The sequence below is a fragment of the Nilaparvata lugens genome, chromosome 4, assembly GCF_014356525.2.
Source record: "Nilaparvata lugens isolate BPH chromosome 4, ASM1435652v1, whole genome shotgun sequence".
Taxonomy (NCBI): domain Eukaryota; kingdom Metazoa; phylum Arthropoda; class Insecta; order Hemiptera; family Delphacidae; genus Nilaparvata; species Nilaparvata lugens.
This window is the reverse complement of record NC_052507.1, coordinates 62,807,424-62,866,011: the sequence shown is the minus strand read 5'-3', so window position 1 is coordinate 62,866,011 and position 58,588 is coordinate 62,807,424. Positions and strand designations below refer to the sequence as shown.

At 34.5% G+C, this 58,588-nt stretch overlaps 2 protein-coding genes across 4 annotated transcripts; one reads left to right on the top strand and one right to left on the bottom strand.

Annotated features, from left to right (window-relative positions):
• Positions 1-10,182: 10,182 nt before the first annotated feature.
• On the top strand, positions 10,183-46,650 carry LOC111055132. Of its 3 annotated transcripts, none has more exons than XM_039426143.1 (10): positions 10,183-11,160; positions 13,676-13,714; positions 19,930-20,024; positions 22,700-22,813; positions 24,627-24,741; positions 27,188-29,755; positions 35,080-35,217; positions 40,268-40,348; positions 42,168-42,234; positions 45,868-46,650. In XM_039426143.1, exons 2-9 carry the CDS (start codon positions 13,708-13,710, stop codon positions 42,200-42,202), a joined length of 3,153 nt encoding a protein of 1,050 aa, XP_039282077.1. In that variant the 5' UTR covers positions 10,183-11,160; positions 13,676-13,707; the 3' UTR covers positions 42,203-42,234; positions 45,868-46,650. The 3 variants fall into 3 exon arrangements, with proteins under 3 accessions (XP_039282077.1, XP_039282076.1, XP_039282079.1); XM_039426142.1 differs by lacking the exon at positions 10,183-11,160 and adding an exon at positions 12,109-12,282; XM_039426145.1 differs by lacking the exons at positions 10,183-11,160; positions 13,676-13,714; positions 19,930-20,024; positions 24,627-24,741.
• Positions 46,651-50,980: 4,330 nt separating this feature from the next.
• LOC111045187 (AP-2 complex subunit sigma) lies at positions 50,981-58,107 on the bottom strand (the record flags this gene model as incomplete). The annotated part of the gene is made up of 3 exons (XM_039427056.1): positions 50,981-51,546; positions 55,644-55,817; positions 57,934-58,107. Coding segments are annotated over 3 exons (450 nt in total), but the record flags the coding sequence as incomplete, so codon positions are not given.
• Between the last annotated feature and the right edge of the window lie 481 nt (positions 58,108-58,588).

Here is a 58,588-nt window from a genome sequence, read left to right as displayed (position 1 = left end):
ACATATTTCCAAACAGTGTTATTAGTGTTTAAATGAACTGGGTTATTCAGTGTTTTTGGGTTGACATATTGACGGTTTCAACTGAATAGACGTGTTAGAGGATGTGCACGAGCGGCCGTCGGTCCCGGCTGAAGAAAAACAGCTCTATCAAACAACTTAGGTGACAGTATTCTAAGAATGACAGTACATATTTCCAAACAGTGTTATTAGTGTTTAAATGAACTGTGTTATTCAGTGTTTTTGGGTTGACATATTGACGGTTTCAACTGAATAGACGTGTTAGAGGATGTGCACGCGCGGCCGTCGGTCCCAGCTGAAGAAAAACAGCTCTATCAAACAACTTAGGTGGCAGTATTCTAAGAATGACAGTACATATTTCCAAACAGTGTTATTAGTGTTTAAATAAACTGTGTTATTCAGTGTTTTTGGGTTGACATATTGACGGTTTCAACTGAATAGACGTGTTAGAGGATGTGCACGCGCGACCGTCGGTCCCGGCTGAAGTAAAATAGCTCTATCGTCCATCGTCTGCTCAAATATCACTGCATATATTCAGGCTAAGTGAGATCTTCCTGTAAAGAGCTCCCCACCACCAAAACTCCATACAAATTTAATTTTCAACTAGTGACATATTAGTGAGGTGTGCGCTTTCAATCTGTCCTGTACTATAATTGATTAGTCTTCATCCTCAAATTGAGTGCTTAAGCTGCGTGTACACCGGAGTTAATAACACGAGTTATTAACAAAAAGTTATTAACTTGACTGAATCGTCAAAAATTTCTCTTGACTAAAGTTGATAACTTATGTTTCTAACAGAAAATTCCTTGTTATTAACAAGATCTTGTTATCAATATAATTGACTTCCATATGATTTCCTTTAACGAGACTATTCATATGATATAACAGCCAGAATAAAAAGCAAAAAATTGTCTTCAAATTTTAATTGAAACATGTGTGTGATCATTAAAATAATGATCTTCATCTGATCTAATGTAAATAAATTATAATGCGTTTACACCAGAGTTTAAAACAAAAGTTTTCAACATAAGTGAATAACATTTTCTTTTGGCTGCTAGTTTTGTTATCAACACTTTGTCACGTGTTTTGTCTGCAGCTGTAGTAATTAGAGAACAGCTGTGGTTGTAGGGTAGGGATGCTGGGCGAGGGGGTTGCGTGGAAGATAGTAACCTGTTAATAACAAAAGTTACCGACTCTGGATGGATAACATAAATCTTGTTAATAACTTTGTCACGTGTTTTGTCTGCAGCTGTATTTATTAGGGAACAGCTGTAGTTGTAGGGTAGTGATGCTGGGCGAGGGGGTTGCGTGGAAGATAGTAACCTGTTATTAACAAAAGTTACCGACTCTCGATGGATAACATAAATCTTGTTAATAACAAGGAATTTTCTGTTGAGAACACGAGTTATCAACTTTTTTCAAGAGAATTTTTTGTCGATTCAGTCAAGTTGACAACTTTTTATCAATAATTCATGTTATCAACTCCGGTGTGAACGCAAGTCAACATGATGTTATAAACTTTTGTAATTAACATCAGTTGATAACAAAAATGTTAAAAACTTGTGTTATTAACTCCGGTGTAAACGCAGCTTTAAAGTGTTTCCTCTCAGATTCGTGAGTGAATCTTCTAGCTTATAGAGTGAAGTTATAGCTTTCAAGTGTTGCCAGACCTATTTTGGATTCAAAAGCGTGGAACAATAGAATTTTTTGAATTAGAATCCCAGTTTGTGAATAGTGATTTAATGTTAGTGGCGGGGATTGGGGAGATGTCACAATAATAATAAGAATTGACCGAGCGAAGTGAGGTCTAAGATTCAAGTCGACGGTTTGGCATTTCTCTTAATGTTAAAATGTTTATATGTTGCGCATTTACGGCGAAACGCGGTAATAGATTTTCATGAAATTTGACAGGTATGTTCCTTTTTTAATTGCGCGTCGACGTATATACAAGGTATTTGGAAATTTTGCATTTCAAGGATAATATAAAAGGAAAAAGGAGCCTCCTTCATACGCCAATATTAGAGTAAAAATCAGACTATAGAATTATTCATCATAAATCAGCTGACAAGTGATTACACAGATGTGTGGAGAAGCCAGTTTATTGCTGTATTTCCATAAGGTCTATAGTTTTAATCAGGTACTTGTGGATGAGAATACTGCGTGAGGTCCACTGTTCAAAGAACTACTAGTAATAATAACAAAAAGTTATTAACTTGACTGAATCGTCAAAAATTTCTCTTGACTAAAGTTGATAACTTATGTTTCTAACAGAAAATTCCTTGTTATTAACAAGATCTTGTTATCAATATAATTGACTTCCATATGATTTCCTTTAACGAGACTATTCATATGATATAACAGCCAGAATAAAAAGCAAAAAATTGTCTTCAAATTTTAATTGAAACATCTGTGTGATCATTAAAATAATGATCTTCATCTGATCTAATGTAAATAAATTATAATGCGTTTACACCAGAGTTTAAAACAAAAGTTTTCAACATAAGTTAATAACATTTTCTTTTGGCTGCTAGTTTTGTTATCAACACTTTGTCACGTGTTTTGTCTGCAGCTGTATTTATTAGGGAACAGCTGTAGTTGTAGGGTAGTGATGCTGGGCGAGGGGGTTGCGTGGAAGATAGTAACCTGTTAATAACAAAAGTTACCGACTCTGGATGGATAACATAAATCTTGTTAATAACTTTGTCACGTGTTTTGTCTGCAGCTGTAGTTATTAGGGAACAGCTGTAGTTGTAGGGTAGGGATGCTGGGCGAGGGGGTTGCGTGGAAGATAGTAACCTGTTAATAACAAAAGTTACCGACTCTGGATGGATAACATAAATCTTGTTAATAACTTTGTCACGTATTTTGTCTGCAGCTGTAGTAATTAGAGAACAGCTGTGGTTGTAGGGTAGGGATGCTGGGCGAGGGGGTTGCGTGGAAGATAGTAACCTGTTAATAACAAAAGTTACCGACTCTGGATGGATAACATAAATCTTGTTAATAACAAGGAATTTTCTGTTGAGAACACGAGTTATCAACTTTTTTCAAGAGAATTTTTTGTCGATTCAGTCAAGTTGACAACTTTTTATCAATAATTCATGTTATCAACTCCGGTGTAAACGCAGCTTTAAAGTGTTTCCTCTCAGATTCGTGAGTGAATCTTCTAGCTTATAGAGTGAAGTTAGGCTATAGCTTTCAAGTGTTGCCAGACCTATTTTGGATTCAAAAGCGCGGAACAATAGAATTTTTTGAATTAGAATCCCAGTTTGTGAATAGTGATTTAATGTCAGTGGCGGGGATTGGGGAGGTGTCACAATAATAATAATAATTGACCGAGCGAAGTGAGGTCTAAGATTCAAGTCGATGGTTTGGCATTTCTCTTAATGTTTAAATGTTTATATGTTGTGCATTTACGGCGAAACGCGGTAATAGATTTTCATGAAATTTGACAGGTATGTTCCTTTTTTAATTGCGCGTCGACGTATATACAAGGTATTTGGAAATTTTGCATCTCAAGGATAATATAAAAGGAAAAAGTAGCCTCCTTCATACGCCAATATTAGAGTAAAAATCAGACTATAGAATTATTCATCATAAATCAGCTGACAAGTGATTACACAGATGTGTGGAGAAACCAGTTTATTGCTGTATTTCCATAAGGTCTATAGTTTTAATCAGGTACTTGTGGATGAGAATACTGCGTGAGGTCTACTGTACCTGATTGAAGGTCACAAGTACCTGATTGAAACTATAGACCTTATAGAAATACAGCAATAGACTGGCTTCTCCACACATCTGTGTAATCACTTGTCAGCTGATTTATGATGAATAATTCTATAGTCTGATTTTTACTCTAATATTGGCGTATGAAGGAGGCTCCTTTTTCCTTTTATATCATCCTCGAAATGCAAAATTTCCAAAAACCTTGCATATACGTCGACGCGCAATTAAAAAAGGAACATACCTGTTAAATTTCATAAAAATCTATTACCGCGTTCCGCCGTAAATGCGCAACATATAAACATTAAAACATTCAAACATTTACACATTTAAACATTTAAACATTAAGAGAAATGCCAAACCGTCGACTTGAATCTTAGACCTCACTTCGCTTGGTCAAAAATAATAATAAGTGGGATAGTGAGGGTTCATCATACAATTTAACATACATTAACTATAGATATTAACTGTGGCTCACAAGTTAATTCAGAGAAAAATGGTGCTAACTTAGAAAGATGTAGATGTTCACATTAACCCACTACAATTGTTAGTAGACCTAATAAACTACTAATTTTGGGTATGTTCTAATTTTCATAGGAGGGTCTATCATACAATTTAACCTCCCAGTAGTCGCGCCCTACTCAATCACACGAGCAGTCGCGTGTTGTATTTTGTACAACATCCAATTTTCCAAGTGTTATGTACTCTGTTTACTGTCAAAACATATTAATTAATTGTATAATTACTTATTCCATCTTCTTGGATTATTTTACGCCTATAAACATTTGGATGATTAGCCTACCATTTCATAGCCCAATAAGGTACATCAAGCAAACCCATCAATTCTGTGTTATTATCACTTTTTGTGTAGTTGAGAAGTTGATATTGTGGTTATTATTCATATTGAATAAAAAAGACTAAGAAATTGTCAAAAAACACAGATTTATTGATACTTAGAAAGACCGGTTTCGGTTATTACACCATTGTCAATCTCTGATAAACTCAGATAAACACAGTTTATCAGAGATCGACAATGGTTTAATAACCGGAACCGGTCTTTCCAAGTATCAATAAATCTGCGGTTTTTGACAATTTCTTACTCTTTTTCATTCAATCTGTGTTATTGGTTCGTTTACAGTCCCCGTACACAGTCTTTCCCTATCTTATGCACAGTGCGACTTATGCACTGTCACGACTAAATGGCACCTAAAGACTGAACCATTGCTCGGTTGATACTGTAACTCAGTGGAGTGATGGGGAGAAAGTTTTGGAATGCATAGGTGACTCATTCACTGACACCACCCTATCCAATAGTTTTGTGCAGTAAAAAAACTGACACTGTTGTACTTTTGACAACAGCGCTACTGCCGGAAGGGTGACATACATTAACTATTGATATTAACTGTGGCAAACAAGGTAATGGAGGAAAAGTGTGTCAACTTAGGAAGATTTAGAACTTCACATTTACCCACTACAGCTGTTAATACTAAACCATTCATTTTGAGTCTCTTATAATTTTTATAGAAGATGGTTTGTCATGCAACTTAACATACATCAAATACTGATATTAACTGTGGCTAACAAGGTAATAGAGAAAAAAGGTGCTAACTTAGGAAGATGTAGATGTTCACATTGACCCACTACAAGTGTTAGTACTGAGCTCCTAATCTCGGGTCTCTTTCAATTTTCATTGAACAAGAATTTTAAAGTATCATCTATTTTCCCACTTCAATTAATCCATTTCTTTGATAAGTCATGATTAGAAAAAGCATGAATACTTCATAACAAAATTATAAGAATCAAAATACAATTTCTATGTAGCGCCAATTATTACCCCATTTGTTAATTATTTGAAATATTATCACATTTCTCTAGACAACAGCATGTTCTATCTCTCTCATAAATTTGTTTGAAGTTACATCATTCAAAGATTTGAACCATTCCCCTAATGACATTTTTCCAGTTTACAGCATGTTATTCTTGCATTAAACTCTTTCCTCTTAGTTCTGACAGATAACTTTCTTCAAGTAGAACTATAGGTTTATTTCCAGTAAAAAGGGTTGACAACACAATTCTATAGACCTATAGTCTATAGACCTCCAGCCAACTTGTAATTAATAGCTGGATAAAGGTTGTAATAAGCCTTTGAATGTTCTTTATAAAACAGCTATTTTAGTTTTTTACCTTCAGTAATTTTTCATATATATTAAAATTCATCATATTTATCAACATTTGTATAAAAATATTAAGAACGACAATTTTTATTGTTCCATTCCATTCTCATTTAAATTATTATTCAAGTTTTATTGTTCCATTCAATTCTCATTTAAATTATTGTTCAAGTTTTATCTCTTCCATTTATATTTAAATGTCCCTACATTTGTGAAGGCTTGGAACCCCAAGGCTAGTTGATACACTTTAACTTCCATATATCATCATATTTCTCTTTTCAAATTAATTATCATTTGTTTTAAGTACCACATATAATGTTATTTGTAATTGAGTTCACAAAACTCAAAACCCAAATTTAATATCTATTATTGTAATTCCAAATTCCATGTTTTCAACTCTTTCAACATATTAATGAAAAGGTCCAGGACTGTCAAGTCTAGTAAACTTATCTTTTTGTTCGATTTATGTTTCAAATAATTTTACAATTTTTAAAACTTTTCCATAGGCTCAACTCCCAAGTCCAGTAACTTTCACCAAAAAAATATTTTCACAGAAACCTCAGTTGAAAATTTATCTGAATTGTTGCCTGTTATCAATTTTCTTCCAATCCAACTATTTTCAACTTTCTTTTTTTTAGTTTGGAAGTAATTTTTTTTTAATAAGACTTTTACCTATTGTAAGTGATTTCATGTAGTTAGGGTTGCCTATAATGGGAGTTGAAGATGCCAACTATTGTAAGCTTAGTTTAGGTTTTAGTTTGTAAGATAATTTACTGTAATTTTTCATCAGCTACAAGCTGAGCTCTGGCTGTCTTATTGAGAATACTCAATAGAGCAGTATCTATATCAATTATATTTTCTTGCCAACCTCAATAATCCCTCTGATTTTGATTATTCTATAATTCATTTTAAAAATATGGATACAATTTTTGTTTTAAATCGACAATCCAAAGCTTTACTAGTTCTATAATAATACTTATATTTAATTAGTTGATAGTTCAATGAAAAGAGTATTAATTCCAAATTCCTTATATTTTTCTAAGCCATAGCCCAGCTATATTATCAAAATTATAAACCATAATATTTATTTTAATTGTCAAGCCAAAAACCTTAAGCCCCGCAAGCACACATCATTTTTTGCTCGTACAGTATTTTTCCGTCCTTATAAATTCTATTAGATTAAACAGATGATTTCAAACAGATGATGTGTGTCAAGTTCCGTTTAATCTGATAGAATTCAAAAGGACAACAAAATATCGTACGAACAAAAATCAATGTGTGTGTGCTGGGATTCACTTATTACATCAATCCTTTTTTATTAATCACTCCCTTATGAATTGAAAAACATTATTACTTATTCCATACATTAGTCTAGCCATAGCTCAGCTTATGCTGGGTGAACTTTACCTCAATATTATTGTTTTTTCTTTTCATTTGTCTACTGATGAATAATAATTTCAAGAATGAAATTGATTAGATATTATAATGATTATCCTATTCAATCTAAATAAATATATATTTTAAAAATTGTATTTAAATATATATTTTAGTAGAAGTCACAGTTGAAAATTCATATAAATTCTTGTCTGTTATTAAATTTTTCCAATCCAACTTTTGTGAATTTAGCTCTAGTTAGTTTGTAAGTGAATAAATTACAAAATGCAATTGTCTATTATAAGTAGTCTACTGTATTTGCTCGCGTATGATGCGCATCCCAAAAAATAGAAAAAATACAATCATCTATTGTAAGTAGTCTACTGTATTTGCTCGCGTACGATGTGCACCCAAAAAACTAGAGTACATTTTTAAGAAAAAATACACTAAAGATATTATCAAAGCTTCTATTTGAAACAACGTATATAATGATTATTGATCTACAAAATTTTCATTTAATTAAGTTGAAATATAATAGATACTGTTAGTTCCACATAATTTATTCGAGCCAAACTTAAGTTTCAATGCATTAAGGCATCATCAATGGCCTTTTTCATCTTAAGATGATGCCTCCTCCTTAGTGCATTAAAACTCAAGCTTGGCTCAAATAAATTATGTGCAACTGACAATATCGTTTTTATTCTACTCTAATATGGAGAAATTCCACAATATCTCTGTTCCTAGTGTAAATTTTATTCAATTAATGTTTGAAATACGTAAAATACTGTATTTTGAACTTGGTATACATTTAACAAACACATTAGGAAAAGCTGACTTGTTGATTATCGTTGACTGATCATCGTGAACATTTTTGTCAAACTCTTCATACCGGCATTCTGTCTCATTTTGGAAAATCACACGTATGACGCGAACCAACGAATTTCGCTTTGTATTTTTTGAGAAGTAAAAAGTAATTTTTTTTAAATAGGTGCGTGTCATACACTAGCAAATACGGTAATTTGAGGTGGTTAGGGTTGGCTGTAGGGGTGTTGGGAGGCCAATTGTTGTAAACTCATAGTTTAGTTTTTAGTTTGTAAGTTTGGGAATTTATTGTAAATTAATCACCCACTTAAAGCTGAGCCCTGGCTGGTCTATTGAGCATAAATAAATGAGTATCCATGATTAAATGTGTATTATGATTACCATATTCAATTGAAATAATTATACCTAAATTTTAAAAATTATATTGATAATATATTTTTGCAGAAGTGACAGTTGAAAATTCATATAAATTCTTGTCTGTTATTAGATTTCTTATTCCATACAATAGTCTAGCTATGCTGGGTGAACTTCATCACAATATTATTGTTTTTTCCTAATTTATCTACTGTTGAATAATAATTTCAAGAATGAAATTGATCGGCTATTATGCTTATCCTATTGAATCCAAATGAATATATATTTTTCAAAAATTGTATTTAAATATATATTTTAGCATAAGTCACAGTTGAAAATTCATATAAATTCTTGTCTGTTATTAAATTTCTTCAATTCAACTATTGTGAATTCAGTTCTAGTTAGTTTGTAAGTCAATAAATTCAAAAAATACATTGTCTATTGTAAGTAGTCTACTGTATTTGCTCGCGTACAATGCACACCCCAAAAAACTAGAGTACATTTTTATGAAAAAATACACTAAAGATATTATCAAAGCTTTTGTTTGAAACAACGTATATAATGATTATTGATCTACAAAATATTCATTTAATTAAGTTGAAATATAATAGATACACTAGGAACAGAGATTGTGGATGTACACTAAGCTCTAAATACAGTATTTTACGTTTTTCAAACATTAATTGAATAAAATTTACACTATGAACAGAGATTGTGGGATTTCTCCATATTAAAGTGGAATAAAAACGTTATTGTCAGTTGCACATAATTTATTCGAGCCGAACTTAAGTTTCAATGCATTAAGGAGGTATCATCTTAAGATGAAAAAAGACCACTAAAGATGACGCCCTAGTGTATTGAAACTTAAGTTTGGCTCGAATAAATTATGTGGAACTGACAATATCGTTTTTATTCCACTTTAATATGGAGACTTTTTGAGAAGAGAACCTGAAACATTACATAGGTTCAGAATGATTTATTGGGAACACTTTGAGAAAGCTGAAAATTCGAGCTTTGACTTTAATATTTTTCTAGATGCATCTGACATGAACTGGGTTGGTAGGCCATATTTCATATTAAATTTTTATATATTTATCATGAATAGCAATACATATCCTATACTATTAAACGAGCAACTTCTGTTTATAAGTTTAGATGTTTACATGTTTGGATGTTTATATGTTTGTATATTTCACCAAATCTCGAAAACGGCTCTAACGATTCTCACGAAATTCAGAACATAGAAGGTTTATAATATAAAGATTCGATTGCACTAGGTCTCATCCCTGGAAAAACTCGCTGAAGGACATTAGAAGGATAATTATTATTCATCCTTGGAAAAACAGATGATAATAATTATTATTTCGTCGTCTGTTGGTGATGGAAGTGAGTGAGCGAGCTCATGTGTGTGGGACTGTGTCAAAATAATGACTCAGCTGTTGGCCTTTTGTAATCATTCAATCAGGTACTTAGTGCCGTTTGAAAAAAGCCGGGCTATTTTCAATCCTGATTAATTCCAGTAGATCCATATTTTTGAAATGGTCTTCTCTGATTTGGTTCATGTGAAGTTAATCAGGATTTAAATTTAACCGGCTTTTGTGCAACTGGGCCTTTGTAAGGGAATTTTTTGCATTCCTCTGGGAATTAATATCAATTTACTGTGATTAGATACAACATTTCTGTATGAATGTTAAAATCTCTTCATACGTAATAAATTTTTTATGCTTTTGTACTCCAGAGCGAAGCTCGGTCCCCGATATTGTAAGTTACTATATCGACAATAAATTATGATAAAATAAATTTATATAAAAGATTGAAAATAATAAATCACTGTAGCATCTAGTTGAAAGAACTGTCATCAAAACACATGTACACGTGATGATTATTGGATTATGGTAGACTCTAGGAAACTAATTTTTATTCCTGCTTTATTTCAGTAACAGATAAATTTAGACCTCTCTTTATTAAATCAAATTACCTCAGTAGGGAATAGAGAATACAAGCAGCACCGTACCAATACCAAATGAGTCTCTCTCAATAGGTGTTTGATTTTTATCCAAGATTTTTGCTTATTCGACATCTATTTCGAGTATATCCTGTTTAAATTGTTGAGCAATATGGTTATTTTGTTATATGAGTTATTCTATTGCACAAGTTATTCTTCTGTAGTCTACATTAGCTTACCTACTTGAATTCCTTCATTCAGTTAGTGATACCTCACAATTGTATCTTTGAAAAAAGGGAAAACTAACTCTTAAACAGGAAATTTTGAGAATGATGAATATTTTTATCAGCCTATATTTAGCTGATTTTTTGAAGCCCATTTAGTCTTGCCTGACAATCATCTCAAATATGAGTTCATGAGAATCATATAATTATATCACTTATTGAATTACGACATATGGCAGTCTGGTTTTTATGATTCAAAGCTTTTTTAGCTTCTACTCAAATTTGTGGAGAGTCCTTTTTCAATACTATCTTTTGAGAAGTGTCAACAGTGTTGAAAACTCTTCTCCCAGGGGGGAAGGAAGCTTTGAGGACGTATCCACGCTGGTTGGAGAATGTGAAACAAGACTTCGGAAGGCGGGTATCAGGGGATGCAGAAGAAAAGCTGCTGACAGAGAAGAATGGAGAAGCATTTTGAAGGAGGTCAAGGCTCTGAATGGGCTGTAGCACCAAGGATTAAGTGAGGATGTCGTAGGTAAGATTCAAAGAAAAGAGGAGTTTCTAATTTGAGGGTATTTTGTTTGCTGTTTGTATGCTTGTGTTTGTATTTTTATTTCTTTGAATGTGAATACTTTTTATTTACCGTGTTTAATCTATGACGATGCTATGCATTTGTATAAATGTTTTCTGCAATAAAGAAATCTTGAATCTCTACTTAAGTATTAAAATGTGATCATTGACAAGCAGTATTTGTATTATGATGCTGGATATTAAACTCTGTTGTCAGCTTCAAGCGGATTAGCAAGGGAATTATCATAGATCAGTAAGGAGATGTCCAAGATTAGCATATCATAGCTTCTAAATAAATAAATTGATAAGTAATATCAGATGATGAGATGCAGGTTAGGGTTGAAGAAAAATATCAGGGTTAGGTTTTAGGTATGGGATGACAATCTATTTCAATGATATTTGGAATTATAATTTGGATCTATAATTTTTGAATAATTATTTTAGAATTTCCAATAGAAAAAGTTGTCATTGTACAGTAGGTTTATGTTATAATAGCAGTGTTTGATTTGCAATGGTATTGCTATCCTTGTCTATTATTTAACAAAGCGCTATATCTTTCTTGCTCTGCTCTGTTGCCATATCGTCCTCAAACAATGTAGATTTAATAATTAATTAACAAAATATTTCATCTTAGTTATGAAAATATGATTTCTTGCTTAATAAAATATAATTGATTATTTTTAACGAGAATGAACCGCTAAAATTACATCAATAAACCTGTATCAGCTACCGTCCATAGAAGGCATTGACCAGACAGAGGATCGGCAACGGTGTTCTGCTATCTTTCTTAACTGCCCTTATAACGTGGGCCTTACTATAGTTGACAAAACATACACCTGGAGCGCTGAACGAGCCGTAAGTTGCGACAGTTAGCAATCAAAAAGTTTTTCTCCGCGATTGCGCACTGCGACAGTGCTGTTTGACAATGTTGTAAAGCGCAGAGACATCCATCCCAAGTGATTTTCAGTGACTTTTAACTGATAACATTAAAAAATATATATAAAAAACATTAATTATCCAATAGTGTATGCTATTTGAACGATCATTTCCTGTTTCATAACTTTTTAAGTTGTTCTTCAACAAGTGGGTGAGTAGCGCTCTAGAAGAAAATAGCGGGGCTATTCAAACATAGAACTAACTTAATATAATTCATTTTGATAGACAAACATTATTTTCAATTACAAATCTATATGTTCTTGTCAAATAAATATCTAAAATCCTAATTATAGCACTTATTAAGAATCTTCATAAACATCTTTATATTTTTCATGTTTGACATTAGGTACGGTATCTAATGCATGACGTTTTTAGGTTATGTTAGAGGTGCTTTTTTACCAACATTTACATTTACACAAAAGTTAATAAAAGTAATTGGCTGCTCGTTTAGATTAAACTTTATCAGAATTTCAAACCTGCATATTGTGAGTATTATTATTAATCGAGATGAATGGCTACCGTGCCATTGCCGACGGTAGTACGGTAGCTTCGACCATATAATTATAAGTATATATATATATGGTTAACGATAATATATAAGAAATACATGGTTGAAGCTGAGTAGCCTATAAATAAATGTACCTTATTATTATATATACCTTACCTTCATAGTAGAATATAGTAGACTTTTTTACAGAAGTAAAGATGGTCTATTAATAGCGCTTTTGGTATAGGAGAGGTGCAAAGCATTTCTTTTGCATTGTAGCCTGATAGAAGAAAGAAACTATTTTATATCTAGTTCTTACATTAGAAAGAATTAATTCTATTACACTGATATTACTTGAAAATGGCATCAATGTTGAAACATGTTGTGATAAAATAATTCAAAAAGGGGTACTGAGATTTTTATTTCTATTTATAGGCTATTTACAAGTTGCCCTATACTGAAAAGAGACAATTAATTCTTTTATTCTATAGTACGGTACCTAATCGTTTCAATTACTTATCAATAAATAAATATGGTGTACCTTATCTGAATTTGGGAGAGAAATAGCACAATTTTACCTTATTTTTTCTCCTTATCATTTTTGATGATAGGCTACTTATTGAATCAATAAAGAAAGTATCAAAGCAATGTACTTTTTTCAACAAATGCACAGTATTTCAGTATAGAGTAGAAGATTTTTCTTTCTTGCCCAATCATTTTTTTTATCGTGTCACCTGGCTGGCTCAGGTCTGGTGTCAGAGTTTTCAGGTCGCAACTAATCAATTTCAGGGTCTCTGACATTACCTAACGACTGCTTTTTAGGCAGCCGAGCCGACGGCTTAACGTGTCCATCCGAAACACGGGAGTGGCCCGAGAAAAATATCTTGCCCGGGCTGGGATTCGAACCCGGGCCTTCGGACTACAAAGCCAGCATCTAATCCACTCGACTACAGCCACTTCAATCATTAATAATCACTATACTAGCATACTTTACAGTGATAATAATTTTATATTTTTCAACATTTTATTAAATATTTCTTTTTTTTTTTTGTTACAGGTTACAACAAATATTTTTGAAGGAACCAGAGAATGGAACGTAAGTAATATCTCCTGAAGTTAACTACATTAAATGACAAAGGCCTGTTTGCACAAAAGCCAGTTAAATTTTAATCTCGATTAAATTCCAAGAGAACCAAGGTTTATCTGAGAAGAAGGCTTCTCAGATTGTCTCTCATGGCATTTTTGATCGAGATTAAAAGTTAACAGACTTTTGCAACCGGGTGTAAGTGCCAGTTACACACACACACACACTCTCTCTCTCTCTCTCTCTCTCTCTCTCTCTCTCAGTCTCTCTCTTCTCAGAGCCAATCTGAGAAGCCTTCATCTCAGATAAACCTTGGTTCTCTTGAAATTTTATCTATAGTTATCACAAATTGCTTTTTTCATATCATATACAGTTCAATAAAAATTTTCTTAGTCTATATTATGTAAATTCATATATAATTTTGCTGTATTGTAAGCTATTGTATATAAGTGTATAAGCCAGTATATATTGTAATCTACATAAATGAAGTACTCAATCAATCTCTCTCTCTCTCTCACACACACATAAATAAAGAAATCTAATCTCTCTCTCTCTCTCTCTCTCTCTCTCTCTCTCTCTCTCTCTCTCTCTCTCTGGACTGTGTGGCAGAGAGGACCTGGAGTCCTAACTCCGCCCTTAATAAAGGCAATTAATCTCTCTCTCTCTCTCTCTTCAATGGCGCTTCAGCCCAAATCGGGCTCTGGTCTCATCCAAAGTACGCCTCCATCCATCTCTATCTAACGCCGCTCTCTTCCATCCCCTTAATAGTAACATTTCATTAGCATCCTTCTGCACTTTATCCTCCCATCGCTCTCTTGGTCTCCCAACAGGTCGTCTTCCTCCGGGCTGACCAACAAACACTCTCCTTGGCACTCGTGCTTCAGGCATTCTTTATACATGCCCTGTCCAACGGAGGCGCTTCAATTTTATGTGGGCAGATAGTTGCGTTGGGGCTTTGCATAAGGCTCTTTCAATTTAGCATTTGAACGTATGCGCCATTGTCCATCCTCGCAAACCGGTCAATAAATTCTTTCCAGGTATTTTCTCTCAAACACATCCTGATATGATAGTCTAGCTTCACTACCGTAGCAAACCACCGTTCTTATTATATTATTATAGAGTTTTATTTTACATATCTGGTGTACATTTATATTCTTGGATATGTTTAGTAAAGAGAAAAATGTACGATTGGCGGTAAGGATTCATTTTTGATTTTTTTTTTTTTTGCTTCTCATTACAATTGGTACACAACTTCCAAAATACAGAGTGGCGCACGATATGATCCAACATTTAGTTTTGTCATAGAAAGTTTATTGTGAAGGCAATTCAGAAAAATGAGATATAACTTGTCTACTGTAGGCCTGGACCTGGAGATTAGTTTGTGGCCATTACATGTCCAATGTGGCCACCTTCTTGTCTGATAACTGCTTCAACACGAATGCCTATGTTATTGGTGACTCGGCGACACATATCCTCGGTTATCTCGTTACATACCTCAATGATTAGCACTCGCAGATCCATCAGTGTGTTAGGATGATCCTCAGCTAGTATTATAGTCTAGTGACCCCCCGCCAACAGGATCCGGACGTTTGTGTGGACTTGGACTTGTTGGAGGAGTTGTTGCAGGTTTGCCCTTATTCCAGTGAGGAATTCTTTTTTCCTACAGTTACGTTGAAAAGTGGCCATTGCTGCACTGATTACAGAACGCAAAGAATCACTTTTCCGCTCTAGTGCGGGAAAAATTTTTCTGCACTCCAGATTTGCAACATGGCAACGCAAAATACTTAGTAGGTTATATGGAGCAACAGTGCAGCAAAATCAAAATGAAGTTGGTAACAGTGACTGCTGTGGCTGCTATAGTGAGCAGAGGTGCAACCAAGCACAACGCGCTAATTATTATTCATTATATATTATAACCAAGGACAACGAGGACTTTAGGATTTTAGGATTAAGGTTTTTATCAATAATAAAATTACACAGAAAAACATTTGATGGATTTCAGGCAATTTTACCCATAATTACCCACTTTTCATATTCAATGGTAACTGTAGGAAAAACTTAATGTGAAATACGTGCGCAAAGTTCCTCTGCTGCACTCAAGAAACCATTCCGCCCTCGCCTACGGCTCGGGCGTAAACGTTTCTTTCGGTGCAGCAAACTGACACTTTGCGCACTAGTTGCACAAATAACTATTGCATTATGGAATGAAATCATTGACGACTTGGATTATAATCGACAAATCCTTATACCCCTTTCATAGGTGGTCAGTGGGATGAAAAAAAAATGAAATTATCATCAATGTGCCACGTCTATCCACTGAAGTCCTCCTAATAGCGTGCTCTAGGGCCAAATTGAAGAGCATTGGTGCCAATCCATCTCCCTGCTTCAAGCCACGAGCCACCCCGAAACAGTGTGTGAGCTCTCCTGACGCTCTAAGGCCCAAAGCTGTAAGCTCTAAGGCCTTTCTCAAGCAGTTAAAATTTTAACCGTGATTAATTTCACAAGAACCAATTAGAGAAGGCCTTTAAGAAAAGACGGCTTCTCTGATTAGTTCTCGTGGAATTAATCACGGTTAAGATTTAGCCGGCTTTTGTGCAACCGGCACCAACTTGACAGATAGAATTTTCCATAGTGGCTTTGACTAGCCTCACCAGTTCTGATGGTATATGGTATTTTGAGCCTGTAGCACAGAAGCCGGTTAAATTTTAATCGTGATTAATTTCTCGAGGACCAATCAGAGAAGCCTTACATTCGAATAAGCCTTCTCTAATTGGTTCTCGTGGAATTAATCACAATTAAAATTTAACCATATCATATTTATTTATCATATGATATTTAACAATATCATATAGATATATTATTGACCGAGCGAAATGAGGTCTAAGATTCAAGTCGACGGTTTGGCATTTCTCATAATGTTTAAATGTTTATATGTTGCGCATTTACGGCGAAACGCGGTAATAGATTTTTATGGAATTTGACAGGTATGTTCATTTTTTAATTGCGCGTCGACGTATATACAAGGTTTTTGGAAATTTTGCATTTCAAGGATAATATAAAAGGAAAAAGGAGCCTCCTTCATACGCCAATATTAGAGTAAAAATCAGACTATAGAATTATTCATCATAAATCAGCTGACAAGTGATTACACAGATGTGTGGAGAAGCCAGTCCATTGCTGTATTTCCATAAGGTCTATAGTTTCAATCAGGTACTTGTGGATGAGAATACTGTGTGAGGTCTACTGTTTACAGAACTACTAGTATAGAATACTCTCAGCACTAACCCTTCACGTTTATCATGTGACTGTATTTATAAAAAGCTGAAAGCTGAAAAATAAACTACAGAAATAAAATTTGAACTGAAATTTGTCCACAATATGAGGACTGTACATAGAACAAACTTTCATGTGCTGGATCCCATCTATATTGGATAAAATAATCATCAACGCTTTGCAAATAGATTCGAGGATTCTCAGTCTGGTTATTATGTTGCTGGTGAGATGTTGTGATATCTATCCATAATGAAAATACTGGGATGTTGTCAAAAATATCACTTATTTATTGTAAAATAACAAACATGTTTGTTATTCAATTTTTCACACTGAAGATGACACCATTGGTGTTGAAACATGTTTGTTATTTTACATTTATTATTATTAGCATATGGCAAACACATAGACACACACATACACACACATGAATTCACAAAAATATGCAGGTCTTTGACCTTTGTCAGCTTGAAAAAAGCTGTTATTTTACAATAATTGATATATTTGACAACATTCCAGTGTTTTCATGATTTTCAGTCTCTTGAGTCACTCAGGACTAATGTGAAGAATGGTTGCCAACGTAATGGGGTCTACATTTTGTAGACCTATGAGAATCCTCAACACTGCTCTCCTTTTTTTCTCTACTGCCATTATAACTTGGACCGTCTACGGTATTTCTTTCCATTCTTTCTGTAAGGTATTTCTTTTCTTTCTCCACTGCAATTATAACTTAGACCGACTACGGTATTTCTTTCCTTTTTTTCTGTAAGGTATTTCTTTTCTTTCGCCACTGCAATTATAACGTAGACCTCCTACTTTATAATGGCAGTGGAGAAAGAAAGAACAGTGTTACCGATTCTTGTCGAGAAAGATATGAGAACAATGTTGCCATGAACACAAACTTGCAAAGGGTAAAAAATTGGTAGAGCGAGAAAAGTAGCTTCAAGCTTGAGAGTGCTGTCTTCCAATGCATGTCACGGTTCATCTTTTTTTGTAATGAAGTCCACGTTATAATGGCAGTGGATAACAGTGCTGTCGATTCACTGCCTTCTATAGAGGATTACTGATACAGGTGTATCTGATTTAAGGCCGGGACACACACAACCGCACCGAGCCCGCGCCGACGTACGGCCGAGCTAAGACACGGCGACACGGTGATTGTGGTAGGAGAACACACATATCCTTGCGACAGCCGAGCGGCAGCAGTGTCTCAGTTCTGTAGTGCTACTGTGTTCTGATCTCTGAATCTGATCAGAAAACTATTCAAATTGTGTTAGATTCTCGAATTTTATGAGATTTTGACATTGTGCTCTATGTTCTGATCTCTGAGTGTGATCTCAATCATGTTTTCAAAATTTCGGAACAGTGATTTGGCAATTTAATCCATTTATTTATCACATCGTGTACAAATCTTAACATGAGGAAAGGCACAACAGGCTCATGCCCAAAACTGTCCCATTTCCAATTTATACTATACTGTCCAAATCAAAATGTAGGTTATGTCACTTTCACTTTTCAAAATACATTTTACGCTCTTCAATACTCAGATAAACGAGCAAATTTTGAATGTCAAATTAACAGTTTATATCAACAGTTAGTTTTAGAATCCACTTGTATGAAATACAAATTTGAATTAGATAGCCTACACTTAATCATTTCCTAAATAATAAAAACACTCTTCTGATTACAAGGCAATGATTACCTTGACTCTAAACCTAGCGCCGCAGTGCAGGATGGTTTCTCACAGCTTGGCGTTGTTGTCATTTGAGATGGGTGTCTGGCTTGGAAGTGTTTTGGCCGCATTGCAGGATGACTGTTAACGGTTGCCGGAAGATCAACAGCTGGGATTTTTTCGTTATTTTTCGTGATAGAGAAATTCTGATTGCAGATTCGTTCTCAGCGACCCCAAGTTTAGCCTGAAGGCTCAGAATGTTAATGTTTTTAAATAATTAAAAATCATAATGAAAAGTCATTAATATGGTAGTAAACCACGTTTCTGGAAACTTTTTACTGGTGACTGGAGTTATTATTGATCATAGGTAACACACAAATCAAAATAATCGTGAGAAAGAAAACTGCTGATGAACGCGAATAGGACCGCCACTCCATTGTTCTATTGTCTCGGCTGCTTGGCTGAGCCTGGCTGGAGGGATCAAATAACCGACTGGATTGATCTTTCGTCTGTCCGCTAGGCGGAACTACGCCGACTATTGATGGGTGGAAGATGTTACTGCGGCCGCTCGCATTCCACCAACGCTGGTATTATTCGCTGTCTCAGCGCCTAGTCCGAGTCAGACAAGCATCCAGCCTGCACTGCGGAGCTAGGTTAGGAGAAGAAAGAGAGGAAACATTAATTGGGCGAAGGAAGAGAACTTGGGTGGATAGTGCCTGGAAAACAAGACTCATAGAGGGAGAATTTAATACCCTGTTTCCTCGTCTCATGGATGATGAAATGAAGTTCTACGAATATTTTCGTATGACAAACAATACGTCTTATATTCGGCATTGCGATATTTCTCATCACTTTGATCGTACAAAACCGGAAAATTCTGTATCTCTTCAATAAGCTTTTCACTCTCCATGTTACACTAGACCGCACCTTCACCAGCAAAAAGTAAACTGAACTAGGTGAAGGTGCTGGCGCGGTGCGGTAGTATGTGTCCCTAAACTTTTAAAAGCCTTTGTTTCCTCACTCGGCCGTACGTCGGCGCGGGCACGGTGCGGTTATGTGTGTCCCGGCCTTTAATATTATAACAGTTATTTCTTGTTTAGAATAATCAATTTCATTCTTTAAAATGTATGAATTCAGGCCTACTAAAAAAGGGTACTATAATTCAATTTCATTCTATTCGTTTAGAAATTATATTATTCAATGATAGAAAAAAATGTTCTTGATTAATTGAATTCTATTCTATTCTATTGCATATTCTACAGTATATTTTCTTATTTTTCGACAGATACAATACGTCTCCTGAGATATGCTAAAAAGGACGCAACGACACCAGACGAGATAAGTGTTGCCAACCTACCGCATCTATGCCTCAAATTAGTGGTGAGTATTTTGGTGCAAAAATTATTGTTCTAATATAATAATGTAGCCTATACTAATTAATAAAAATCTGGTGTGGCGCACTCACACAACTTTCCTTGCCGTTATGAAAATCGATCACCTGACGCTAGTGTTCACGCGCATCTCAAGTCTACTATTCAAAGATCTGAACCAGCTGGTGACAGGACAATAACGCTGGATACACACGAGATCTGCTATCTCTTCATAGTGAATGATTTAATGGAAACAACAATTGCCAACAGTTTCCAATTGGATAATCACATTTTCTCAAATTTCAAGCTTATTTTCAATTTTAGGTTAAAATGTTACTGGACATTAATTGTAGAGATTACCATGCTCAATCTTTTCCACTCGAAATTTTTCGTTTGAATCATATCTGAGACCTGATAATTGGAAATCTAAAATCAAACTTTGCATAGATGGGGCGGAGCTCCTGAAATTTTCACAGATATGGGACTTGTGGCAGTTGATAGAGCTTATCAATGACTATTTTGGGTATAAATTTGAACAAAATCGTTGGAGCCGTTTTCGAGAAAATCGCGAAAAACCCTGTTTTTGACATTTTCTCCATTTTAGCCGCCATCTTGAACTGCATTTGATCGAAATTGTTCGTGGCGGATCCTTATAGTGTAAGGACCTTAAGTTCCAAATTTCAAGTCATTCCGTCAATTGGGAGATGAGATATCGTGTACACAGACGCACATACACTCATACACACACACACGCGTACAGAACAATACCCAAAAACCACTTTTTTGACTCAGGGGACCTTAACGTACCTTAATTTTTTTCGGAAAGCAATACTTACCTATGGTAATAGGGCAGGGAAAGTAGAAAAATAGATCTTGATCCGGCCTTGGTACCGGTATGTTTTGTTATGTTTGAAGGTACGGATTCAAGGATCCAAAGAACCACACTCGTCAACCGGGAGCTTAATGTGCTCCCAAGTACGCTAGTTAGGCAAACCAATACCTGTGCCCTTTACAAGATCCAGGAGTTTTTCCCTATACTAACATCCCATTCATCACCTGGTTGCTTGCAGCCAAACAGAGACCTTCTTCTTGCCCCTAGTCTCTCGCAATCCAGTTTGATATGCTTGGTAGTCTCTTAAGACTGATTGGTCCTCGTGACCTACGTGGGTTCCACTCCTGGCCTTCTTTGTAGGTCCTTCAGCTGAGGGAAGGGTCGCCAAATTTCCTCTAGGGTGCCTGGCCAACCTTGATTCATCCTTTAGGCACATTTGTGCCTGTACTTACTTACTTACTGCGGTGGCGACTCGTACCCCAGTCGGTACTTAGCCTCATCAACTAAGCCTTTCCACAAGTTTCGGTCACCCGCGTCCTCCTCTTTTAGGCCCATCCTCCTCATATCTTTCCGGACCCGGTCCCACCATCTAGTTTTTGGCCTTCCAGCTGGTCTCCATTTGTGCCTGTAGTTATCTAAATTTGGGAGAGGAATAGCACAAGGTTACCTTATTTTTCTTGATAATGTACTTATTGTATAAATGAATAAAGAATAAAGTTTCACCCAACTCTGGTCTCTTGTTTTTTTTTTGCCCCCCCCCCCCGAAACTTTGCAGGGTCAAAAGCCTCATCTCTACCAAGAATTTCTGCCTGGATGGCCGCCCTTCCTTGAGCAGTGGTGACGTTTAGTCTCTTCCCTCGCAAACTCGTGACCTATGTGAGTTCACTTTTTTGTAGATCCTTCAGCTGAGGGAGGGGTCGCCAAATTGCCTCTAGGGCGCCTGGCAACTGGCCACCCTCAACTCAGCCTCTTGACCCACATTTGTGCTTCGAGTTTCACCCATCTCTGGTCTCTTGGGTTTTTCTTTTTGCCCTCCGAAACTTTGCAGGGTCAAAAGCCTAACATCTCCCAAGAAGTTTTGCCTGAATGGCCGACCTTCTTTGAGCAGTGGTCTAAGAAGCTCATCCTTCCTCTTCAGTTGGGATGGTGTGATTAAGCTTACGTCATCCATGTTGTGATCAGTAGAAGCCTTCTCAATGTTGATAGCCTCTACATAAGAGTGCAACGGAACCTTCTGTGTTCCTGAAGCACCCATTTCAGATTGAGGAGCCTGCCCTGATGGGGCAGATCCCGATATATTTGAAGGCAAGGCAACTTCTGGACTTGCCTTGGGGTTTGGTTTGTTAATGTGGCTCCCACGAACAGTTAGGGAAGTGGAGTCAACCCAGATAGAGCCCCGCATGTCCAAGCAAGGCTAAATACTACAGGAGGGCGCCTGGTATCCTGCAGGCACCGTTTGAGACACCATATAAAAGCACCACTCATCAGCACGGTCCAAATCACACCTTGGGTTGGCCTAAGAAGAAGTAAGAAAATTAATCTTGACTTTTCCATCCTCGGCAATTTATAATCTATATGCAAAATTTTAAGTTAATCAATCCAGAAGTTCTGATGTGATGATGCGTCATTCGTGAATTTCCTATCCCATACATGTTGAGGCCGATTCTTTCCTTTATTATATTATAGACAGATTATATAACTTATTAGGTAGAAAATGTACGTTTCAATTGTAGAATGTTCTAGAATATTAACTAATTTCACTCAAATATAGTTTTTAAATTATGTGCATGTTTAAGAAGATTCTTCACTCTATTAAATTATAGATTTATATTTTTCAATTTATTTGTTTGCAGGGAAACGCCATGCTGATCATGAATCACAATACTGTAGTCGACACTTTTCATCTAAAAGGCAAGAAAACAAAATCGGCATTTTGGAATAACACTTTGGTCATACAGAGAATTGAGGTAAGTGATGAATCTATAACGATTTTTTGAAAAACTATTCTCCTATCCTCTATACTCAAACCAGTTACACACACATCGATTTTTGTTCGTACGATATTTTGCCGTCCTTATGAATTCTATCAGATTAAACGGAACTTGACAAACATCATCTGTTTGAAATCATCTGTTCAATCTAATAGAATTTATACAGATAACAGAATATCAAGGCTTAACGCTTCACACTTACGCGACTCAGGTCGAGAAGAGACTCGACTCTAGTCGAGAGCATGTGTTTTCAAATGATGACAGTCTCGGAGACTAGAATCGACTGGTCTGAGTGTCACCATTTGGAAACACATGCTCTCCACTAGAGTCGAGTCTCTTCTCGACCTGAGTCGCGTAAGTGTGAGTTGAGCCTAATAGTTTAGAACATAGAATTACAGGTTCTACCGTACATAATGTAGAAGATATCATGCCAATTTATGGTATTCATTCATTTAGAATAAATCAAATGTAGTAGAAATCTGATAAATTATATTACATTAGATTCTGACAATAAAGATTAAACATTGTTTTGGATAGGCCTACAGTAGAAAGATTTTCAACTGATAACGTTTACAGCTAATGTCCATGTAATGTAATTTACCATGTTTAATCTATGACGATGCTATGCATTTGTATAAATGTTTTCTGCAATAAAGAAATCTTGTCGAGGGCCTCATCTGTCATGCAATGTTCCGATCCTACTCATGACCGATATTTTTGTAAGGTGGAGTGGTAGGGCAGACCACATGATAGACATGTGTGGCATGCATCCTTCCAGGACGTGATGGGATCGGAGTAGGATCGGAGTGGGATCGGAACACTGTATGACAGGTGTGTCCCCGGCTTTAATCTACATCCTAGTCTACAATCCTAAAGTGAGGTCCACGTTATAATGGCAGTGTTTGATTAGCAATGTATTGCTATTCTTGTCTTATCATTAAACAAAGCGGATAGCGCTATCTCTTTCTCGCTGTGCTCTGTTGTCAGATTGTTTTTTAACAATGTAGAAATGTAATTAATTAACAAAATATTGGAACTTGATTATGAAAATTCATCATGGAATCATTGAAAAATATAATTTCTTGCTTAATAAAATATAATTGATTATTTTAAACGAGAATGAACAGTGTTAATATTACATCAATAAACCGGTATCAGTTACCCTCCATAGAAGGCATTGACAAGACAGAGGTTCGGCAACGTTGTTCTCCTATCTTTCTCCACTGCCATTATGACGCGGCACCATAGAGAAACAATACCGTAAATAGATATCCCATGGCATAGGATGTTTATGTCGCAACTTTTACTGTTATCTCAAGCCGATAGTCCACGTAGTTCTTTCCCGTGAAGCTGTGTGACGCTCGTAGTCTCTCATACTGTGCCGTTCATACACTCTTACCCCAACAAAACAGTAAAAAACAACAATAATCGACAGTAATCGGCTTGAGATAACAGTAAAAGTTGCAACATAAACGCCCTATACCATGGGATATCTATTTACGCTATTGTTTCTCTATGGCGGCACTCACTATAGTCTACAAAATTAGTCTACATCCTAGGCAGCCAAGAAAATAAAATGTGTTGTAAAAATAGGAATTTCACTCAATGATTTTGCTCTTATTGGTTATTTAATATCTATTCAGCAATCAATCTAAATCAACTTGAGTATACAATAATTTATCATTCAATTAAAAATAAATGAAAAGATATCTTATAAATAAAATATTCGAAAAAATAAGTAGTATAGCTTTAATTTATGCAATTTCTTCCAATTCCATACAATTTGCAGAGGAGAAATAGATTCGATTTGTGGCGTTTTCAAGTTCACGCCGATGAGAGACAAGAAGAAATCGACCATTTTCTGAAGAGGATCAAAGTTGTTACATCTTTTCAAACAGTAGAAGGTGAAATTTCCAATGGAACAAAGTTACCTTATTTTCCCAACTGGAACTGTTATTCTCACTGTAGCCGAGCTTCTGGTTAGAATCCCTCTTGGACCTGGTGCTGGAAGGTGAGGAGACTGCTGACTGCTGACTGCTTGCAAGGATGCTGTAGTTCAACTTTTTCCTGGCGAGGATAACACTAGAATGTTCTCGCGTCTATGCGCATGTACTGAAACGATACACTGATACGAATATTCGTTATGACTGTTTGATGTCGATCAATTAGTTGATCCATATTGACAATATTGCCGATTGATTGACAAGTTGGAAGCCTGTCAGCTAATCCAAGTGCGAGAAAATCTTCAAATTAAAATTCTCAATACGATTTCCAAAAACCAGTAAGCTGGCGCTTACACTGATCATAAGTAGTCCATTTTTCCTTTTCAGTTCCTCTTGAATTGGACATTGATTTGTTAACTGCCAGATATTCTCATTGGTGATCACCTCTGGCCAGTAGATGCCCATGATGTGACGTAAACATATGTTTATGAAGGTCTGCAGATGCCCTACAATTCGCCCAGTGATCTTCCATGTTTCACATTCGTATAAAAGCACTGATTTCACGTTGGTATTGAAAATCCGAATTTTTGTTGCCCTTGATATGTTTCTGTTTTTCCATTACTTGTTCAATTGGATGAAGGCACCATTTGCTTTTATAATTCGGCTTCCAAGATCTTCATCAGTGCATCCAGTCTTGGTCACTGCACTCTTCAAATACACAAAGGAGTCTACAGTCTGGATGCGAGTACCACCCACTTCAAACTGCCTATCTGTTGCTGCATTTGATCTCAGTTCCTTTGTCTTTTTCATATTAATACAGAGACCTGCTTCTGCAGCTTCTTTTTCTAGCCTAAGCAGTTTCTCTTCCATGTCTCTGGAACGCTGGGCTAAGGGCCCCTTCACACGGGTGATTTTTTCGTTGACCAATAGTTCCCAAAAAGATGGAACATGTGCTTTTTAAATGTGAGTCGCCAGACTTTCAACCGTGATAGAAAAATTCTGCCAGAAAATAGATTCTGTCCTATTTCCAGAGGAGAGCGATAGTAATAGCGCATATGGCTCTGCATACAAACGTTCACACTGGTCGATTTTAGTCACCGGAACTCATTTGTCACACCTTTCGGCTTCATGGAGGGTCACTAGTCTTTGTTTGCCTGCTTATTGTTTCTCTATATCAAAAAACTCTATTTAATATTATAATAATCTACTTGACTCACTGAGTCCATAGAAGTTTGATTTTTGTTTCTACGACCAAAAATAATAATATTTTTCTGTAAAGTTTACAAGTAAAGTTTCCATAGTACAAATTCATACTCATTTGTGAGTATATTTCGAAATGATTCCAATTGATTAAATTCAAGGTCATTATTTCATTGTTGAATTAGAAAAAATGATAAAAGCTTTCTAGATTGAACATTATTGCTTCTAAATCATATCAAATTCCAATTAACTAAGCAGCTGTAAGCTGTAGTAAGTAGCTAATAGTAAGTAACTGTACCGTAAAAATATTATCACTTCTGAAGTCATTATTATTCAAGCATTCATAATTCTCAACTTAACAACCAGAATTGGTGTATATATATATATATATATATTATTGTAAGGCTTCTGGGAATTTCGACTTTACATGGAACAAAGGGGTTATTGAACTTCAGAAGCAAACTCTCGGGTATTTCATAGATAAACTATGAAAAGATATAGACAGGTGTTTCAAAATGAACGCACATACAAACAATATTGTCTACCAGGTAAAAATATATACAGGTGAACCTGTCGAAGAGATCAAATAAATAATATTTTCAAGTACGATAATGGAGAATCAAGAAAATTCTATTTGATTTCTCACGCTGTGATTATCCATCTTCAAACAAGTGGTGAGTTGTACCTTCCACCCAGCTCACAGCTGTGGAGACTTGTGAATCAATAGGCAGTTAAATGTTAGACAAAAGAATGGAATTTGACATGGAATGAAAAGACATTCTCGGAACTGTATTGTATCGAAAAGTTGCTGGGTCCAAGAATCGACTGTGTGTAGACCTAAAATTATTTCTCCTATTTCACGGTTATTATCAAATCATTCCGGTTTTTTGCGGACGACTATTTTCCAGCCCGTGTGTCTCCGCCCTAATAGGCAAATATCGTCAGCAAAGTCCAGGTCTTTCAGCCTCTGTCTTAAACCCCACTGCAGCCCTCTCTTTCTCCCTGCCTGTACATGATCCAATACCAGCAGCAACAATGTTGGTGACAGCACGCAACCCTGACGCACACCTGATTTTATTAGGAGTGGCTTGGTAATCTTTCTTTCATGCAGTAAGGGCTATAATCCTGTTTTTTTTTTTCATTTTATAACTATGGTTTTTGTATCTGTTGAATAAATAAATATATAAATTTATTGATTTTGTTTCAGATGACCAAAATTTCACAGAAAACTCAATGGACACATCTACCGATTCGGCAACGTTTGATTCGTATTCATTCAATTGTGACAACTCATTCAAAGTGCCTGAGGCCGTTCCATGGAACCTGAAACCACCTGTTGAAAATCAATGGAATCCAGCCGTCACAGATCCATCTCTGGACAATCTGAAACCACCTGTTGAAAACCAATGGAATCCAATAGACACGGATCCTTCCTTGGGAAACTCCATATCGTTGTTCAGAGGTATCAACTTTGAAGATGGTTCAAAATTCCCAACAGTCCATCCGCAATTTGAAGAGGGACCACGATTTGAAACCAACCAAACATTCTTCCAAGCTCAAAATCAAGGAGGATTGTTTAGAAGTGAAACTGATATGTCGTTTCAAGTTGAAGAAAGAGGATTTCTCCATGCACCTTACAGACACATGTTACCTCCGATCATCGAAGATGGACCAATAGATAGAAATGCGGCGTCTCATACCATGAATAAAATACAGTTTGTGCCAGCTACTTCACCTGGAGGTCAGGTACAATTCAACACCAACAGTGGAATTATTCCGTCTGGAAATGAGGGGCAAACACCTTTCAATGCAGCTTATGGAAACATACAGGCCTCCCCAACTGTAGAGAGACGTCAATTCAATGCAAATTACAGTGGAATACAAGCCGGAAACATACAAGCCTCCCCAACTGTAGAGGGACGCCAGTTCAACGCTAATTACAGTGGAATACAATCTGGAAACATACAAGCCTCCCCAACTGTAGAGAGACGCCAGTTCAACGCAAATTACAGTGGAATACAAGTCGGAAACATACAGGCCTCCCCAACTGTAGAAAGCCGTCAATTCAATGCGAATTACAGTGAAATACAAGCTGGAAACATACAAGCCTCCCCAACTCTAGAGAGACGTCAGATCAATGCAAATTACAGTGGAATACAATCTAGAAACATACAGGCCTCCCCAACTGTAGAAAGACGCCAGTTAAATGCGAACTATAGAGGAATGCAGTCTCCAATTCATGGAAGAAGACTGTTGGATGTAAGCTATAGAGATATGGCATCTTCAACCCCAAACAAAGGTTCATTTGAAGCTAATAGAGCCGTTTTTCCACGTTATTCAAAACAGTTAATCAACAATAATCAATCAATGCCAGTTAACAAGACAGTGCTGCCGAGTTCATTTGGAACTAACAGAGGAGTAGCCTTTCCTCATTCAATACAAGTATTGACAACTAACAATCAATCACTGCCGGTAAACAAAACAATGTTGCCGAGTTCATTTGATGCAAGTAAGCATCAACAAATATTGAGGACAAATGAGGTTAACAGTGCAGTTTTCCAGCATTCGAACAGTGGAGGAATACAGCTGGCAACCATCAATCAAACCGCGCAAACTCAATTTGGAGACAAAATAGTTCCAACGAATGTGGCTGCAGGTGGAAGAGCACAATTTTTCACGAAAAATGAAACAGTACCAGGTCAATTTGGAGAGAGAAGACAAGTTGATACTGGCAATACGAGCTCAATAGTTGTTGGAGATAGAGCTCCTTTGAGGACATACAGTGGAATCAAAGCTGAGGGAGATTTCAAAGACAACACTGGAACAGTGCCGCTACAATTTCAAGGCGGGAGATCGGTCAGGCCTGAGGCAGTAGTTGATCAAAGTATGATGGTGGATTCAGCAATTTTAGATTCAAATATGAATAATGTAACAATGTCTCCTTTTAGAGGTGGAGTGATACAGAAGCCAAATAAACCCACAATGATTAGTTCTAATGACGGGATAGTAACTAATCTAAACATGGTGGCTCCAACAATTCCAGATTCAAAGATGAACAATGCAACCATGTCGATGTCTTCTTTTGGAGGTGGAGTAATACCCAAACGAAACATACACTCAAAGATCAGTTCAAGTAAAGGGGGACACTCAGCAATTGATAAAATGTTTTCTGGAAGAGCTTTCAACAAAGAGAACATAAAACCATCAACTGTTAGTGGATCAACTAATAATAAACCGGTTTCATCGTCTGTTAGGCCTACTGGAGGAGTTTTCAACAAAGAGAACATGAATCCAGCAATTGATGAAGAGAGAGGAAATATTAATCAACATACTTTTCAAGCAGCTGGAGAGAGACAGACGGTGAGACCAACCAAAGATGTGTTGTCTTGTCGTCAAGGTGGAGGAGAAAAACAAAATCCAACCAACAATTTTGGGTCGTCATCAATGATTGGAGAAAGAAAGCAAACCAATACAACTGATTTGAGTTTGCCTTCTCTATCTAGTGTAAGCAGCAACTTTGTGACACCAGCTACAATTGGAGGAAGAAATGATTTCAATACAGCAAACATGATCGGAGAGAGAAAGATGAATACTACAACTGATTTGAGCTTGCCCTCTCTGTCTAGTGCAAGCAATACCTTTGTGACGCCAACTATGATTGGAGGGAGAAAAGAATTATTTGATCCGTCTAAGCCTCCTCAAATTGGTGGAGCACCGACTGATATCAGCTTGGCAAGCTCGTTTGCTGATCATGTTGGACCAAATCAAGGAACAGGTATGAATTTTTGAAGTCATTTTGTAGTAAAATTTAATAATAGCGGTCTCAACTGAACTATTAAAGTGAGGATCACGTTATAATGGCAGTGGGGAAAGATGGGAAACAGTGTTGCCGATTCTGTGCCTTCTATAGAGGATAGCTGATACCAATATAACTGGTGTGACATTAACTGTTCATTCTTGTTTAAAATAATTATATATGTTATCTGTCAAGAAAAAAAATATTTTTTTCAATTATTTAGCTATGAATTTTCATAATTATTGAGATTGAATATATTGTTGATTAATTATATTTTTTCATTGTTCTAAAATGATCTGGTGACGTTTCACAGCTAGAAAATGATAGCGCTATCTGCTTTGTCGAATGATAGACAAGGATAGCAACACCAATGTTTATCAAATACTGCCATCATAACGTGGACCTCACTATAGTATTAGCCTCTCATACTGTGTCGTTCTTAGGCTGGGCACACACCAGTTAGTCAAGTCAAGACAAGACATGATCAGACACGTTTAGTCACAATACTTCACATAGTTGCCTATGAAGACATGTCTAATTGCAATGACTAATCAGTGCGAGTTGCGTCATAATCAACAACGTGAAGTATTGTGACTAAACGTGACTAGTCTTGTCTTGACTAATCAGTGTGTGCCCAGCCTTACACTCCACCTGGTCTTTTTTTTTTTTTTTTAGATTACGTCCTAAAGACTCCAGTCATGGAGTATAAGACAAGTCATGTTATTACATAATAATTCTAACACTAAGTAGTTCAACCTAGTTTAGGTTTGAAAGGAATTCTTGTACACTATAAAAAGCTCTATCAACTAAATATTTTTTAATTTGTTTTTTGAAAATCTTCAAATCATCATTACTTTTCAAGATTTGAGGTAGCTTGTTATAAAATTTCCTACCAATATAATCTGGTTTTTGTTCAAATAACCTACTATTGTGACCCATTATATGATAATCTGCTCTGTTTCGCGTATTATACTCATGAACATCTGAATTCTGGATCACACCACTCGTTTTCACATGCATTACAACTTCATATACATACAAAGATGGCACAGTTAATAGACCAAGCTTTTTAAATAAAGGCCTACAAGAGTCTAACCTATTCACTTTCTCTATACATCTGAGTGCCTTCTTTTGAATCTTAAACACCCTGTCCATATTTTGTTGAGATGAATTACCCCATACTAAAATAGCATACCTAATATGAGATAGTATAAGTCCATGGTAAGCAGTTAACAGTAGTTTTTTATCATTCAGCCTAGCAAGCTGCCGCAGGACAAATACCCCAGATGATATCTTATTACATATCCTCTCAATGTAAGGATGCCATGTTAATTTCCTGTCCAATAAAATTCCCAAGAATGCTACTTTCTCTTCTTGGTCTAATTCATTTTCCTCTACAAACACATTTATTTCTCTATCCTCTACTGAATTATATTTACTTTTGAATTGTAGGAATTGACATTTCTTACTATTTATTGTTAATTGCCTTTGCTTCAAGAATTGGACAATTGACTGTACTCCAGTAAAAGCATTTATTTCTAGACTATCTAATAAATAATTGTTAAAGATAAGCGATGTGTCATCAGCAAACAACAGAGCTCTGTGATCTTTTAACTCTTTTGGTAATTGGTTCACATACAACAGAAACAGTAAGGGACCCAGAATTGAGCCTTGAGGTACTCCAGCCTGGACCTCCAGTTTTTGAGATTTAATTTTTACTATTTCATTCCCATCCACCTTGGTAAGCTCAACACACTGGTTTCTACCTATGAGATATGATTCAAACCATTTTAGTTCTATACCATTCACACCTACAGTTTTTAGTATTTCCAATAATATTCTATGGTTCACACAATCAAAAGCTTTGGATAAATCAAAAAATATTGCGGCTGCCTTCTCACCTGAATCTATTATATCTATTAGTCTTTCAACAAGGGATACTATTGCAGTCTTAGTAGATTTCCCTTTCTGGAACCCATGCTGTTCATCACATATGAAATTAATTTCTTCCAGGTGCATCAATAGCCTATTTAAAACTACTCTTTCAAAAATTTTACTTATTACATTTAGAATACTAATGGGTCTATAATTTTCAACTCTTTCAGAATCACCGCTCTTGAAAATTGGCAAAATTTTTCCTTGTTTCAGATCATCAGGGAAAATACCCTGCTCTAGTGAAGTATTAAGGAGATGCAATAAAGGGTCCAGTAATTCATTTTCACATTCTTTTAAAATTTTGCTTGAGACCCCATCCAATCCTACTGTTTTTTTGTTATTCAAATTTTTTATTATTCTTGACAACTCATCTCTTGATAATGGATGAAATTTAAATACCTTTTCAATTGGCTCAGCATTTAATGTAGTTGTATTATAAGTATTAGTGTTCAGTGACTTTTGGAGATTATATGCAACCTGTTGATAATACTTATTGAAAAAGTTACAAATGTCTATACTATCATCCATATAATTTCCATGTTCATCGATTATCCTAGGGACATTAGTAACTGTATCTTTTTGAGCTGCTCTCCTATTTCTATTAATTACCTCCCAAACAGCAGAGTTAAAATTGGTACTAGTTGTTAATATATCAGCTGTTTTCTTACACTTAGCTTTCCTCACTTCTTTTGCATAGTTTTTCTTTAGACATTTGTATTTGACTTCACTCGGAACATCCCTCACTAATTTAAATTCCTCATAAGCTTCCCTAACAATATTTCTTTGAGTAAGAATATCTTCAGTTATCCATTCATCTACTTTGTTTAATTTACTTTTTACTTTGACTTTTTTTATTGGACAGCATACACTAATGTGAAATCTTAGAGTATCAATGAATTGCTTATATTTGTAATTTAGGTTACAACTGTTATAAACACTACTCCAATTTTCTTGAAGCAGTTCCTGCTTCAAACAATTTATATTTCCTAGCTCATATTGCTGAATTTCTTTCACAAAAGTTTTTTTTCTGCTTGGATTCTGGCCCTGCAACCATCTAAAATTTGATAGTTATGATCTGATAGATCTGAGCTACCTAACCTGACATTACAACCTTCTATATTTGTGAGGATATTATCAATAATTGTCTGTGAAGTTCGAGTTACTCTTGTATATTCGTGGACCTTAATTTCTAAATTATTCATATTAATAATATCTCTAATATCCTCTGTCATTTTATCCTGCCTGGCAAAATCGGTATTGAAATCTCCTACTACTATAACATTTGTGAAACGAGCGGTTGTAATTTCCAAAAGTGTATGGAGCAGCTCACAAAATTTTTGCCAGTCTCCATTTGGTGACCTATAGATACCTAACACTGCTACCTCAAATCGATCATCAATTTTTAACCTTAGTCCCGTCACCTCTAAATCCATCTCAACAGAAAATCTCTTAACAAAATCCAGTTCATAAGTTTGGGTATGTTTAGCATTGCTAGTGAATATACATACACCACCACTTCTATTAGCTATTCTACAAAATTCTGATCTCAGTGAATAGCCTGGAATCCCAACTTGATTTATTTCCTTTATTTTTAAGCCATGCTCTGTGAAAATAACAATGTCAGGATCCTCCTGTTTAAGAAATACTTCTAATCTGTCAATTTTCTTGCGAAGATACTGAATATTTTGATGATAAATACTAAAAACCTTACGATCTTGTGCTACTCTATCTCTAGCATTTGTAACTATTTCCCTTTCCCTGTTTTGAGCCAATTTACTAAAAAATCGTTATTTGTTTTTTTGATTGTTTTTAAACCAGAGGATTGCAAACGGCTTTCAATCAGCTCTGCCAATCTATTACAAAAGATTATTTTGCCAGATCGATTTAGATACAACCCATGATTAGTGAAGTTATGTCTTTTCAGCCTTTCATTTAGAAAACAAATCCCCAGTTGTTTAGAATTCTTATTTTTTAGGCTGTTGATTGTATTATGGATTGATTTGTTTGTCGAATTGATTGCTTCATTTAATTCTGGCCTATCAAACCTATTAGGAATAGTACTTATTATTAAGTTTGTTTTTTTGCTGAGTGGCACAATTTCCTTGATTTTTTCTGTTACTTGAGGAAGATGATTCAAGTTAGGTTCATTTATATTATTTGAGCCACCCAGTACAATTAGATAGTCATTTTCATCAAAGTCTTTAGTTTGTTCCCTAGCTGACTCTACAACTGCATTAATTGATGCACTTGGCTTGAAAAAACATTGGACATCAATTTATTTTTTAATCTTTTATCAAGGAGATCACTGCAATCACGTCCATGACTGGACGTCAGTAGCAGAACTCTCCCTTTCCTATCTTATTTCCCTCAGCTATATTTTTGGTTGCTGTCTTCAAAACCTCACTGTACGTTTTATTTCGACCATTTTCAGAGCATTTCCCATCATTTAGGTTAGATTCTATTTTTTGCATTTGGACAGAGGTTCTATCATACATTTAGTATTATCAATTTAGATTTTAGTTTCTTTATTTCCTCCGACATTAGACTACATTGATTTTTTAGATTTAGTATTTCTTTTTTATGATCTTCATCTTGTAATTTTATAATCAGTTCCAGAGATTTAATTTCTTCTACCATCCCTAACCTTTCTTCCTCAGACGTTTTTAGAGTTACTTCTAATTGGTTTTTTAAATTAGTGTGGCTACTTTGTAGTTGAGCAACTTTTTCGGCTAAAGTAGTTTGAGGAACTGGGGTTTTTGGTTTTGGCGTTTTAGAATTTTGGTTTTGGGAATGCGTAAGTACTCCTGCTATGTTTACATTTCTATTAATAACCTTCAGTGTTTTACTTGAGCTCATCTTCCTATCTAAGAAATTATATTACTTGCAATAATAATAATTGATTTATAAATGATAGGATTTTAATTTGGTTATAATTTTAGTCAAGTAAACTATCTATGTTTATTTTTAAATCTCGAAAACCTAACCTCAAAATAACCTCTAAACGATGTTTGGCTTATAAAATAGAATTAAGAATTAAAATATAAAACAAAATGATAAAACGTGATCAAGAAACAATTAATAATGAAATTAATACAAAATTTGTACTTATCCGTGACTATTTATAACACAAAATCTTCCAAAACCCAGGAGCAAAATTATGTATGACTTTCATTCACAACCTCAAGGTCAAATCTCATTCATTATTCATTTTTAATGATGAACAATTTTTCCAGTGAGAACAATATCAAATTTGGAGTATCCCTAATCATTCTAATCAAGTGTAGTCATTTCTTGGAATCATTCATTCTTAGTTTTTATGTAAGTTTGAAAAGAAACATATAATACAATACATATCATTTCAATTGCAGATGAAATGAGACACATGAATATGGAAACAGATGACGGGAATAATGCTGAGTCACAGGAAAATTCGCAAAGCTCGCAAAATTCACATTTTCTTGAATCATTCACTTTGAGGAAATTGGATGCAGCGGCTTGCTTAGCAGGTAAACAAAATTATGTAAAAACATCTTTATTTATTTTTAAATGACTCATTAATTAATTATTACAATTACATGCATAAATACAAATATATTTGACTTCAGATACAGTTTTTGGTTAGATTTTGTGATATCTATCCATAAAGAAAACAGTGGGATGTTGTCAGAAATTATCACTAATTTATTTTAAAAATGACCAATGACACCATTGGTGTTCAAACATGTATGTAATTTTACAACAAATTAATGATATTTTCGCCACACTGCACAGAAAGCAGCTGTTTTCCAGTCCCTTTGTAGATCTGAAAGACCATGTTTGCAGACGACTCTCGTCTGATGTCAGAAAAGGGTTTCTTTCCGGCCTAGACCGGAAAACGTACTCTTTCTAGCCGCTAACATGGAAGTCCGTAGTTAATAAGTCATCCACTAGATCGGGCGAGTGTCAACATTCTTCATCTGAAGTTGCAATTATTTCAGTTCGAGTTTCGAATCAAACCAACTCAGCATTCGCTTTGCAACCATTTTTATTCAATTATTTATTGTTGATTAGTGCATTCTGAATTTTAAAAAATGCTTGAAGATGACGACTCCCATGATATTCCAAGTGAAATTCTCAAAGAATCTGAAATCCTGACTGCAAATCTTCTACCACTAAAATCAAGAGATAGGTATGATAACAAGTATTCTTTATTTTGTATTCTTTATTTATTTTGTCAGCAATACCTGTAGTGTGGCAAAAAATATTGTTTGCACCACATGCAAAAATGTTTTTCCAGCTCTCAATCTTTTCTAGTCCTCGGCCTACGGCCTCGGACTTGGAAACCGATTTCGAGCCAGAAAAATATCATTTTCTGCTCTAGGTGCGAAATATACTATTTCCTACAGTTACCTTGAAACGTGACCATTCCTGCACTGATTACAGAATGCAAAGAATCACTTTTCCGCTCTAGTGCGCAAAGTATTACTTTGCGTACTCTTAATACTTTGCTTATTATCTTGCAGCCATCCCAATCAGCTGTTGACATTGAATTATTTTGAATGAAAATTTGTTCTATCTATATTTTTCCCGTTTTTCAAATAAATAGGAATGAGAACTCATTAAATTATACATTTTGAATATTATTAATTATTCATTATTCCAAATAATATTTTTTTCATTCATAAATTGATTGGTTGAAAAATTATTTAGAAACTAAGATTTACTTAAAATTATTAAAATTTTCAAATTAATTTTTAATTTGAATAAATTATCGTTTATTAATTTCCATTTGGATTATCAAGTTTGAAATAAATAAAAGTTGTTATTAATATCAAAATTATACAGACAAACATTTGATGGATTTCAGCCAACATTTTACCCATAATCAACCACTTCTCATATGCAATGGTAACTTTAGGAAAAATTTAATGAGAAATATGTACGCATAGTTCCTCTGCTGCACTCAAGAAACCATTCCGCCCTCACCTACGGCTCATGCATAAACGTTTCTTTCAGTGCAGCAAACAGTCACTTTGCGCACTAGTTGCATAAATAACTATTTCCTACAGTTACCTTGAAAAGTGACGATTCCTGCACTGATTACAAAATGCAAAAATTCACTTTTCCGCTCTAGTGCGGGAAAAAAATTTTCTGCACTCCAGATTTGCAACATGGCAACACGAAATAGATGGTGGGTTATATGGAGGATTAGTGCACGAAAACAAAAATTAAGTTGGTAACAATGACTGTGGTTAGATTTAGAAAATAATCATTTCAATGGCTACCCTACATTTATGATAAAATATCAATATAGGAATCCAAAACAAGAACAATGTTCATCTAAATCATAAATAAAATAATCATCGTTTACGAATTCTCATCATTTAATAATAAATAATAGTTCTCTTCTATTGATAATTATTATTTCAACTGCAAGCAATGAGAAAAGTAGCAAATATACATTATAAAATTCGAATTTTGAGGTTAAATGATTACCGTTCGATATTCATATAAATAAAAATAATAAAAAACATTACAAAACTACAATAAATATTCTCTGTTGTCTATGTTATTTTTATAAATATTTTTCAGTTAACTTTGAGCATTTTTCTCGGTAATTTGAGCAAAAGTCTAAATTTCTGATTCGTGTTTCAGTAATAATTTTTAGCTGGATGAAACAAACTTCGGTATGATTCTTCCCGCTAGGTCACGCGCTTGTCGGTTCAGCCATCTTGTCGTGTTCGGCCATCTTGTTGTGTTCGGCCATCTTGCAGCTCGGTTCAGCCCAAGGCGAATAGAGAAAGGTTTCTCTATTCGCCTTGGGTTCAGCCTACAAGCTGTTGGCGCGTATTTTGAATGTGAAATTTTTGTTCCATCTGTATTTTTTCTGATTCTTGAATGAATAAAAATGAGAACTTTGGCTGAGAATTTTCAACTTCAATTGGATTATTAATTTTTAAATGAATTAAGGTTGTTATTGATAACAGCATCACACCCACACACACAAACATTTTGATGGATTTCAGCCATCATTTTACCCATAATTACCCACTTTTCATATTCAATGGTAACTGTAGGAAAAGTTTAATGTGAAATACGTGCACAAAGTTCCTCTGTGCACTCAAGAAGCCATTCCGCCCTCGCCTACGGCTCGGGCATAAACGTTTCTTTCGGTACAGCAAACTGTCACTTTGCGCACTAGTTGCACAAATAACTATTAAAATTGACCATTGGTGTTCAAACATGTATGTAATTTTACAACAAATTAATGATATTTCTGACAACATCCCAGCATTTTCATTAGACATATCCTATTATATTAAGCGAGCAATTTCTGAATATCTGTTTATATTTTTATATATGGTTATTTATGTTCAACGGATCTCAAAAACGGCTCTAACGATTTTCACGAAATTTGGAACATAGTAGGTTTATGATATAAAAATTCGATTGCACTAGGTCTCATCCTTGGAAAAATTCGCTGAACGACATTAAAAGGATAATTCATCCTTGGGCTGAAACAGCTGAGACTTTCGTCGTCTGTGGATAGTAAAAAGTGAGCGAGTGATTCTGTGGAAAATCAAAATATCGCATACTCGAAATTCATAAGCTGACGTATAGCCAGCTGTAAAATATAAAGACACGATCATTTTAGAGAATTGTGTTTTGTTTATCAATGAATAAAAAAATAACGAGCGAAGCTCGTTGCCCCGATATTATTCATTAATACAGTACAATTACAAATCATAGAAATGTAACAGTATAACAATTTTTGTTCTTTTGAAATATTTTAAATAAAGTGTACTTATGTTAACTTTTTTTGATCACTGAAAGCACAGCTATAATGAAGAAAGTGGTGGTAACAGAGAATCAGCCACACTATGTAGTCTTGTAAATCAGATAGGGAAACCCGGAGTAAGTTGAATCCCAGCTGTTCACTTTAGAAGGCTGTGGTAAGAGGAAATTGACAACTCTGTCGTTCTTTCATTTGCCACTGACTTTATAATGTAAATTTCACCATTGGCAAGCATATCTTACACCTGGTTTTCATTAGTGGAGTTCCCTTGGCAAGTACTAACTATCTTGTGAACTCTCCAATGTAAACTTTCATGGTAGAGTATTAGTTTTTAGTAGAGTAGAGTGAGATAGTACTCCAACCCTTGCCTTCCCCCACCACCGCTTCTCACTCTACTCCACCACTACGATGCTAATGAAAACAGTCTCGAGCTGATATAGTAGCGTCGTGTCTTTAGCTAGTAGAGTATAGTTCTATTCACTATAGTGAGGTCCACGTTGTAATTGCAGTGAAGAAAGATAGGAGAGAAACGTTGCCAAGTCTCTCATTTTTGCCACTGATTGTACACAGCTGTTACTCAATTCATCCCATTAAATTTGATCTAATAATAATTATCATTTCCATGATAAAATAATCAATTTGATGTCAAATTAATCAAGAAAATATATTTTTCCATAATTTGATTCAAAAATTTGCTTCCATAACTAAGATCAGATTTTTATATATACACAAACCTGAAATGGCGGCTAATTTGAAAAGCTGTGATACACTGATCTGAATTTTCAAAACAACATAAATTAAGTTATTTGGTGGATATTCTATTCCAATTCCTTTGAAAAATGATAGAAAAATATAAATCCTTTTTAAAATAAGTAATTTCAATGGAAATAATTCTGAAATAACTTTTCAATATTATTTGTACCGGTACGAGTAGGTCTAATCTAAACGTTTAGGCTAACTGAAGCATGGATTAGGTCTAGGATGGTTAGTTATCAACTTTTAAAATGTCATTTCAGGTATTTTAATTCGTTTTTTTCATACGGTATGTCTAAAAATGATCTCATTGTTTTAAAAATACATTTTAAATCAATTATACGACTTGTGTACCAAAGTATTTTGATAGAATAAAGAAAAAAATGGCGGCTGAGCTACTTTTGTACAGTCACTGTCAAAATTAAAAAAAAATATTCTGGCAAACTGACAACATTGCAAAGCTAGAGAGAGATAGCGTTATCTGTTTTGTTGTATGATAGAAAAGGACAGGAACAGTATTGTCAATCGTACACTGCTATTATAACGTGGACCTCACTACAGACTACACACTTTACCTACCTGTTCTCAATTGTAGTAAAAAAAAGTTACTCGACCGAGTAAGTAGAGTAGAGTTAGCTCGGTGGAGTTAGTATGCCAGTTACTCGACCACTAACTCTACTAGTGAAATCCAGGCAATCACATAATATCATTAGATAATGATATACCAGCAAGTATATAGTAATCACTTAATGCCCTCCACATGTTGGTCCAGTAAGCTGACTCAGCCTATAATGTTTAATCAGTGCCCAATAAAGGCCAGCGGTAGCCAGCGTGTGCAAACCACCCATCCTTACACTAGCGCTGGTCGAGATTGGCCTACATTGGGCCAACATGTGGATACGGCATGACAGGTCAACACTTTTCATCTCATTTGCATTTATGAAATTTTTCCTCCTAGAAATAAGAAAATTGCTCAAAAGTTTCAAAAAATATAAGAAAATAACAGTTTTTATGTTTACATTTCACAGAGCCGGTTCGACTTGGCCCATTACTGATGAGAGAAGTCTTGGATCAGATTCCAGATAATTTGTTAATAGCTGCTTTATCAGGTAGTTCTTCCTTTTTTTTGTATGTTATCATCTATACAATAACTGTATAATTTATAATACAGAGTAGTGCAGAGGAAACGCATGTTTTTCGAACTGTCAGTACTCGGTGACTAGGGGGGTAACTTATTGCCCTGGAACGAATGTTGGCAGATGGCCCATACTATGCCATCTCAGTTGCTATGAGCGTTGGAACGTACAGCATCGTGTGTTCGCTGTTAAGCAGTTTTATTAGAAACAATAAATCTGTAGTCACAGTGCAACGCTTATCCGTCAATATTTTAGAGTTGGGCGTCGAGGTTCAATGCCCCATCGAAATACTGTTCTCCGATGGGTTGCAGCGTTTAGGAGTACTAGTTCTGTGATGGAAAAGAAACCACCTGGTCTTCCCCGTTCAGTTCGTACTGCTAAAAATGTAGACCGAGTCAGTGTCGCCTAGTCCTGAGACCATGTCGTCGAGTCGATCGTCTAGGACTAGTAACAACTGCTGTTCTGACTCGTTCTACATTTTCCGGAAAACGAACTGAACGGGGAAGACCAGGTGTTTTTTTTCATCACAGAACCAGTACTTCTAAATGCTGCAACCCATGGGAGTACAGTATTTCGATCAGGCACTGCACCTCGACGTCCAACTCTAAAATATTGACGGAAAAGACGTTGCACTGTGACTACAGATTCATTGTTTCTAAATAACTGCTTAACAACGAACACACGATGTTGTACGTTCCAACGCTCATAGCAACTGAAATGGCATAGTATGGGCCGTCTGCCAACATCCGTTCCAGGGCAATACCCCCTCCAGTCACTGAGTACTGACGGTTCGAAAAACATGCGATTTCTCTGCACCACCCTTTATAATATTAGAAATAATTGGCTTATACACGTACGGGATAGGAAATTCACGAATGACGCATCATCACGTCTGAACTACTCAACTGATAAACTTGTAATTTTGCCCATAGATTCTAAATTTACCGAGGATTGTTATAGGCCTATTTCAATTTTTTCAAGATTTCACTAGGTGAAGTTTTCAGTTTGTCAAGTTTTAAAATAAACCTTTGCGGAGCACGGGTTACCTGCTAGTCTATAATATAATGAAGGAAAGAATTGGCTTATACACGTACGGGATAGGAAATTCACGAATGACGCATCATCACGTCTGAACTACTGGACTGATTAACTTGAAATTTTGCATATAGATTCTAAATTTACCGAGGATTGTTATAGGTCTATTTCATTTTCTTCAAAATTTCATTATGTCAAATTTTCAGTTTGTCAAGTTTTCAATTAGACCCTTGTGAAGCAACAGTTACCTGCTACTTTTGTAGGCATGACATATGAATTAGATGTTTTTCATCATGAAAGATATAATAATTTATCTTTATAAATAAGACTTTATCGTCTTTATCAATATCCTGCTCCTGTAGATAGTACAAGAATTAAGTTGTCCGAGCATTCTAAAATGCGAGTGGACGAAATATTAATTTTCCAACTAGAATATAGACCCTTTGCAAGGGTCTATATTAAAACTTGACAAACTGAAAACTTGACATAATGAAATTTTTAAGAATTGAAAATAGGCCTATAACCGTCCCTGGTTAATTAAGAATCTATATGCAAAATTACAAGCTAATCAGTCCAGTAGGGTACGCGACTAGGTGCCACCCCGACTACTTGACTCGTAATTACAGAACCAGGTTTCATGGCAACACCTGCCTTATCTTCAGCATAAAAATATAGAGGTATTGACAACATCTTATTCTCTCAGTTTTTTTCTCCATGATTTATTGAAACCCCAGGTTTATTTCTACATTTTTTACAGATCCCAAACTTGACGAGCATTTTCAAAGCAGTTGAAGAAGCATTGGAGCAAGGTATTGACTATACAGGTAACTAGAATTTCTTCTACAATAGAGAAAATGTAGCACAAGAATATCCTATACTATTAAACGAGCAACTTCTGTTTATATGTTTAGATGTTTATATGTTAGTATTTCACCGGACCTCGAAAACGGCTTCAACGATTCTCACGAAATTCAGAAAATAGTAGGTTTATAATATGAAGATTCGATTGCGCTAGGTCTCATCCCTGGGAAAACTCGCTGAAGGACATTAATAGTATATTTCGCACCTAGAGCAGAAAATGAGATTTTTCCAGCTCGAAATCGGTTTTCAAGTCCGAGGCCGTAGGCCGAGGACTAGAAAAGATTGAGAGCTGGAAAAACATTTTTGCCCGTGGTGCGAACGATATTTTTCGCCACACTACAGGTATTGCTGACAAAATAAATAAAGAATACAAAATAAAGAATACTCGTTAAGCTATCGTACCTATCTCTTGATTTTAGTGGTAGAAGATTTGCAGTCAGGATTTCAGATTCTTTTAAAATTTCACTTGGAATACCACAGTCATCTTCAAGCATTTTTGAAAATTCGGAATGCACTAATCAACAATAAATAATTGAATAAAACTGGTTGCGAAGCGAATTAGTTTCTGGAACTAAAATCATGGCGACTTCAGCTTATTATGGAAGTGGACACTCGCCCGATCTAGCGGATGACTTATTAATAATAATTAGCGCGTTGTTTCCAGCCATAAGCGGCTGGAAAGAGACAACTTTCTGGCCTAGACCGGAAAAGAAACCCTTTTCTGACGTCGTCTGCAAACAAGGTCTTTCAGATCTACGTAGGGACTGGAAAACAGCTGCTTTCTGTGCAGTGTGGCGAAAAAGGATAATTTACAGATGGAATTAAATAGAGAATGCATTTATTCAAATGCTAATTAATATATAATTATTATTCAACGAAAATCCTAAATAAATGCTGTAAATCATCCCGAAGACTTCTGCTACTGCAGACATTGACAACAGGGTTAACAGCTAGATGGACATTCGATGAGAACTACTATCCAAAAATTAGTTGCCAGCCCAATAATTAACAGCATTTATTTAGGATTTTCGTTGAATAATGATTATATATTAATTAGCATTTGAATTTATTCATTTATTCATTTCATTAACAATTACAAATCATAATTATAATAAATATAATATGATTGGGAGAAGACAACAGGCATAGCCCAAAACTGTCTTCTCCCAAATTTTTACAAATAAATGTTTCAAAAAAGAATAAGGTTAAGATTTCACTTTCACTCCAAAAAGTCCAATTTCCACTCCAAAACTAATGACTAAACTAAAAATTTTGAATTTTGATATTTTAAAACAAAAATATTTCACTCAAATCTCTATAAATTGGAAATTTAAGTAATTTTGCAAAATTTTGAGCCAGAAAAGAAACACAACTTCACTATTAGCACAGCTGATGTTGACTTAATGCATTCTCTATTTAATTCCATCTGTAACTGGTTGGCCGCTATGGCTTCGTATAAAATAAGCGCTGCTATCCAGAGATTGTCAGTTTGGTGTAAGGGTAAGCATTCCTGACTAGCAATTGGGAGGTACCGGGTTCGATCTCCGGGCTGGCAACTAATTTTTGGATAGTAGTTCTCATCGAATTTCCATCTAGCTATTAACCCTGTTGTCAATATCTGCAGTAGCAGAAGTCTTCGGGATGATTTACAGCATTTATTTAGGATTTTCGTTGAATAATAATTATAAAAGGATAACTATTATTCATCCTTGGAAAAACAGCTGATGATAATTATTTCGTCGTCTGTTGGTGATGGAAGTGAGTGAGCGAGTTCATGTGTGTGGGACTGTGTCAAAATTATGACTCAGCTGTTGAACTTTTGTAATCATTCAATCAGGTGCTTAGTGCCGGTTGCATAAAGGCCGGGCTATTTTCAATCCTGATTAATTCCAGTAGATCCATCTTTTTGAAATGGTCTTCTCTGATTTGGTTCACGTGAAGTTAATCAGGATTAAAATTTAACCGGCTTTTGTGCCACTGGGCCCTTGTGAGGGAGATTTTTGCATTTCTCTGGGAATTAATCTCAATTTACTGTGATTAGATAGAACATTTCTGTATGAACTATGAATGTTATTATAATTTCTCCTTTCGTAGTAAATTTTTTATGCTTTTGTACTCCAGAGCGAAGCTCGGTCCCGATATTATCCCATGGTATAGAGTGTTTATGTTACATTTTCAACGTTAACTCAAGCTGAGAGTCCTATTGTGAGGTCCATGTTAAAATGGCAGTGGAGAAAGATAGGAGAAAAATGTTGCCTATCCTCTGTCTTGTCAATGCCTTCTATAGACGGTAGCTGATACAGGTTTATTGATGTAATATTAACTGTTCATTCTTGTTTAAAATAATCAATTATATTTTATTAAGCAAGAAATTATATTTTTCAGTTATTCCATAATGAATTTTCAAAATTAAAATGAAATATTCTGTTAATTATTTAATTCGATATTGTTAGAAGACGATCTGACAAAAGAGCAAAGCGAGAAAGAGATAGCGCTATCCGCTTTGTTGAATGATAGACAAGGATAGCAATACCATTGCTAATCTAACACTGTCATTATAACGTGAACCTACTTATTTTTTGTGATGCTATGTGACGCTGGTAGTCACATACTGTGCCGTTATTATACTCTCACCCGGCCAGAACAGTAATAATACAGTAGTCGACAGTCATTGACTCGACTTAACAATAAATCTGCTAGAAATTTGGAACATGAAAGCCCCATGAAAGCATGGAATATTTTCTTATGCTATACTATCTCTATACGTCTACTTTAGTAGGATTTTTCTATGTGTAATTACACAGTAGTGGAATAATCTATCAATCAATTATTTCTTATGAAATTTAATCAATGATGGCTAAGTGCCGGTTGCACAAAAGCCGGTTAAATTTAAACCGTGATTAATTTCACGTGAACCAATCAGTGTCTTTTCAAGAACGCCTTCTCTGATTGGTTCTCGTACAGAGACTCAACACACTAGAACAATACGAAATTTTCAAACACCTCCACTATGACAAATCCAACTTATTAAATGAACAACTTAACTCCAAATCAAATATAATATTTTCCCACATTTTGGCCACACAGTCCAACCCATAAGAGCAAGCGCCCCTGGTGTCAGGCTGATGAAGCTCCTCTTCAGGAGTGAAATGCATTCCTCAAGACTCCAAAAAAAGTAAGTGTTTTATCAAATATTTACTAGTAACACAGTGTCAGAACTTCAACAAAGTTAATTATATAGTGTTTCGTCATGGAAAGCAACTTCAATTTTTATATACTTGGGCCCGGTTGCACATATGCTTATTTGATTTTAATCATGATTAAAAGCCACAAAAACCAATCAGAGATGACTTTTTCGAAAAGAAGACTGATAATTTCTCCTGGAATTTGATCTCGGTTAAAATTTGACAGGCTTTTGTGCAACTGAGTCTGAGAACTATGCAAATCCTTAATTAAAAGAGCAGAAAAAAGTGTTGATAAAAGAAGAGAAACTTTCTACTATTAAATAATTACTACTGTATTATTGTTTTATAAGTAATTTACACCTTATACTTTCCTATAACCTACTTGGAGACTCATAATGTTTTTCTTTTCAGGTCATTCAGAAAAAGAGATATTGAAGGCATTTTTTAACAGCGAAGCGTTTATGCCATTCATAGAAGCACTAACATCTATATTGAATAATGATAATGAAGAATGATTTTATTCATATATGTTAGTCTTGTAATTCATAATCATGAACTATGCTAGTCAAGCCAAAATAAGGAGTATATTATGTTCACATTATGCAATCTCTATTAAAAAGGAATTAAGATTCAATCTGGGATAATTTAAAAGTTTGCGAACCTCAATCTTGGACAACACTCATTATATATACCGTACTTGGAAACTTAGATTTAAATATAGGTAGATTTAAATTTTTAAACTTAGAAAACTGTGATTGATCACTATTCTATTCATATTCTGTTTTCCTACTTTGTATAAATCTAAAATCTGTTTCTGTTGTAATATTTGATTTAATATTGTTTTCTGTGAATTTGAATATATATTTCAATGATAGTGAGCATAGATGCTGCCACTGAAAGTGTATTTCAGTAATAATTTCTCTTATAATCTTGGACAACACTCATTATATATACCGTACTTGGAAACTTAGATTTAAATATAGGTAGATTTGATTGTTTATACTTTTAAACGTAGGAAACTGTGATTGATCACTTTTCTATTCATATTCTGTTTTCCTATTTTGTATAAATCTAAAATCTGTTTCTGTTGTAATATTTGATTTAATATTAGTTTCTGTGAATTTGAATATATATTTCGATAATATAGTGAGCATAGATGTTGTCACTGAAAGTTTATTTCTTGAAAAATAAATGAAAAATAAAATGAAAAAATAAATAATAAAATAAAATGAAAAAATAAATGAAAAATAAATAAAATGAAAAAATAAATGAAAAAATAAATTCAAAAGTTTTTTCAAACGCAATATGAAAGAGATATTAGACCCCTTCAAATTAGAATGATCAATATGTAAAATCTGATAATATTAGTTTGTATTTTTTTGTATAATATAATCTACACAACTGACAACTGTACTTTTGGTAATAAATATTGTAATATAAATTAAATTTGTTTCAATTCAAATAGTTTCAAAATATGGATATTATCGTCTTCACTCTGCTCCTGATGTAAATTATACAAGAAAGAAATAAGGAATATAATTCCATATATTCTCGCCAGCGTGTGTGGACGACACTCTTTCAAGGTATGCTAACTGTAGAATAAAATAGAATAACTCTATCAATATAAAATTATCTAATTATTTTAAGTCAAATTATCTTTTCGCTTCAAGTAAAAATAATTTGAAATTTAAAAACTATTATAATGGTAGGCTACCTAGTGAGTGATGTTTCAGGACAAGTCCTGTCTTAAATTTATCCTACTAGTAGTTCTGTGAACAGTAGACCTCACGCAGTATTCTCATCCACAAGTACCAGATGTCAACTGTTTTAAATGTTAACAAACTCAGTTCACGTTTGAATTTGTATTCCATATGATATAATTCATCCAGTTCCGTGATGATCTTTCTATCTGATGAAAATTTATTTTTTAGAATCAAAAATACTATAATTTCTCCAGCATTATTTGTTTATTTTTATCCACCTATTAAATTAGTTTTTTTCGAATTTGAGAATATTGATACTAATGGGCACGCATAATAATACCATGACTGCAAAACAAAATATTTAAACCAAAGACCTTAAAGCTGCGATTAGACCAAATTTATTAAAAAAATGTTAATAACTCAATCCTTTTAGATTATATTAGATTGAACATAACTTATCATACACATGATGAACATATGTGTTTGTCAACTTCCGTTCAATCTAATAGAATCTATAAGGATAAAGTTATAACCATCTTGTTAATAACTTTGGTGTAAACCCAGCATAAAGATGCATACCTCTTTAATGTCGTTTGTTGAAACTATAGACCTTATACAAATACAGTAATAGACTGGCTTCTCCACACATCTGTGTAATCACTTGTCAGCTGATTTATGATGAATAATTCTATAGTCTGATTTTTACTCTAATATTGGCGTATGAAGGAGGCTCCTTTTTCCTTTTATATTATTCTTGAAATGCAAAATTTCCAAAAACCTTGTATATACGTCGACGCGCAATTTAAAAAGGAACATACCTGTCAAATGTAACGTAAAATCTAATAAAAATTCAAGAATGCATATTGATCACAAAAAACTTATCATAGATGAGTGCTTTTCTCACCGTTTTGTGTCTGGATGCAACAAACCTGAACCAATCGATTCTACGTTGTGACATTTGATTATCTATGAATGTTCACGAATGCAGTAATAACTAAGATTATGAGCCAAAAAATGTAAGAAAAAAGGGTACTTTAAGGGCTGTTTGCAAAGTCAAAGCTCAAACTGAATTTAATCATCTGCTGGCTTAAACTCAAAATGAAACACATCACATTTTAACAAACAATACTTGATATGGATTTAATCTAGTTTAAAATTAAATTTAGTTTAAACTGACACTGTGCAAACGGCCCTTATAGTATTATCATAGAGAAACAATAGCGAAAGTAGATATCCCATGTTATAGGGCGTTTATATCGCAGCTTTTACTGTTATCTCAAGCCGATTACTGTTGATTATTGTCGATTTTTACTGTTTTGTTGGGGTGAGAGTGTTTGAACGGCAAAATATGAGAGACTACCAGTGTCACACAGCTTCACGGGAAAGAATTACATGAACTATCGGCTTGAGATAACAATAAAAGTTGTGACATAAACACCCTATACCATGGGATATCTACTTATGCTATTGTTTCTCTATTTTACCTGTTATTTTCTCTACGATGCACGTATCGTAAGTGCACACCTGCACACGTGATTCATGCATGACCACGCGTGCAGATGAGAAACAAAATCTGGAAAGAGCCATTGAAACACGTTGTGACTTGCATGTAGCTGCTCACACTGAAAGATACCAGCAAGCGTTCAGTGTGAGTGTTTCTATGGCTCTTTCGAGATCTTGGGTTTTAAGATCTTGTCATGTATTGTGATGTAAAGGGCATGACAAAAAACAACAATAAGCAGTGGTAATTTAAACTCATTTACTCACTACATAATAATGAATGAGTACAAAAAATAGAGTTTCATAACTGAAATAAACAGATTACATTGGATAACATAGAATAATACAAAAGATACATAAATAATATTTATAGACATTACAGCAATGATAATAAATAATAGGAATAGTTTCAAAGAAGGAAGTGTACAAAAACATAATAATATGTTTTTAGAAATACAGTAGTTCTTCGCCACTTTGGAAATAAAATAAAAATTGAAAATTTCAAGGCCCTGTTGCACAAAAGCCTGTTAAATTTTAATAGTAGTTATTAAATGCCACGAGAACTATTTAGAGGAGCCTTTTTCGGAAAGAAGGCTTCTATGATTTGTTCTCGTGGAATCTAATCAAGATTAAAATTTAACATGCTCTTGTGCAACCGGCACTACCACCATTAACATTTTTTGTAAACAAATTTATATTTTCACTCAATGGAATGCTTTTTGAGTTTGAATAGGTATTACAAATAAATGTGTTGTATATTTTGTATGAAAAACAAGTCCCACAAATATAATATTTAAATTTGAATGGATTTAAAATCCAGGTAGATAACATATCTTGAGCTTTCAAATCAATTTTTAAAAAATCACTAGATAAATAACACAATTGACAGTTTGACACACTCACAATCATAGAGATTATTAATCCCAAAATTCGATTACCTGCTGGAATAATAAAGAATATACAATAAACTTCCTACTAACGTACTCTATTCAAGAACACATCTATTCAACAATGTTTAGCCTATATGCTACGGCTCTATATGCCAAGATATTACGGAATAATATAACAACAAGCATCCATTTTTATCATGATTATCATATTTATTACATCTTTCCCTTTTCATTTATTATAAATTAACTCCAATCAAACGGTTTATTGGATACAAAACTTTCTCTACATGAAAAGACTTTTACTAAATGGCAGGTGTATATTGTAGTCCTCCTTGGAAATCATTTTAAATAAATAAAAGACTAAGAAATTGTCAAAAACCACAGATTTATTGATAGAAAGACTGGTTTCGGTTGTTACACCATTGTCAATCTCTGATAAACTGAGTCAGATCAGTTTAGACTCTGAGTTAGATCAGTTTATCAGAGATTGACAATGGTGTAACAACCGAAACCGGTCTTTCTAACTACAGTATCAATAAATCTGTGGTTTTTGACATTTTCTTAGACTTTTATTTAATATGAATAATTACCACATTATCAACTTCTCAACTGCACAAAAAGTGGAAATCATTTAATGGATGTTTGTAAATGTAAATCATAAATGTCTATGTGAATCATAAATCATTTATTTATATCATTTTGTTGGATTTAAACTGTATTCGAATTGATAAACTTATTCTTTTGTAACTGTGTGATTAGAAATAAAATAAACTCTTCAAAAATTATCAAGTTTTACATTATTTAATAATGCTCTATTCCAAGTGGGAATAGTAGTATTCTACCTATCTACAATACTAAACCAGAATTAACACCTATCATTGATAACACAAATCAAATAATTCTTTACTTGGAATTTCATCTTAAACTTTATCTCCGTTATTGTACGTTCAACACTTACATTTTTATAACCACATTTACAGTATTGACAATATAACTATGCTTATAGCCCACAATATTTATTGGGAATTACATAAAAATTGGAAATCAAAGTAACGTTTTCAACATATATTTTTATTTTTCACATGTTTCAACTTCCAAGTGCCGGTTGCACAAAAGCCGGTTAAATTTTAACCGAGATTATTTCCACAAGAGCCAATCAGAGAAGCCGTCTTTTCAAAAGTGCCCTCTCTGATTGTTTCTCCTAAAATTAATCACGGTTAAAATTTAACAAGCTTTTGTGGAACCGGACTAAATCATTTTCAAGTAAAACACTTCACTTTACTTCAGTCACTTCATTCTTGATAGTACCTGAATGAATGTATTTTGTGTTCTATATTTTGTTTACTGTGTGACTTTGTCAATTACCAATGTTGGTTTATGACAATAAAATTTATTTATTATTATTATTATTATTATTTATTATTTATTCGAGAATGACATCAACGTTGAAACATGTTGTGAAAAATAAGAAATAAATGTTGAAGAGGGTTCTTTGGTTTTTAATTTTGATGTAAATACAAGTAGGTAGTTCTAAACAAGAACATGATTATTGGGAAATGCATGTAATGAGCTAAGGTACGTTTTGGAGCAACTTGGAGCTTATTGGTAAATGATCAGGGGATACAAGCTACAGTTTACTGCAATAAGTTTGCGATTAGAAAGTTATGATAAATATACAATGAATGATACAGAATATATCCAGTGAAACATGTTTTTGAATATATCAATTCAACTGATCATACAGAATATTTCCAGTGAAACATGTTTTTGAATATATCTATTCAACTGATGATACAGAATATATCCAGTAAACATGTTTTTGGATATATCAATTTAACTGATGATACATACAGTCATGAGAGGTCTTGAACACAATATGCTGTGATATTGAATGACTAATCCAACGAATTCAACAGTAAAAGCTGTTTCAATACTTTCGTTTGACTTGTTTCCCTGATCTCCCCGGCAAGAAACATTTCATCCACCACGGTGTAGACCTGCAATAGAAAAAATACACAGTGAATAAACTGAAAGAATAGGGTAGAATTAGAGGAGAAAATGTTCTAGTATTGGGAAAGACTCCCACTTTTTCTGGTGGTGATTTTCATTCGTTCGTCAGGAGAGCTCTGAATGTGTAAAACTGATGTATGGATGTGTAACCAACCCAGAATGGGGGTAGAATTAAGAGATCCCTAAATTCTAAAGGGCGAGTCATGGGACTTTATTAAACAACAAACTCTAGCATTCTATTAAACTTGTAAAATGTTATCAAATGAATTAAACTAATTTAAGTTTGGACAATAACAAAAATAATCTAAATCGGTTCATTGCACATTCTAAAAATTCAAGATGACTGCATGTAAGATTTTGCTAACTACTTATTTGGATTCTAACTGTTCACAAAGGTAGCGTGGACTTTACTCATTTCTCAATAACAAATTTATGATACTAGGGACTCAGTCATTCAAGGGTTTTTAGCATGAGCTAGAAAATATAATGGCACTAACAATCGATCAATTTATAAATTCATTACTATTTAGAAATTTTCACTACACTGATTACTCCCGGATAACTTACTAATTTAAACAAACATTGACATATTCACTTCAAATGATTAATAAACTACTTCAACTTAACTTACGGCGAAAAATAATACATATTAACAAACTTAAACAGCAAACAAATTCAACACACACGTTAATTTTGAGCCCTCGAGGCCCAAGGCTACCTATGGATTTTAAATGTGAATTCGGCCGCGGCTTGATTAGAACTGAACTATTCCACGCAAATTATGTTCCCCTTCCACCAACGAGACAACGGTCCACGTGGAGACGAGCATAATTCCGTGGGAAAGGAAAATAATGCAAGTTTGAAATATTCCCAAATACTCGTGTATTTTCCATCGCTAACGGAAATACAGTTCCGTGAAAATACCTCAACCCTGCATAAAATTGGAGTCTTCCCGTACGCAAGTTAGCAAAATCTTAATGTGAGAAAATTATTTTTCAACAGAAATAGTTATTTGTATATCTAGAGTGAAAAGTACGACTTTTTCTCCCTGTGGGAAAAAGTTTGAAGCCCGAGGCGAAGCCGAGGGCAGCAATTTTCCTGAGGGAGAAAAAGTATTTTTCGCTCGTGATGTACACAACATTTTTCCTCCATCTACATTTTTTTATAGAGACTGCAAATAAAATCATTCTAATAACTTACGTATTGGTGACAATGATTCCTAACAACATAACCTAAATCTAAAACCTAAAAACCGGTCGTCTGATTGGCACTGCCGATTGCGCTATCTATCGGCAAAAGTTGTAGCAACTATATCAGCTGAGCAGCTACCAAAAATGGCTGACTCCAGATCACGCGGTTCAGATTTGAATTGCAGATCAAAAATATTTGTTGGCTGGTATTTTGAATAGAATAAAATATTTTAAAAATTGTATAAATTTTTATCGTCTACTAATATTAAGAATATAATAATTATCATACAAACATATATTTCATGAGTTAATCAAATTTCTGGTTGTGATATTGAATTCAGTTGACTCAATGACAGACACCTCTATTATGCTTTCTCATCTGAGCTTAGACCTTCTAACCTATTACAATGTAAGTTTCAAAATAGAGATGCTCCCCATGTTATTTAAATGGAGTCACTTTTACTCCCTAGGGAGTTTTTCTGTTTTTTAGTACCGAGAGCGAAAAAGTGACACTTTAGTATTAGGTTTCAGGGAGTAAAGTAAGTACTTTAGACAGTAGGTGGAGGAAAAATAAATTTCTCACGATAAAAATTTACACACAAAATTCAGCTACAAGATCACTAAAGTCTCATTGTTGAAGTCCTAATTCTACACTTTTCGAATGAAACCATACTAAATTTATCTCTATGAAAACAAACCCATAATTAATTAATTCATCTCAATATCATCACCATCACAAACTCTTTGTGAACGGCCAGTACTACAGAGAGGTGCTCCGTCGACTAACCGCTCGGGTTCATCGAGCCCGTCCGGGGATTGCCGATTCGTGGATCCTCCATCACGACAATGCTCCGTCGCATACCTGCCTGCCCGTTACCAAGCAGTTGGCCAAACAGTCGAGGGTAACGTTGCCACATCCTCCTTACAGTCCGGATATGGCACCACCGGACTTCTTTTTGTTCCCCAAGATCAAGAGACAACTTAAGGGGACGCGGTTCGGGACTCGTTCAACGTTCAACGTGATTTATGATGAATAATTCTATAGTCTGATTTTTACTCTAATATTGGCGTATGAAGGAGGCTCCTTTTTCCTTTTATATTATCCTTGAAATGCAAAATTTCCAAAAACCTTGTATATACGTCGACGCGCAATTAATAAAGGAACATACCTGTCAAATTTTATGGGGAAACAGTAAATTATTTGTCGAAGGTTGTTTTTAATGCTTCTGTAGACGATAATAATATTAGGTTATAGCACAGCCTACTATAGCTTATCTAAAGTAAGCCATGGTTATAGTGAATCATTATTGATAGAATTTACAAGAATTGATAGAAGTTTTTAATGCGATTGATAGAGATGACTGCGAAGAAATTTTGGAACTGAGAAAAATTGGGCAAAAACAAATAATTCAAATTTCTGAAATGATAGAGAATTTTTTAACGGTTTTGCTTGAGTAAAGCAAGTGTCAATTTAGTATTTAAACCACTTCATAGAAAATAAGACAATTTTTATGAGTGGTCTTTGATCTGCAAACATGTTTTTAATAACACATAACTGAGATATTTCTAATAAACGAGGAAGATCATAGTGGATTTAAGCGTAACAAAATAACTTTTTTATCTTACATTCTCAAATATATTTTTTTGGTGCTAACTAAATATAAGTTTGTATCTAATAGTAATATAGCATTTTTTGAATAATTTCTTGATCGCTTTTCACTTTTATTACCGTACAGCTTACAGCTCTGTGGATTTTGAACAAGGAAATAGTAGCTACATAACCTCAATTTACTGATGGTTTGTAAACAAATAACAAATTTCCTGTAAAAATCAGCCTTCCTGATATTATAAACGATGACATTCTATTACCAACTTAACGCTAAACTAGTTTAACTTAAACTGGATTAGTAAATGCACTGAAAAAACCGATTCAAGTTTAAACTTTAACATTAACTCAAACTCGATTAACTTAATCGAGTTTAGCAATCTATACTGTGCAAACGGCCCTAAAACTGATACAATCAAAGAAGACTTTGTCGAGAAGAAGTCTTCTCTGATTGGTTCTCGTGGTATTGAATTAAGATTAAATTTAAGGCACAAAAGCCTTTTTAAATTTTAATCATGATTAAATGTCACTAGGATCAATCAAAGAATTTCTCGAGAAGAAGGCTTCTCTGATTGGTTTTAGTTGCATTTAATCATAATTTAATTTTGTGCAACCGAGCCTAATTTTGTAAAATTTCAATCATGATTGAATGCCACTAAAACTAATACAATCAGAGAAGACTTTGTCGATAAGATTGGTTCTCGTGGAATTTAATCACCATCAAAATATATTCATTTATTTCAATAACAATTACAAATCATAATTATAACAAATACAATATGATTGGGAGAAGACAACAGGCATAGCCCAAAACTGTCTTTTCTCAAATTTTTACAAATAAAAGTTTCAAAAAAGAATAAGGTTAAGATTTCACTTTCACTTCAAAAAGTCCAATTTCCACTTCAAAACTAATGACTAAACTAAAAATTTTGAATTTTGATATTTAAAAATTGATTTAAAACAAAAATATTTCACTCAAATCTCTACAAATTGGAAATTTTTGAGTAATTTTGCAAAATTTTGAGCCAGAAAATAAACACAACTTCACTATTAGCACAGCTAAAATGTAACATGCTTTTGCGCAACTGAACCGAATATGAAACAAATTTTACAGTAACTAAAAGAAATTGAAGAGACAGTATTTTGTAGAAAAATATATTAAATATGTTACAGTATTTTAAAAAACTCAAACTTTACATTTTTAATATAAACTTTAAATTTTACAGTAACTTATAAAAATGAAAATACACTATTTTGTAGAGAAATATATTAAAAAATGTTACATTACCTTGTAGAAATTGAAGACTAGATCCAGTTCGCATACATTGTGGAAGTATTCGTTTAGTACTTCAACAAAATTATGGATGGCCTCCAGGTAGCACAGGTTATTATCGTTGACGTCCACGCAAATACAAAAGTAGAGACCAGCATACCTTCTGTATACTATTTTGAAGTTGCGAAACTGAAACCGAGAAAAACAATGACATCTTAATAAAAAATTATTATTAAACAGAAATCCCAATTAAATGCTGTAGATAACCCCGAAGTCTTCTGCTACTGCAAATATTGACAACAGGGTGAACAGCTAGATGGAAATTGGATGAGCGCTACTATACGGGGTTATTTACAGCAATTAATTTAGATTTCCGTTTAATAATTATTATTCATTAATTAGCATTTGAACAACTGCAATTTCCAATTTATTTCCTTCTGCGGACATCTTAATGAGATTAGTTGAATATGAATTTATATTATAGAGTTTCTCCATAATTTAAAAAACACAGTTCTATTATTGTCACATCCACATTTTTTATTAAGGTGCGTACAGATTTACGCGCCGCGAGCAATTCACTTCTAATCAGCTGATGCCAAGCTTTTTATGTCTGTATCTTACCGTTTCTGTAAAAATACAGATATAGTCAGCTGATTAATAGTGAATTGCTCATGTTCGCGGCGCGTATATCTGTACGCACCTTTAGATTTCTCCCATGAATCAGTACAACTGAAGATGTGTTGGTTTCCAACACGATATTGCAGTCTTAAGATCAAATTTAATAGATGAAAATATTTTTCAATAATGAGATCTTACGTTCTTGAAGCCAAATTAATTGCAATATTGGATTTGATAGAGTTATAACATTCACAAGAACAAACTATCTACCAATATATAGGTCTACATAAAGCAGCCGGCACACGGGGGCAATAATATAGTAGCATCCACTAGCTGTCGAGGAAAACGGAATTGGAAATGTCGTGTACATTTGAGTCTCGGATATCTCTATCCTCCCATCCGGATTAAAATAATTCAAATTCAAATGAAAATTTATTCATCAAAAACAATCACATTACAAATTAGAATACTATAACAATTAATACAATTAAAACAATGAAGTTTATAATTGTAAAATATTGTATTTATTGATCCCTAAAATCTACTCAAATACAGAGTATAAAAGGACTTTACAACTTTGAAAGCACAGAAATATTTATTAAAATTATTTACAGAATTGAGAAAGGTGTCATTTTGTTACAAGACACTTCAAGTTTAAGGTGTGGGTGTTATTTTGGTTCGATGTGATACATCCCACCGATAATCGATTTCTTGCCATACACGTACCATCATATCAGGCGTAACTTGTGCAACCGCAGCGATCCGAATGTGATCCGTTTTCGGAGGTCATTAAGATTGTCTGGTAGAGGTGGAACATAAACCTTATCCTTAATGAAACCCAACAGCAAGAAATCCATCGATGTTAAATCCGGTGAGCGAGGTGGCCATAAAAATTGGCTCTGCGTGGTAAATCCAGCGAAGTTGAAAGCGAATGTCTAAAAAATTCCAAAATTCTCCGTGGAAATAAGAGTGTGCTCCGTCATGCTTAACAAGATGAACAAGTGCCCTTTTAATTTCATCATGACGGTGAACCAGCTGTGCTGGCTCATTACAACGGAAAAGTTCGGGATTTCCTAGACAATTCAACTTTGCTGGATTTACCATGCAGGGACAACTTCATGGCCATCTCGCCATAATAATAGTGAGGGTGATGCCCACATAATCTCTTAGGCTTGTGCGTGGGTAATGAGTGATTGATTGAATACTTTATTTATGTAGATTACAATATATAGGCTACTGGCTTATACACTTATACAATAGCTTACAATACAGCAAAGTTTTAGATGAATTTACATAATATAAACTGAGAAAATGATTATTGAACTGTACAATGATATGAAAAAATATAAACTGAGAAAATGATTATTGAACTGTACAATGATATGAAAAAAATCAATTTGGAATAACTATACAAGATAATATTGTAATGCAACTACATAAATTGGCGGAGCTTTGGACATATCAATGTCCATTCCTTGGAAAGAAAATTAAAAATATCCTTCCCAGTAACTCTCTACCAAGATGAGAGAAATGATGAGAGATGACCACTTTTCAGGTAGTAAATTGTATTTCTTCACCCCTAAAATCTACTCAAATATTATGTAGTATTAAGCTTAGGGCCCTGAAACAAATTAGCAAGTAGCCCTGTAGAAATTAATAAAAACTAATGAATAATAATTAAACTGACCTCAACAAAATTAGTATGCTTGGCATCCCGAACTGTGACCACTGCATGTACTTCTTCAATCAGTTTTTGTTTTTCGTCATCATCGAAGTTCATGTACCATTTGGCAAGCCTCGTCTTACCAGCTCTATTCTGAATCAGGATAAATCGAATCTGAAATTTCAACCAATTATTATATTTTATTTATGAAATGTCTCACACTAGCAAATCTCTAGTGATGTACCTTATACCTTCTTCTTCATCCATTACCCACACTTTGGGCTCGATGGCGTCATTTCACAATGAAAGTCAGAAACAAAAAAAACACAAATTTATCAAGATGGGAGTGATCAAGATAAAGCACACTTAGTTAACATATAAGGCCTTGCTCTTTGACTTACTGGCAAGTTAGCCAGATAGTATTTGAGACAGGTCATCGTCTAAAAATTCCTGTACATCATAATAAGCCCTGGCTCTCAAAAAACCGGTCACAACCCTCTCGAACTTGCTGGTATCCAACTGCTTCACTACTGCAGGAAGCCTGTTGAAGTAGCAGAGAGCGGCACTCCTGTAGCATACCCGCGATCTCTGGAGGCGCACCCTGGGTATGTCAAACAGCACTCGATGCCTGGTGTTTTGGTGATGTACATCAGTCCGAGTCAACAAATTTTTTTGTTTC

Coding starts and splice junctions, on each gene's coding strand:
- LOC111055132 (XM_039426143.1), top strand. Junction 22,814..24,626: donor TGGTCATACAGAGAATTGAG/GTAAGTGATGAA, acceptor TACAATTTGCAG/AGGAGAAATAGATTCGATTT. Junction 40,349..42,167: donor GTTAATAGCTGCTTTATCAG/GTAGTTCTTCCT, acceptor CATTTTTTACAG/ATCCCAAACTTGACGAGCAT.